This window comes from Mustela putorius, unplaced genomic scaffold (genome assembly GCF_011764305.1).
Source record: "Mustela putorius furo isolate JIRA1106 unplaced genomic scaffold, ASM1176430v1.1 tig00003896_pilon_pilon_pilon, whole genome shotgun sequence".
In the NCBI taxonomy this organism is placed as follows: Eukaryota; Metazoa; Chordata; class Mammalia; order Carnivora; family Mustelidae; genus Mustela; species Mustela putorius.
This window is the reverse complement of record NW_025422045.1, coordinates 8,701,432-8,756,694: the sequence shown is the minus strand read 5'-3', so window position 1 is coordinate 8,756,694 and position 55,263 is coordinate 8,701,432. Positions and strand designations below refer to the sequence as shown.

At 46.8% G+C, this 55,263-nt stretch overlaps 2 protein-coding genes across 2 annotated transcripts; both read left to right on the top strand.

Annotated features, from left to right (window-relative positions):
• Positions 1-4,452: 4,452 nt before the first annotated feature.
• Positions 4,453-18,836, top strand: PDCD7 (programmed cell death 7). Its single transcript, XM_045067442.1, has 5 exons — positions 4,453-5,504; positions 7,646-7,784; positions 15,420-15,656; positions 15,921-16,008; positions 17,709-18,836. Exons 1-5 carry the CDS (start codon positions 4,626-4,628, stop codon positions 17,830-17,832), a joined length of 1,467 nt encoding a protein of 488 aa, XP_044923377.1. The 5' UTR covers positions 4,453-4,625; the 3' UTR covers positions 17,833-18,836.
• Positions 18,837-27,730: 8,894 nt separating this feature from the next.
• UBAP1L (ubiquitin associated protein 1 like) lies at positions 27,731-42,516 on the top strand. Its single transcript, XM_013059578.2, has 5 exons — positions 27,731-28,630; positions 33,979-34,617; positions 36,426-36,632; positions 41,163-41,264; positions 42,219-42,516. The coding sequence occupies exons 1-5, from the start codon at positions 28,211-28,213 to the stop codon at positions 42,351-42,353; spliced, it is 1,503 nt and encodes a 500-aa protein (XP_012915032.1). The 5' UTR covers positions 27,731-28,210; the 3' UTR covers positions 42,354-42,516.
• The last annotated feature ends 12,747 nt before the right edge of the window (positions 42,517-55,263 follow it).

Below are 55,263 nucleotides of genomic sequence, written 5' to 3'. Positions count from 1 at the left end.
CTTGGGTATATAATGTAGTTTTGGGATGCTGGTGAGGTCCGAAGCCAAGGGCCAAAAGAATTCTTGAGACATCTTTGATGCAAAAAGGTGATTTTATTAATGAAGTACAGGGCCAGGACCCGTGGGCAGAAAGTGTTCAGCACTGGGTTTGTGAGGAATGGCTAATTCAATACTTGGGAGTTGGGGGAGGTAAGGAAAGAGAAGTGTCCAAAAGGACTTTGATATGCTAAAGAAGACTCTCTCGAACTGGAGGCCTGGTTATTGCAAAGCTAAGGTGGTTTTTCCCTCTAGCAAAGCATTAACATTAAGATAGTTGGGAGTGTCCAGACAAATGTTGGGGAGGATGAAGGGAAAGGGGAGCCCTCTTACACTGTTGGTGAGAATACAATCTGGTGCAGCCACTCTGGAAAACAGTATGGAGGTTCCAAAAAGTTGAAAATAGAGCTACCCTATGATCCAGCAATTGCACCACTGGATATGTACCTCAAAAATGTAGTGATCCGAAGGGGTATATGCACCCCAATGTTTATAGCAGCAATGTCCATAATAGCCAAACTATGGAAAGAGCCCAGATGTCCATCGACAGATGAATGGATAGAGAAAATGTGGTGTGTGTGTGTGTGTGTGTAGTATATATGGTGTATATATATATATTGCAGCCATCAAAAAATGAAATCTTGCCATTTGTAACGACGTGGATAGAACTAGAGGGTGTTATCCTAAGTGAAATAAGTCAGAGAAAGACAATTATGATATGATCTCAGTGATACGAGGAATCTGAGAAACAAGACAGAGGATCATAGGGGAAGGGAGGTAAAAATGAAACAAGATGAAACCAGAGAGGGGGACAAACCGTAAGAGACTTAAATCTCAGGAAACAAACTGAGGGGTGCTGGAGTGGAGGGGGGTGGGACAGATGGGGTGGCTTGGTGATGGACACTGGGAGGTATGTGCTATGGTGAGTGCTGTGAATTGTGTAAGACTGATGAGTGACAGATAATACATTATATGTTAATAAAAAATTAATTAAAAAATTAATTTTAAAAAAGTTAGTTGGGAGTTTCCTAGAGGAATGTTATACTCTGCCTGCCTCAGTATTTGTCAGTGGGCTTCAGGTTATAAGGAAATTTTATTTACATTCCCTTTTACCTTTGTTTTCACGTCATTATGGAGGGAAGGGTGATGTTAGGGCTCCAGGCAGTTGAGTCTATGGGTTTCCAAAAGCTAGGTTAATGATAAGAATGCTTTTCCCTGGGGCATTTGGTGGCTCAGTGGGTTAAAGCCTCTGCCTTCTGCTCAGGTCATGATCCCAGGGTTCTGGGAGCCCTGCATGGGGCTCTGCTCAGTGGGGAGCCTGCTTTCTCCCTGCATCCCCCCTCTGGCTCAGCCTGCCTCTCTGCCTACTTGTGCTCTCTGTCAAATAAGTAAAATCTTAAAAAAAAAAAAATACTTAAATGTTTTTCCTTGTAAATCACTAAGACATTGGTAAACTAATGGAGACATGTCTTGCAACTATGGTCTCTATTAGCTAACCATTTGTTTTCTTCTTTTAGGGCAGCCAGGAGGAATGTGAAACAAATTTCATTTGGGAGTGGGGGCAGGTGGGGTTTGTAGGGTGTCAGTTGTGCTTTGTCCTTGGCTTGCCTTCTGATCCTTCATCAGTGTGTATCAGGATTCTTTTTTTTTTTTTTTAAGATTTTATTTATTTGAGAGAAGGAGAGAGAGCATGAGAAGGGAGAAGCAGACTCCCCAAGGAGCTGGGAGCCCGATATGGGACTCGATCCCAGAACTCCAGGATCATGACCCAAGCCGAAGGCAGTGGCTTAACCAACTGAGCCACCCAGGCATCCCGTGTATCAGGATTCTTACCCATGGAGTCCTCTATTACTGCTTTCAAAAGTAAAGATCTAATGTGATGCTTTAGCAATTGGACATTCACAGTGGGGAGGGTGGCGGGGGTAGAACCTCAAGGTTTCAAGTGACACTTTAAGTTTCACACCCTATACAAAAATTAACTCAGAATGGATCACAGAGTTAAATGTAAACCTACAAAACTTTTAGAGAAAGCACAGGACAAAATTTTTAGGATGTAGAGCTAAGTAAAGAGTTCTTGATCTGGCTCCAAAAGCATGATCCATAAAAGCAAACACTGGTAAGTTGGACTTCATTAAAATTAAGAACTTTGGTCTAGGGGCACCTGGGTGACTCAGTGGGTTAAGCCTCTGCCTTCAGCTCAGGTCATGATCTTGGGGTCCTGGAATTGAGCCCCGCATCAGGCCCTCTGCTCAGCAGGGATTCTGCTTCCCCCCCATCTCTGCCTGCCTCTCTGCCTACTTGTGATCTCTCTGTCAAATAAATAAATAAAACCTTCTAAAAAAAAAAAAAAAAAGAATTCTGTTCTATTTAAAAGCAAAAACAAAAAAACCTGCCCTGTTAAGAGGATTGACAAGCTATAAACTGGGAGGAAATATTTGTAGGCCAGATATCAATGGATTTATATCTAGAATACAGGGACAACTCTAAAATATTAACAGAAAAACAATCCAATTAGGAAATAGGCAAAAGATAGGATCAGACATTTCAGTGAAGAAGGTATACAGATGGCAAATAACATAATGAAAATATGTCCAACATAACTAGCCATTAAGGAAGTACAAATAAAATTTAAACCTTGCTTTGCTGCCCACCACTGTCTGGTCTACCTCTTCATTCTTTGAAGCAGTGTGACCAAAAACCACAGGCGCCAACAGAGAAAAAAACTCCTGCAACAACATGACCCTGCAGTTGCACTCTTGGGCATTTATCCCAAAGAAACAAAGATTTATATTTACATAAAAACCCATATACAAATGTTTATAGCAGCTTTCTTCATGATACCCCCAAAGTGGAAACAACCTGAATATCCTTCAATATGTGAATGGTTTTAAAAAGTGGTTTCATTTTATTCACATCTTTTTGCACACTTTTATTGCAATATAAAGAAACACTATTGATACAACCTGCATGAATCTTCAGAGAATTATGCTGAGTAAAAGCAGAATCCCAAAAGGTTATGTACTATATCATTCCATTTATATAACATTCTTGAAAGGACTAAGTTACATAAAGGAGTACAGGTTAGTTGTTGCCTAAGGTTAAGGAAGGGAAGTTAAGTGTGGCTATAAAAGGGAACCTGGAAGCAATGATATGGAAATATTCTGTATCTTGACTGTATCAATGTCAGTGTCAGAGATGTAATATTGTACCACACTTTGGCAAGATATTTCCATTGGGAGAAACTGGGTGAAGAGTACAGAAGATCTCCCTGTATTATTTCTTACAACTGCACACAAATATACAATTATCTCAGAATAGTTTAATTTTAAATACCTAATTTTGCAACATGGTCTTTCCTTCCCCTCCAGCGGTTTCCCATTGCTTTTAAGATAGGAGATCCTGGAAACCTTCACTCTGTCCTCCCAGGCTCCCTCCAGGCTTTCTAGACTCCATCAGACATGAAGAACAAAGGCAAAAGGAAATGTAGATCAAATTAATTTCCTTACAATTTGCTGCCCATTGACAAGCAGAGAAGGACATTCCTCCAGAAATTCCCAATTATCTTTTTTCTTTTTTCTAATTATTTATTTATTTGCGAGAGAGACAGTGAGAGAGAGCATGACAGGTGAGGAGGTCAGAGGGAGAAGCAGACTCCCCATGGAGCTGGGAGCCCGATGCTGGACTTTGGGAGCCCGATGCGGGACTTGATCCCAGGCCTCTGGGATCGTGACCTGAGCTGAAGGCAGTTGTTTAACCAACTGAGCCACTCGGGCACCCCAGCTCCCAATTATCTTACAGTTAATACTTTGCTAGAGGAAAAAAGCAAATTTAGCTTGACCACAGCCTGACCTACAGGATCCTCTAAGTATTCTTTAACATATGAACATCTTTTTGGAAATTTCCTGTTTCTACCCCCACTCCAACTTAAAAGTATATAACCAATCCCAGTGCGGCTCTTCCTGCCCATGGGTCCTGTCTCCGTGCTTTCATAAAACCATCTTCTGTGCACCCAAGACGTCTCAAGAATTCTTTCTTGACTATTATTAGCTCCAGGAGCCCAACATCACATCACCTCCCTACTAACACTCTTTCAGTTCCCCGACTAGACCTACTATTAAAGAGTTTTTAGAAATGCTGTTCCTATCTGAACTGTGCTTCTCTCCAACTCCTACTTGTCAGGCTGAAATCCTTAGGACAGTCTCCCCTAACTTCTTTGACTACGTCAAAATCTGTAAGCTCTTCTTGCCCGGTGTTTTCCTCTTTGGTAGTACTTCCATTCACCGCTGCACTTCTGCATTTGTTTGCACAACTACTTAATTAATGTGTTTTCTTTACAGGTAGTTTCACGCGCGAAACTGCATCTGTTAGTTACAATGTTTGCTGTGCAGCTGGCTCCCACCTAGAATGCTCAAAGATGACTACTTAGAAATTGAAGAACTGAAGGAACGCCCACACACGCCTGGGGCTCTCGGGGCCGGGCGCATCCTGCTGGTGTCGCACGTGTATACGTCACTTCCTCCCCGGAAGACACTCTTTCTAGGGGAACCACTCAAATTCCTGTCACTGCTCAGACTCCCTCCGTGGTGGATATGGCTTTGCCGCCCTACTTCGCCCCAGGTCGCGCAGGCCCTCCGCCTCCGCAGCCGCCGCCTCCCGCTCCCTTCGGCTGTCCGCCACCACCGCTGCCCTCCCCGGCTTTCCCGCCGCCTCTTCCCCAGCGGCCCGGCCCCTTTCTGGGGGCCTCCGCCCCCTTCCTCCAGCCCCCGCTGGCTCTGCAGCCCCGGGCCCCCGGGGAAGCCTCTCGTGGCGGCGGCGGTGGCGGTAGCGGCGGCGGCGTCTTCTACCCGGTGCCGCCACCGCCCCTGCCTCCGCCGCCGCCCCAGTGCCGGCCCTTCCCGGGGACCGACGGTGGCGAGCGGTCGCGGCCGCCGCCGCCAGGCCCGGGGCCGCCCTGGAGCCCGCACTGGCCTGAGGCGCCGCCGCCGTCCAACGAGCTTGGGGATGCGGCCCTGCAGCGCCTGCGCGACCGGCAGTGGCTAGAGGCGGTGTTCGGAACCCCGCGGCGGGCCGGCTGCCCGGTGCCTCCGCGCGCGCCCGCCGGGCCCAGTCTGGGCGAAGTGCGCGCACAGTTGCGCGGGGCTCTGCACCTGGTGCGGCGGCTGCGCGACCTGAGCCAGGCCCTGCGCGAGGCCGAGGCCGATGGCCCGGCCTGGGTGCTGCTGCATGCCCAGGCTGCGCCGCTGCGCGCCCAACTCGCCGAAAGACTACAGCTGCTGACCCAGGCAGCCTATGTGGGTGAGGCGCGGCGGAGGTTGGAGAGGGTCCGGCGCCGCCGCCTGCGGCTTCGCGAGAGGACCCGAGAACGCGAAGCCGAGCGGGAGGCTGAAGCCGCGCGGGCAGTGGAGCGCGAACAGGAGATTGACCTTTGGAGGGTTAAGTGCGTGCAGGAGGTGGAGGAGAAGAAGCGGGTAAGAGCCACAGCTGTGCGGTGGCTGGGGGTAGTGATGTTTGGAACCTGAAGGACCGTGAGGCTTTGCGCTGTCGTTTCCGATGCTTAAGCCTCCTTTTCTTTATCCTTAAGATAAAAAGGTAACCAGGCTTTCCGACCTCCTGTCTTCACGTTGATTGCATGTAAATGACGTGTAGTACAAAACACAAATGCTCTAGGTGCACTGCGAGTCCTGTAAACAAGGTCTGGGATTACGCAGTGGCGTTGCAGGGATGACAGACGTCCTGTCTCCTGCTACAATGTTCTATTTAACTAACGTTCAAGATGAACAAAAATCTGGGTTCCTGTTTCTTATATGGGTCTGCTGATTTTAATACAAATATAGAGCACTTGGTGCCTTACCCTAATTGGCTAATGGGGCAGTAGTGATGCCTTTTCCAAGATTCCTTTGTTTAGGAATTTTAAACCACATATCCCCAGGTTTAACAGTGGTGTTTTTGAGCACTTACTGCATACTAGAAACTCTGCGAAAGCCCTTGCATATGCCAGATTTTTAATTCCTGTAACAACCGTGAGAGGTAAACCGTATTCTCGCCATTTTACAGATTAGAAAATTGAGGCAGAGAGACACTAACTTGCCAACAATCACACAGCTGGTTTTTAGCAGTTTTACTCCTGATTTGAGCCCATGTTGTCTCCTTTCAAAGCCTGTTAGTCTTCTGTAGGGGCCACGGTGAAATGGAAATTGGTCAGATACTTGTTTAAGACATTCTCATTACTTTTGGTTGCCTCTAGGTGTTTTCCCCACTCCCTTCACTCTCTACAACCAGCTAGGGTTTCCTCCCTCTTCCTCCTTGTGTCTGTTACTGCCCTAGAATCTGAAATAACTCCCCCCTGAAATATGATGGCGAGCTTTGTCTTCACACCTCCACGAGTATCTGTGTTTTAATGGAGAATACATGGAAGCAACACCATAATCTAAAGGAGTTTGCATCAGTTCTACAGACATTTAGTAAGGTCCCATTATGTGCCAGACCTGGTGATGGTGATAGGGGTGAATAGGATATATAGTGCTTGTCCTTAAGGGGCTTGGAGCCTCATGGGGACCATGTCTATACAGCACAGTATGTGTTAGGGTTTCACCTGTAGGTGTTGTAGGAACCCAGAGAAGGAATATCCAGTTTGGGGGATGGTATAAGGGAAGACTCTGTAGGTGATACTGTGACATCTGAACTGAGTTTTAAAGGAGATGTCAAAGCCAAGTGAGAGCAACAGGTGCAGTTCCGGTAGAGAAGTTAATAGAAGCAGAAGAGGGGAACAGTATGGTGTGGTTGTGATGGTGAAAGTACAGGCATTTATTTGATAGATGGGAAGAGAGCTTTAGGCAAAATGATCTTTCTTACCATCCACACTGAGGGGATTGGAGACCAGGTCCTGTGAGTGGTGGTTTGAGGAACCAGTCATTCTGTCTACATGTGAACCAGCTTAAGAAGAGTAGGATAAGGGTCTTCAGTGTTTGAAAGGCTCTCATGTCAAAAAATCCTAGGCACTTAAGAACACTGGAGTACAAGCTATGCATGTTGTGTGTCACAGAATTGTGGAGTCCTGGGCCTTTCTAACCCATTCCTTATCTTCCCACCTGGTCTGAATCTTTGGGTTCAGGAGTCCACTTTTTTTTAAAATATTTTATTTATTAATAAATAAAATATTAAAGAGAGGAGGACAGAGAGAGAGGAAGGGAAGCAGGCTCCCCACTGAGCAGAGAGCCCAACACAGGGCTCGATCCCAGGACCCTGGGATCATGACCCGAGCCGAAGGCAGAGGCTTAACCCACTGAGCCACCCAGGCACCCCAGGAGTCCACATTTTTAATAAGAGAGCTTCCAACCTAAAGTTGGTGCAGGGTTCCTTGGACTACATTTGAACAAATTCCAAGGAAGAAACAAAGATCAGAACCTGCATGGAAACTGCAGAGAAGATAATCCCTTGGCTGGAACAGTGGAGGAGAGGAATTGTGTCCAATGTAGGAAATTGGGAGGGAGATCAGTAGAAACTCTTAACCTTGCAACTGTCTGATCTTCAAAAGCTCACTGCTAGGCAGCTGTTCTCTGCCGTAGGGTTGTTCCAAAAACTAAGTCTGTCTCATGGACTCTCTTTCCAGGAGCAGGAACTTAAAGCTGCTGCTGATGGTGTCTTATCTGAAGTGAGGAAAAAACAAGCAGACACCAAAAGAATGGTGGACATTCTTCGGGCCTTGGAGAAATTGAGGAAGCTCAGGAAAGAGGCAGCAGCAAGAAAGGGTAACCGTGGCTTTGGATTTCTACTTGTATTTATTCCTCTGTTGCCCTGCACTGTCCCTTTCTTTACCCTATCGCCCTCCCCCTGCCATTTTTTAAGGAAAAATATTTGATAATTTTTTATTTTCACCCAATAGAGTAATAAAGCTTGTCAGCAGTACCTCAGAACTTTTGAAGTAGGAAGCCTCAGACTTTGTTTACCCCTTGGTTTCCAGGGTTGAAAAGAGAGACAGGTGTGGGAACCCATACACTGCCTTTCCTTTGACTCATTATCCCTACCCCCGGCATTCCTGACCACGCTTTTCTGAGTGAGGTTGGCATGGCTGGTCAACTTTGCCCATGTACCAAGGCAAAAGCTATCCTACTTTTACTAGGTTCATCAGGAGTTTTCAACTTGGCATGCTCCTTTAGATATGTTTCCAACCAGAAACATTGATATTTAAAGAGGTGTGAATGGTTGGACAGGGCAAGGAGTGCCTTGCAGACTGTATGATGTCCTCAGCTTACATGCTTTTGGATCATAAAACCTCAGTCATCTCCTCTTACCTCTAGAGGGAGCATTGGTTTTCTAGAAGATCCCTAGTTGTGCTTTGAACATTTGCCTGTCTTAATCTTTTTTTTTTTTTTAAGATTTTATTTATTTATTTGATAGAGAGAGATCACAAGTAGGCAGAGAGGCAGGCAGAGAGAGGGGAGGAAGCAGGCTCCCTGCTGAGCAGAGAGCCCAGTGCGGGGCTCGATCCCAGGACCCTGAGATCATGACCTGAGCCAAAAGCAGAGGGTTTAACCCACTGAACCATCCAGGCGCCCCTCCCTGTCTTAATCTTTGTTCTTGTCAGTCTATTCGTGCGGAGGGCCCTCAGTTCCATCTTTTCCATTTTAAGCTCTCACTGTCCTGCAGAACTAAATACACATGCAACATTCTCCATCCTTCCCTGATTTGGGCTGAGGTGACCTCCTCCTCACTTGCACCTGACTTGGACCACATGCTACCTTATTTAGTAGGCTGTAGGCCATTGATATTCACCAGGGATAGTTGAGAACACATAAATTAGCAAATATTATGATAGCAGATGACTTCCCCTGTGTGTTTTAAAATATAAATGGAGGGGTGCCTGGGTGGCTCAGCGAGTTAAAGCCTCTGCCTTCGGCTCGGGTCATGATCCCAGGGTCCTGGGATCGAGCCCCACATCGGGCTCTCTGCTCTGCGGGGAGCCTGCTTCCCCCCACTTCTCTGCCTGCCTCTCTGCCTACTTGGGATCTCTGTCTGTCAAATAAATAAATAAAATCTTTAAAAAAATAAAATAAAATAAAATATAAATGGAACCTGTGAGTCAGGCCCATAATAAAGTTTCATTGGGATGTGACCATTGTGGATTCAGCCAAGCACATTGACTAGCTAAGTGGTTAGCTTCTGCATGCCAGCCTTCAGAGTAACTGATTCAGATTCAGGCCTCGGACGCAGATGATCCCATAGCACATTCATTAGTCAAAGGGGAGTTCGATCTATGGTGTCTACCTTATCTCTTCCTTGGGAATGAAAACCCGAGGGCTTTTGTTTAATATTCTCCTGCTCCATGCCCTCTGTGAGGTGAGTGGTCAGTAAACTTTTGCCAAGTAAATTTCCTAGTGTAATTTCACTCTATTAGTCTTCCTCACTTTGGTCCAAAAGAAGGGGAGGGAATTTTGGAGGAATTGTGATCTGTTTGTAAAAAAGCAGCTTCCCTGGAGTTAATCGACTTGAATGTAAAATGATTTGGTAACTAGCTGCTGGTTCCATTACGTACTTAAAACTTTTCCTTCAAGGTATGTGTACCTCTAAATAAGGGCTCAGAGAATGAGGCTGGATATGTAAACAGGGCCACATTGCAAAGTGTCTTAGGGGCCAGACTAGACTGCTCCCCTATGCTGAAAGCTGAGGGGAGCCATTGAAAATTTTAAGCAGAAAGTGAAATGACAGCGGTGATTAGTGCTGGTGGAGCAGAGAAAGTTTTGGAGCATCTAGGATGGAGGGAGAAGAGGAGAGAGACTGAGAAGACTGTTCAGTAGTCTGACTGTGGTTAATATGGGAGTGTGAACTAAGTATCAGATGGTGGGTTGGAGAAAAGTAAATGCATTTAAGAAATATGAATAAAGGAGAGAGGGAGTGTATAAGTAAATAACTTGGGGAACTCAGCCATGGGAGGAGGAATAGACTTGGGTTTGGCGAGTTCAGTGTGGGACATGGTCAGTTTGAGGTGCCAGGGGTACATCCTGGAGAAGAGGTCATCAGCATGTAGCCACAAGTAGGCATGACCTTCAGGAAGTTGTACAGTGCGAGGTGAGGGCCAAAAAGACAAAATCCTCGGGAATGTCAAAATCCAGATGGATAAAGGTGTGGTCACAAGAGAGGTCAGAGATAAGAGAAGGTAGGTCACCTCCCTCCTGAAAAGTGGCAAATGCCCAGAGAGAATGCCCAGAGTTATCTTGAGCTGGTTACCCAGACATCTCTTTGCCTTGGTTTCCTCATCTGTAAGAAGGAGTAGTGATGGTACCTAAGGATTGAGGAAAATCCATGGATATTAATACCCAATAGATGATCAGCAGAACGGTATTGGTAGAAGCCAGACTAGACTAGATTAAAGAGGGAATAGAAGGTGAGAAAAGCAAACAGTGAGTTTAACTTATTAAAAAGCTTGCCTGTGAAGAAAGGAGAGAGGAAATTCAGTATCTGACAGCATAGAGGGGTGGGTGGTAATCTTAGGGTCATGGGGAAAAGTTGAACACATTTCATTGCCGAGCAAAGATATGAATAGAGGGAGGGGATCAGAGAGAAGCAGGAGGGATTGAAGATGGCTCAAGGTCCTGCAGGAGCTAGGGAGACTCTGATCCCAGGCAGAGGGATTAACTTAAGTGTAGAAGGAGCCATCTTTTTTTAAAGATTTTATTTTTCCATTTATTTGAACAGAGAGAGAGAAAGTAAAGTAGGGGGAGCAGCAGAGGGAGAGGGAGAATCAGGTTCTCCAGTGAGCAGGGAGCCCGACATGGGGCTCGATCCCAGGACCCTGGGATCATGACCTGATCTGAAGGCAAACACTTAACTGGCTGAGCCACCCAGGAGCCCTTAGAAGGATCCATCTTCCACTGGAATGAAAATGAAGGAGACAAGGATGGGTAGTCATGCGGATGAGTGAAATGGGGACTGAAAGTTAAGAGATTTCCTGCCTAGGGACGCCTGGGTGGCTCGGTTGGTTAAGCGGCTGCCTTCGGCTCAGGTCATGATCCCGGCGTCCTGGGATCGAGTCCCACATCGGGCTCCTTGCTTGGCGGGGAGCCTGCTTCTCCCTCTGCCTCTAGCCTGCCACTCTGTCTGCCTGTGCTTGCGCTCTGTATCTCTCTCTCTCTCTAACAAATAAATAAAAATCTTTAAAAAATAAAAAATAAAAAAAAAAAAGAGATTTCCTGCCTACTAGCCTGTTTTAACTGAGATAGGATAGATGGTTTGCTCAGAGACCATAGAGAAGGAAGGCTTTAGGAGAGCAGTAAATGTTTGAAATAACTGCTGTGAAGAATGAGTAGAAGCCTACTAGAGACCGCTTGGGAGTATGGTTGTAGGGAGGTGCTACGGGCACAGCTGATGTAGTTGCGTACTGGCGCTGGATCACATAATCAGATGACTTCTCCCAGGAGTGCTCTGCGACTGGCAGGTGAGCAGAGCTGTTAGGGTTTTGCTTTAAGACTGACCACAAGTGGGACACCTGGGTGGCTCAGTGGGTTAAAGTCTTTGCCTTCAGCTCAGGTCATGATCCTAGGGTCCTAGGATCGAGCCCCGCATCAGGCTCTCTGCTCAGTGGGGAGCCTGCTTCCCTCCCCCCACCCCGCCTGCCTCTCTGTCTACTTATGATCTCTGTCTGTCAAATAAATAAATAAAATCTTAAAAAAAAAAAAATGAACCCAAGTTTTGGTGAGGATGAGTAGAAGGCGAGGTAGATTTGGATACATTCAGTTGGAGGTTTTAATAAAGCCGACAGTCTCCAGGGAGGAGGACATAAGTACACTGAGAGGGTAGAAAGACCTAGTCAGAGAAGAGAAGAATCATACTTAAGACTTTAGAGGTAGCAGCTTTTTTCTCATCATGGGAAGATTCAAAGACTGGACTAGGCTCTAAGGTGTAGGGGACTGAAGGGAAAAGAAGGCATTGGAATGTAGGTCCTGCAAGAACCCGAGGAGTGAGTGGGAGGGGTGGAGGGAACCTAAACTGTGTTAGTACATGGGATCAAGAGAAAGAGTGGGTGAGGACTGCCATTTCTCAATCTGTGTCATGCTGATTAGAAGTGATCAATGAAAGGTTGATGGAGGTATGGATTCGAGGTGCAGCCCCAGCAGCCTGAGATGGGAGCAGGCCACCATTCCTCATGGGGAATGTCTATATTTTGGCTGTACTGGCAGATTGTAGTACTGTCTGTCTGGCAAAAGTTTACCAATTCCTGATCTAGGTAAAGAAATTAAACAGTCATGAAATTATTATGAAACAGAGTAGGGACAGCTTGAGCTTCTCAGTGCATAAGAATTTTGTGTGTATTTGGAAAATAGTTTGCCACTTCATAGAAAATGGATTTGAGATGTAGAGTTTCTATAGTTGGTAATGAGTGACTGGAAACCTGTTCAAGCAAAGCAGTTAGGAGAAAATGACCTGGAGAAATGTTAGCCTTTCAGGTGAGGATAGGAGAAGGAATTCCACAACCACTTAGCGGTGATGGTTGAAGGAGAAAACAGTCAGACCTTCAAAGGCCTGAATCAGTCAGCTCTTTTAGGAAGCAGTTTAGTACCACATTTAGGTGATCCTGGAAGTACTCATAAACATTTCTTCTCTTGAGGATTTATCCTAGAGAAATAATCTGTAGAAGGAAAAAAGTGACATGTCCTAGAGTACTGATTGTAACAGTATATGATAATAGGACATTTGGAACAGCCTAAGTGTCCAGGAATAGGGAGCTTGTTAAGTAAATTATGGTACATTGATTTGATGAAACAGGATAGAGACATTCAGTAATGATAAAGGCTGGAAAAGAAGGTAGAGAATTGAAATGGACATGTAGAAATTGTACATACTGTGTTGAACTGTGTGACGTTGCTGATGTACGGATGAGCAAAAATTACTGCAGGCTCAACGGGAAATAAAAATGGTTGACTATGTATGTGGTGTGCAAATTTTTATCTTCCTTGAATCTGGCCTTGTTAAGATGCTTCCATAATAAATACATTTGCCTTTAAAATCTTTGTGGATGGCCCACACCCACATCACTCCAGGATGAATCACCAGCAGCTTCTCTGTCTCAGGGCCGGTGGTAGTGAGTGCACAACTGTAACCCACTCAAGTGTTCATTAAACTTTAAAACATTTCCTTAGGAAATTTTAAAAAAGATTTTATTTATTTATTTGAGAGAGAGCACAAGCCAGGGGAGGAGCAGAAAGAGAGGGAGAAGCGGACTCTCTCCTAACCGGGGAGAGTGACCCAGGGCTTGATTTCATGATCTTAGCCAAAATCAGGAGTCATTTAAGGATCTGCCTTTGGTTCAGGTCATGATCCTGGGGTCCTGGGATTGAGCCCCACATTGGGTTCCCTGCTCAGTGGTGAGTCCGCTACTTCCTGTAACCCTCACCCCACTTATTTTCTCTCTCTCTTTCAATTAAAAAAAAAATCTTTTTGGGGCGCCTGGGTGGCTCAGTGGGTTAAGCCGCTGCCTTCGGCTCAGGTCATGATCTCAGGGTCCTGGGATCGAGTCCCGCATCGGGTTCTCTGCTCCGCGGGGAGCCTGCTTCCTCCTCTCTCTCTCTCTGCCTGCCTCTCTGCCTACTTGTGATCTCTCTGTGTCAAATGAATAAATAAAATCTTTAAAAAAAAAAAAAAAAAAAATCTTTTTTTTTTTTTTTAAGATTTTATTTATTTATTTGTCAGAGAGAATGAGCACAGGCAGAGGCAGAGAGAGAAGCAGGCTCCCTGCTGAGCAAGGAGCCCAATGTGGGACTCGATCCCAGGACACTGGGATCCTGACCTGAGCCAAAGGCAGCTGCTTAACCAACTGAGCCACTCAGGCATCCCAATAAATAAAAAAATCTTTAAAAAAATTTTTTCACTCATCGGGGCACCTGGGTGGCTCAGTGGGTTAAGCCGCTGCCTTCGGCTCAGGTCATGATCTCAGGGTCCTGGGATCGAGTCCCGCATCGGGCTCTCTGCTCGTCGGGGAGCCTGCTTCCCTCTCTCTCTCTCTCTGCCTGCCTCTCCATCTACTTGTGATTTCTCTCTGTCAAATAAATAAATAAAAAAAATCTTTAAAAAAAAAAAAAATTTTTCACTCATGCACAAAAATAGAACACTTAAATAAAATGCCCATAGTCAACTATAATGCAATTATCACACATAACAAAATTAGTAATAATCCTTTGATATCACCTATTAACTCGTCTGTAATCAAATTTTCCCAATTGTGGCACTAGCTATGTTGCCTGTCCTATTAGCTGACCTCACATTTAAATCAGGGTGACTAACCATCCCAGGTTTCCCAGGATGCTGGGCTTTCAATACTAAAACTGAACAAACTGAAATATTTGGTTGTCCTACACTAAGCAGTAGACTGTGAGGTCAGTGTGATTGGTTATGTGTATTTCTTCCTCGTTATCCAAGTGTGTTCTCCCAGAACTTCAGGCTCCATCAACAAGAGAATTGTTTATTGTTTGGTCTGGGAGCCTGTGCTATGGTAATATCAGAATGAAGAAGTATAAGATAGATCCTCTCTCTGTCTTTTTTTTTTTTTTTTAAGATTTTATTTATTTATTTGACAGACACAGTGAGAGAGGGAACACAAGTAAGGGGGAATGGGAGAGGGAGAAGCAGGTTTCCCATCGAGCAGGGAGCCCGAGTACCCTGGGATCATGACCTGACCTGAAGGTAGCCACTTAATGACTGAGCCACCCAAGCCCTGAGAGATCCTCTCTTTAGTGAGATCATTGCCCAACCAAAGGATCAAAACCATTAGAAATAAATAAAATCAGGTTAAGTGGAATGATCCAGAGAGAGGAGTTAGGGAAAGTCAGCCAGGGTGGGGTCAGACTAATTGGAGACTCAGGATCAAATTGAACCTTGAAGATTGGTTAGAATTTACGGATTCTGAGCAAATTCATAGTGTAAGTAGAGCTTTTTTAAAAAAAAATTATTAGCACATAATGTATTATTTGTTTCAGGGATACAGGTCTGTTGTTCATGAGTCTGACACAATTCACAGCACTCACCATAGCACATAGCCTCCGCATTGTCCATCAACCAGCCGCCCCCTCCACTCCAGCGACCCTCAGTTTGTTTCCTGAGATTAGGAGTCTCTTATGGTTTGTCTCCCTCTCTGGTTTCATCTTGTTCCATTTTTCCCTCCCTTCCCCTAGGATCCTCTGTCTTGTTTCTCAAATTCCTGGTATCCGTGAGATCACATGATAATTGTCTATCTCAGATTGACTTATTTCGCTTAGCATAATGCCCTCTAGTTCCATCAGCGTCGTTGCAAATGGCAGCCTAAACGGGGCTTTGAGTCTGCTCATTAGAATGCCGATTTTGGGATAAATTTTAGAGATAGCTATCTCTAAAATACCATTTGGATCTCTGCCTAGGTGTCTGTCCCCCAGCCTCAGCAGATGAGACTTTCGAGCATCATCTTCAGCGACTAAGAAAACTAATTAAAAAACGCTCTGAATTGTATGAAGCTGAAGAGAGAGCCCTCAGAGTCATGTTGGAAGGAGAACAAGAGGAAGAGAGGAAAAGAGAACTAGAAAAGAAACAGAGGAAAGAAAAAGAGAAGATTTTACTTCAGAAGCGTGAAATTGAGTCCAAGTTATTTGGGGATCCAGGTAAGTTCCTCTGTAACCAGGGGAGAAAAGGAAAATACTTGATTGGCACCTTTTTTTTTTCCCTCGTGGATGATCTCAACATAAGCTAAGAGGTGGTAGGCAGCTAATGGCACCTGCAAGATTTGAAATTCTAAACTGTATACTGGAAATCACAAAGATGAAATATTTGACCACATTGTCATAGTCACAGGCTCAGTTAGCTTGCATGGAGAAGTACACTGAATATGAAGAATGATGACGTGGTAATGTGCCTTTCTTTTGCAGATGAGTTCCCACTCGCTCATCTCTTGCAGCCCTTCCGACAGTATTACCTCCAAGCCGAGCACTCCCTGCCAGCCCTCATCCAGATAAGGTCAGATTAACACTCTCCATGTTGCCTTCCCCCTGGGTAGCAAGTAGCCCTTGAGGTGCTTGTGTTGTCGAGGTCTATTGCTATATCACTTGCTGGCCCTCTTCTTCTTTTTTTTTTTTTTTAATTCCTTATGGGTTTATGTAAAGTTTCGAGGTTCCAAGGATACCACACATGCCTTTAGTCCTCAGTCCTTGAGAAGTAGATGTCTCTGTTTTAACAGGTGAAGAAACTGAAACTCAGGTTGTGATTTGCCCAACAAGTATCGTCTCATGCTGTAACTGTTGTATTAAAGCGTTGGCTTCCTTTTCCTAATTCTCTTATGCTGCTAAGTAGACCCAGGGTAGGAAACCCTCTCTGCCTACTTGCCTGTGGAGACTGTTTAAGTGCCATACCGTCCTGTAAGTTCCACAGGTCAGAGCCAGGAGAGCTAGGAACAAGGAGTCGCATCTTAATCTGCAGTTACTAATGAGCTGGGTCAAGTTTTCAGCGCTCTTGGGTCTCACTTTCCTCACCTACAAAATGCAAATGGTGGACTAGAATGTGGCCTTCAAACTTCAGCAGTAGTGCCCTTCCCAGAGACAGTCTTCTGAGAAATCCATTTGTAAAATAGTTAGAATGAGCGAATTCCTTAGGCAGATCAAATCTGTTATTGACTGGAAGCGCTTTGTTGTTGTCTAGATTCCCCAGAACATCTGCTTGGGGCCTCATGGTCTTGAAAGCCTGGTTTGAAAATCACTGAACTAAGCGATCTCTTGGGTTGCTTCCAGAGCTCTAGTGATGCTTTGGAGCATACCAAGTTGGTATTCTGGGAAAAGCGTATTTCTGGCTAACATACAAGTTTTAGCTTCTGAACATAAGTACAGTTGATTCTCATCATTCACCATAGTTATATTCTGTAAAGCTACAGGTAGTGAATTAGAGAATACTGGAATGCTATCCCTCGGGGAAATACAGGGTTAGGTTCCTGTCAGCCTGAAGCCACAACCTTTTCCATCAACCAGTCAATACATAACATCGTTTTATGTGGATTTCTTTTTAAAAACATGTTATTTAATATATATTATCAGTTCATTAACATTGAATTTCTAGCTAGCAGCATTGTAACTCCTGCCTCAACATAGCTTCTTTAGCATGCACGTATTCACTGTAAGGCATACCCCTGCCTTCTCACGCTAGCTAGCACTGTAGCAGTGTACCAGTAAAAGCACAAATACGTGGAAAATGTGGTACTAAAGAGACTGCAGAAAGGACACTTTTTTACAGTGTGAAGTTGAAAACAGGAAGATGGCATCACCTTATTCAACTTCAGTTGGGAATGTGCCTGTCAGGGACTCAGATTTTTCACTGCTCTGTGCATGTTGGCAAGTGACCACTAAAGCCCCACAAGTAATGATTGTGTGGTTGCAAATGAATTTTTGTGAATGGGCACATTTGCAGATATGGAACCTGCAAATAATGAGGATCAACTGTATATTCATTATTTGGTTATCCATAAGATTGTAAGTTCTTTGCAGTTTTTTATCCTTTATATGTACATTTAAGAAATACGATCTTTGCATAATGCCTAGAAATCAAGTTCTTTAGCAGACTAGTACATGAGTCATTTGAAAGCTAAGTCCTGAAATAGAGTATTTAGTTGCTGAACATGTTGCTTGGAATAAAACAGAAATAAACTGTTGTTCTACAATGTTCTTATTAAGGCATGATTGGGATCAGTACCTGGTGCCATCTGATCATCCCAAAGGCAACTCCGTTCCCCAAGGATGGGTCCTTCCCCCGCTCCCCAGCAACGACATCTGGGCAACGGCCATTAAGCTGCATTAGTAAAGATGCTCCAAGATTGTGGTCCAGCCATGGCTCTTTCCAGCTCTTAAAAACGAGTGATGCCACCATCTTCTTATGCTGTAGACTAAACCACAGCCTCCAAACTCCATATGGCATTGCCCTACCCAGAAGTTACGTTTTCCTTGTGTGCTCTGTCTTGGCCAGAGATGCCTCTTGAATCAGGAGATTAATATGGTTCTTCAGGAAAGGACCTAGGTGAACTGGGGTTATTACAACAGGCAGTGGCCTTGGTTCACCAAATTTGCCTCTGTTTTGAAGGGGCTTGGTCCAGAGTGACTTGTTCATTTACTCTCAATGGCCTTGTGTGTGATGGGTAAGTATGCTCAACACAGGCGTGCACTGGGTAGACTTAGCAGCCTTTCCCCTGGTACTGAGTGTGAAGGCAGGCTTGATGCAAAACCTCCATAATCTCCCTACCCAGAGAACTCTGTGACTTCCAGGAGGAAAGGTCAGAAATGCCTTATCTTTGGTTTGTGACTCTTGAGAGGCTGCAGGCTGCAGGCGAGGCTGCCAGAAAAGCTTGGTGGAATCGTCTGATGGTCCTGCAGAGAACTTGGAAAACCTCTACCCATATCAGATTGTGTTTTAATGGATAACGGCTGCATTTTCCTGTGTTAGTAGGATCCTAACAAAAACACATGGTTTTTAAGTTCCCAGAGGTCTAGAGGTTCAGTATCCCCATTGATAGACATTTATTCCCTATGGGAGTGGGACCATAACCTCACTCAGTCACATTATAGGGGCCGGAATAGCTGTGGAGTTTACTTAGAAACTCAAGCTTCCAGAAGCACCCATGTAGTTAAAGCAGGGAGGAAAACAGATAAAAATTAAATTAATTTTATGATATTCATTAATAAATATTGTTGTGCCTGGAAATGATCGATCATATAACATGTCAAGGGTTTTATTTCATTTTGCTCTTTGTCATCTATTGTGTTATTTATATTTCCAAAAAGCTGAATAAATGCCATTTTTATTTTTTAGCTTGAGCCTTTGCCCCCATATTTGTTGCCTACCAAATCACTACACACACTTTTGCATTGACAAAACACATTCTCACCCCAAAATGCAAATTTGTGAAATAGACATTTGCTGTAGGGAGGTGAACCTCAAGTACCAAACTTAGTGGAATCCAACTCAGGGTAAGCAGGAAAGGACACCAGCTTAGGAAATGATTTCATGTAGTTGGAAGCACTGGGGTGCAAGATGCTGACACCTTTGTTCATTTTGGTTAAATCTGCACTGTTAAATTTATATATTTTGCATTTGAGAGTTAACAGATATACCTAAGTATGCCTAAGCTCATAAACCTTAAAATCTAATGCGATTAGCCTCACATAACCCCATAGGCCTGTGTGTCCTTTTGCTCTCTGATGAGATACAGAAAGAGTAGAAATAAAAGATGAATTGTATGATGTGTTCAGTGTCCAGGCAGCCTTGTCACTAAAACATCTACATTGAGAGGCGCACAAGCGTGAGGCAGAGATTCAGGAAAACTCAGCAGAACCCAAGGGGCATTTAACCCCAGGTAGAAAAAACCATCCCTCCTTCCTCGTTCAGCTTCCTCAAAGTTTTAATAAAGTAAATGTTATTTCTGTCTTTTGGTTGGTTTTGTTTTGTAAGTTCTTCCTGGCTTATCGCCTTGTGTGGTGGCAGTGGCTGCAGCCTCTGGTTCTAAATGAGTTTAGAAAGAAAGAATAGTGTCTTTAACGGATTATACTTCTGAAAATATGGACAGTGTCATGGTAATCTTTAACCACAGTGTTTTTTAATTTATCATGGAAAATTTCCAACATTCAGTAGTAAAGAGAGTAGTATTATTTTTTCTATATACCCCTCATATGGCTTCAAATACCTTCCAACTTGTAGCCAATCTTGTTTTATCTATATCCCCACCACTCTGGATTATTTTGAAGCAAATCCCAGACATAGTCATAAGTATTTAGTATGTGTAGCTCTAAAAGATATTTTTACAACTTATCCATAGTGCCATTATTGCACTAGAAGAAATGAATGACTCCTTAATATCATCAAATACCCAGTCAGTATTCAGAGCTCCTTATCTCATGTGTTTTACATTTTGTTCAAATTAAGATCTAGGTGCAATCCATATGTTGTTACTGGTTGATGATGTCTGGTTGATGATGTCTCCTAAGTTTCTGATAATCCGTAGATCTGTCTTTCTTCCTGTGTATTCTTGTGCTCTCTGTCTCTCCCTTGCAATTTATTTTTAATTTTTTTAAAAGATTTTATTTACTTGACAGACAGAGATCACAAGTAGGCAGAGAGGCAGGCAGAGAGAGAGGAAGGGAAGCAGGCTCCCTGCTGAGCAGAGAGCCCCATGCGGGGCTCGATCCCAGGACCCTGGGACCATGACCTGAGCCGAAGGCAGAGCCTTTAACCCACTGAGCCACCCAGGCGCCCCATCCCTTGCAGTTACTTGAGGAAATTGGGTCATTTTTTCTGTGAAGAGTTTCCAGTCAGATTTTCCTAATTGCATTCTTGTGACAGCATGTTCCTTTGTTTCCATATTTCCTGTAATTTAGTGGTGAGAGCTGTCCTGTCCCAATAGGGTAGACATGTATGGCTATTGGGCACTTGAAATTGAGAGTTTGAATTGAAACTGAGCTTGAATTGAGATGTACAATTACATGCATGGATGACATATTTGTACTGGAAAGTACTGTTCAAGAGTGTGCACGTTTCTTGACCACATGTAGATTGGAATTTTCTGAAAAGAATATTTTCCAGGGCCTATGAAATACCTTTTTGAAAAAAAATTTTATTTATTTGTTTGATAGAGACCACAGTAGGCAGAGAGGCAGGCAGAGAGAGAGGAAGGGAAGCAGGCTCCAAATTAATTTATTTGACAGATCACAAGTAGGCAGAGACAGGCAGATAGAGAGAGGAAGAAGCAGGCTCCCCGCTGAGCAGGGAGCCTGATGTGGGGCTCGATCTTGGGTCCCCAGGATCATGACCTGAGCCGAAGGCAGAGGCTTTAACCCACTGAGCCACCCAGGCGCCCCTGAAATACTTTTTTTTTTTAAGACAAATTCTACAATTTGTTTGTTTTTTTTTGTTTTTTTTTTTTTTTACATACAGATCACAAGTAGGCAGAGAGAGAGGAGGAAGCAGGCTCTCCACTGAGCAGAGAGCCCGATGCGGGGCTCAATCCCAGGACCCTGGGATCATGACCTGAGCCGAAGGCAGAGGCCTTAACCCACTGAGCCACCCAAGTGCCCCTGAAATACTTTTCTTAAAGATCTTATTTATTTGTCAGAGAGCATAGCAGGAGGAGCTGCAGGCAGAGGGAGAACAGGCTCACGGCTAAGCAAGGAGCCTCCCGTGGGGCTCTGTCCCAGGACCATGACCTGAGCCAAAGGCAGATGCTTCACTGGCTGAGCCACCCAGACTCCCCCGCTGGAATACTTCTAAAAAAGAAACATCGCTTCATCAACCATTCGGTTACCCTAGGATACAATCTGTATAGGAAAGGCAAATAAGTACTTTTTTTTTTTTTAAACTAATTTTCAAAGTAACAAGCTGGTCTCCGAGCATCCTTCAAAGGTGACCAGGGAATTTTAATTATTATAAACTCAGACCTAATATAATTTGTCCTCCAACCCATTGTTACTATTTTCTTCATTAATTGCCTCACCTTTGGTCAGCGGCAACCCTTTTAACTCAGTTCCTAAATTCCCACTCAATTGCAGTGTTCTGTTCCCAGTCTGTCTTGTGCATTTCCTTTCCCAAACCAGGAAGCAGTCATTTCTCTAGTGACCCTTGGTTCTGTTAAGTGGAAAAGGTATTTGTACACCACATTCTTGCTGATTCTTGTTAGTTGGTTTTTATGCTTATCAGTCAGAACTAGGAATTACAGTCCTGTTGGGCTGGCAGACTTTTTCTAAATCCTGCCTCTTTTTTATACCTATGTTCTTTTTATATTGAACATAAATTAATGAAAATAGAGAAATAAACTCATTCAAAGATTAACAAGAAATGTGTTGATTCATCATGTCCTGTATATAAGAATATTTTGTCTTTTTTCCCGGTAGAGGAGACCCTGGATTTGTGAGAAACTCTTAACAAAAACCATTTGTTTTTAAGAAATACAAGGAACATTAGGGGTGCCTGGGAGCTCAGTGGGTTAAACCTCTGTCCTTGGCTCAGGTCATGATCTCAGGGTTCTGGGATCAAGCCCCACATCGGGCTCTCTGCTCAGCGGGGAGCCTGCTTCCCCCTCTCTCTCTGCCTGCCTCTCTGCCTACTTGTGATCTCTCTCTGTCAAATAAATAAATAAAATCTTTAAAAAAAAATACAAGGGACATTAGAAAACAAAGATTAGTTATATGTTAAATACTAAGAGTGTTCGGCCCTAGTGGCTGAGTTTATGACGTCAAAGGATTTGCTACAAGCCAACGAATGTAATCACTAAACCCATTCATGTTCCTGTGTCCATGTGACTTGTGCAAAGGTGTATCAAGCAGCTTAGCTGGGATTACATCCTCTGTTGTAGCAGTTCACTTCTACATGTTTTATCCACAGGGAAGTTATCCTGGGAATCACAAGGTAAGTACAAAGTATGTCTTCTTCCATTCAAATAATAACATAGAATATATAGAAGGAATGTGAGTGCTACCAAGTACTAGCAGTGATATATTTAAGGGACTAGAGGTTACATGAGGCATTTCCAACTAAATCTTTTTTTCTTTTAACGCTTAACAACCAATAAACTATTCCTGTGTAATGTTAACTTTCTTTTTTTTTAATACTTATTTGACAGAGACAGCGAGAAAGGGAACATGAGCATGGGGAGCGGGAGAGAGAAGTAGGCTTCCCGCTGAGCAGGGAGCCTGATGCAGGGCTCGATCTCAGGACCCTGGGATGATGACCCAAGCCCAAGGCAGACGTATAGCCTGAGCTACCCAGGCGCCCCATAACTGTTAACTTTTTTTTTAAGTTTATTATTTGAGTAACCACTACACCAACCTGGGGCTCAAACTCATGCCCCTGGACCAACAAGAGCCACGTGCTCTTCTGAGCCAGGCAGATACCCCTAACTATTAATTTTTGGGTACACCCATTCAGTAGTTCCTGACTTAGCGCATCTGGCTACCTATGAAGAATCTGTTTCCAATGTAGGTTACATTGGCCTGTTGGAATAAACTGAGTTTCTCATAGTCTCTGAAGCAAGGATCCGTTTCTAAGGCAGTTGGTGTTAGAGTGCGTAACTTTGCAGAGCAGTAGGCTCCTCTCAGCTCAGTTCTTGCCAGAATATGGATATCAGGACTTGAACTGTGTACTTGGGAAACCGTTTTTACCATTTGCTAGGAACGACATTAAATGCTGAAGACAAAAAAGAGCAAAAAGACAATTCCTGCTCTCTCAGAGTTAGAATCTAGCATAGAGAAGCTTAACTGTACAGATGATTAGTTATAATTGCGATACGTACTACAAAGAAAAAGTGGTTAGTCATTATTTCTATTTTCCATTGTTCAAATATATATTAAATGGCTGTTAAGGCTCAGATTAATTTGCTAAATATGAGGGCTATAATGGTGAGCAAAATACCAAGACCCCATACAGGTTTTGAGGGGGATAGATTAATATCCAGCTAATTGATCCAACTATCATAAAAAATGTGCTGAGTGCTTTGAAGGAAAGGTAAGAGTAGCCTGTAAGAGTAGCCCCGCCCCCGTTTTTTTTCAAATTTAGTTTTGTAATGCATTTAGGTAAAATAGAAAATACATAGTAGCGATAGGAATTGTTACTCAGCTTACATATGTCTATGCTGGGTCACAAAGCCAAATGTATTTCATACTATGGATATGGGTCATATGTATTTCATACTATGGGTCACAATAAAAAAGAAATCTTAAAAGCCACTGTACTGGGTAGATCCTATCCAAGTTTGGGGGTTGGATCAGGAAAAGCTTTTGAGGAAATGATGTTCCAGCTGAACTATGAAGAATGAACAGCTATAAACTAGTACAGAGGAGACAAGAAGAAGACAGAGATTTGGAATAGCATATGCAAAAGGCCTGTGTTGGGCCAAGAGACCAAAACAATTGAAGACTAGCATAGCAAGAATAAGGAGGGGAGGTAGTAGCGGCCAGACACTGCAGGGCTTTGGTAGCTCTTATCAGGAGTTCGGGTTTTATTCTGAGAGCAGCTGGGAACTTTTAAGCAGGAAACCAGCTTAGTGTTCTGTTTTGAAGTGATCGCTTTTGTCCCAGTATATGAAACAGACTTATAATATTAGGGCATAAGAGGATACATGGATACCGGTTAGCCAAGTGAGAGATAATGGGGGCTTGGACTCCCTTGTTAGCAGTGGAGATATCATGAAATGGCTGGATTCCAGAGATTTAAGAGAGAAACATGACAGGGAATTGAGATGGGCTGTGGTGAAGAAGAAAGTGTCGGGCATGAGTTCTCAGTCTGTATACCTTCAACATCCCTTGAGACAAGCTGGAGGAGGAGGCACAGTTTGGGGGAGGGGAAATCAGGAGTTCACTTTGGATATGTAGAGTCTGAGGCATCCTTGAGGACAGTCTTGGAAGAGATGCCTTGTAGGCAGTTATTATGAGTTTGATCTTGGAGAACAACTGGAGAATTTAATATGTGAGTCATCGGCACATAGGTTATTGACACTATGGACTAGGATGAAGTCATTTAGAGAGTACAGTGGAGATCTTTAAAAAATAGTACCCATGTCAGTGCCTGGGCTCCACGTAGACCAGTTACCACAACCTCCACTTGCCCTGCTTCAGGCCTCTAGGCTCTGACTCAGCCCAATGAGCACAGACCCACGGAGAGGTCCTGGATTATGGAGCCTGCCAAAGCATGCACAGACTGGCTTTGCCAGCATCCCTGCTCCCCTACTCTCAGCCCACACCTTTAGATCCTTCAGGGCTTTCTCCACTGTCTGCTGAATGGAGTCAGTATTCAGGGCTCTTCCCAGCTCTACCCCAGTCTTCAGTAACTGCAGGCTGCTTCCCAGCAAAACTATCTACTTGAGTCACACGTGGTCTCCCCCTCACTCTGCCCTGCCTCTGTTCCCTGTCTCAAGCTGGAGTTACCCTCTCCACTCTACCTTTTCCTGCTCACAGGCCATTCCCCTACCCTGAAGGTCCCATCCTTGCTGAAGCTACCCCCACCCCGATAAGGCCTAGAATACTTTCTTTCCTTTGAAGACTATCATCACTTCATTATCTGTACCTCTCATTTTCTGTTTAGCAGAGATGACTGTCGATCTGAGAATGCCAAAACTTACTAACTTTCCTATGTCTCCTACAACTCCCTATCCTCAGAGGTCTCCTGTTGGAACAGGCTGATGGGGCAGATAACTTACTGATCACTCTGCGACTTGTCTGATCCTGTAGCATAAAGAACCGCTCCCAGTGTGCTGGGAAACTGTCTCCTGGCATGGGGTGGAGAAGCCTCTTGAGGCTTAACATACGGTAAGACCCAGACAGGAGTGGGCAGACAGCGGAGATGAGGGAATTAAAGTATTTGCCCATCTGGCCTCATTTGACCTCTCTGCACTCAGATTACTTACTCTGCCTCCTCACATGATGTTCCCCTGTGGGCATGGGGATGACCCAGTGACCCCTCAGCAACAGGGCTTTGCAACATCCTGGTAGGGATGACATTGTGTTAAGCCGGAGATACTCCCTGGTGTGGCTCCCTGATAAGCCCTGATTGTTTGCAAAATGCCAGACTGTGGTCAGAATCTTTATTTAATCTGGTTTAGAATACATTACAAATCCCTGGTGGTTGTGAACATTATTAAACTAGCAGACACATACTTGATCTTAGACTAAAGGTCCAGAGTCTATGTGTGAATGAATTTTTAATTCTTAGATTTCAGCCTTAGTAGTAGATACTGTTGACTAATGCTAATTGACTTTCTCACCAACAGTGCAGGAGAGTTCCAGATGTCCACTTCCTCATCAACCCTTGATATTGTCAGGCTTTTTTTTTTTTTTTTTTTTTTAGTTTTAATCATTTACAGATTGTGTGTGTGTGTGTGTGTGTGTGTGTGTGTGTTGGTATCTCATTGTTTTGTTTTGCATTTCCCCAAAGGCTAATGATGTTAAACGACTTTGAGGTTTATTTGGATGTCTTTTTTCATGATGTGCCTCTTAACATCTCTTGCCTATTTTTGTACTACGTCTTTTTTTTCTTTTTGTTTTGTGTATATCAGGTATGAATCCTTGGTCAGATATATAGACTGCAAATATCTCTTCCCATTCTGATTTATGTCTTTTGTTGCTTGTTTGTGTCTTTGTTTTGTTTCTGTTTTGTTTCATTGTTGTTTTACTCTCTTACTGACATCTGATGAGTGGAAGTTCTTTAATGTAACCAATTTGTCAGTGTTTCGCTTCATTGTTGTCTTTTCTGCAACCTGCAGAAAATGAAACCTAAGAAATGTTTACCTATTATAAAGCCATGAATATATTCCCCTGTCTTCAAGTTTTATTTTACCTTTCACATTTAGATCTACAGTCTACCTGAACTGATTTGTGTACATGATGTGAAGTACGGGTCATTTTTTTTTTCTAGGTGGATATCCAGTGTGCCATTTACTGAAAAGACATTTATTTTTCTTTTCTTTTTTTTTTTTTTTGTTAAAAGGTTTTATTTATTTATTTGACAGAGATCACAAGTAGTTAGAGAGGCAGGCAGAGAGAGAGGGAGAGGGAAGCAGGCTCCCCGCTGAGCTGAGAGCCCGATGTGGGACTCGATCCCGGGACCCTGAGATCATGACCTGAGCCGAAGGCAGCAGCTTAACCCACTGAGCCACCCAGGCACCCCATGAGCCATCCAGGCACCCTGACATTTATTTTTCTTATGTTCTACAGGACCAATTTTGTCACAAGTTAAGGATCTGTATATGTATGGATCTGTTTCTGGACTTTTTTTTCTGTTTTACTGGACTTTTTGTAAGTCCTCATGTTAGTACCACACTGACTTAATCCCTGTGACTTTAAAGTAAGTGTTGCTATCTGATAGTATAAATCTTCCAATTGTGTTGCTTCTTCTTTAAGATTGTCTTGGCTTTTCTTGGTCCTTTGCATTTCATTTAAATTTTAGGGCTAGTTGCCAACTGACCCTAAAAAACATGATGGAATTTTGATACATGGAATCTATAAATCAATTCAGGGAGAATTGCTATCTTTGTTATATTGAGTCTTAGTAACCCATGAACATGGCATGTTCCTCCATTAAATATCATATTTTATAGTTTTCTGTGTAGAGGTTTTATATATCTTATGTTAGGTTTTGTCCTAGGTGGTTGATTAATAATATGAAATGGTATCTTATTTAAAATTTCATTCTCTAATGACATTTTCAAAAGTCTTTTTAAAATTTATTTATTTGACAGAGAGTGAGAGAGCACAAGCAAGCAGAGCAGCAGAGGGAGAAGGAGAAGCAGGCTCCCCACTGAACAGGGAGCCCTATGTGGGTCTCGATCCCAGGACTTGTGATCATGACCCAAGTCGAAGGCAGTTGCTTAACCAACTGAGCCAACCAGGTGCCCCCTCTAATGACATTTTTAAAAGACAACATTTACATACTTTGTATATATATTTGGTTCTTATATATTCATCTTGTAATCCAAAGACCTTGCTAAATCCACTTATTAATTCTAAGAGTTTTATTCATAGATTCCTTTGAATTTTCTACATATGCCGTCCACAGATAATGGTAGTTTTATTTCTTTCCAGTCCTTGTTTTCTTTCCTTCTCCTTTGGCACAGGCTAGTACCTCCGGTGCAATGTTGAACAGAAGAGATGATGGGGACATCCTTGTCTCAATTCCGATGTTGGGGATATCTTTCAGTATTTCACCATTAAGTAGGATGTTTGCTTTAGATATTTTGGTAATATTCTTGATTAAGTTAAGGAGAATCCTTTCTCTTCCTAAGTTGCTAATTTTTTTTTCTTAAAATCATGAACAGGTACTGGTTTTATGAAGTGCTTTTTCTGCCTCTACAAAGATAATCATATATTTTTTTCATCTTTATTGACATTTATCTTTATTCCCACTGATTGATTTTAGAATATTAAGCCAGTCTCTCACTCCTGAAATATACTCAACCCTCAAGCTGGCAGTGTTGTATTTTCCTATCCATAATTATTTTTGTTGAGATTTTTGCAGTTATGTTCCTGAGAGATTGGCCTTTAATTTTATCAGATTTGGTATCAAGGTGGTGATGAAATCAAAATGAGTCAGAAAATATTTCTGAAATATTTCTGAAAATATTTCAGAAAAGAAAGTATTTCTTTTCTGGAAGAGTTTGTGTAATTTGACATTTTTTTCCTTACATGTTTGGCTGGAAACTCTTTTGATGACACACTTTAGAACCAGTTTTGTAGGCCACATTTTGGGAAACAATGGCCTAGAACAAAACTTAAGCATGAAATTATCAATTCCTGTCAGTTTGAATGCTCTCACTTTTATTTCCTCCCTGTGCAGCACCAGCCACTTCACCTTTTCTTTCCCGGCTGTGTGGGGCTCAGCTAAGTCAGCACTCAAGAGAGTGGTGAGGTCATCTGAGACCAAGCCTGGTCCTCAGGACTGTGCTCTCTCCCTGCCACCAGGCAGCCTGCCCCAGCCTGCTCAGCCATCGCCACACTCCTCTGACAGAATGAATGCCCTTGACGGCATTCCCTTCAAGGTGCCCAATGGCTTTGTGATAGGCACAAAGTCCCTTCCTGGGCCAGAACTCAGCATCCCAGCCTGCAGGGAGCTTCTGCTGGGTTCTATGGTAAGTGTATCTGTCTGTCCGTTTATCTCTTGTCTCTGCTCCTCTAGATCTGATGCTGAGACTCATGGGTCTTGTTCCTTGATTTTAAAGGGCAGCAAGGCCAGGGAACCTGGGTGGCTCAGTCAGTTAAGTCTCCAACTCTTGATCTCAGCTCAGGTCTTGATCTCAGGGGTGTGAGTTCAAGTCCCTCATTGGGCTTCACGCTAGGTGTGGAGCCTACATACATACATACATACATGGCAGCAAGTCCATCTCTGGTATGTTCTAGAAAGTTTGGGAAAAATCCAAGGGAAAAGGTGTTTCACGAAGAAGGCTAGTGGCCTGATGATGGGGATTATTTGCTGGGGTTTATTTGAAGCTTAGAATAACAGGAAGCTGCCAATAAAAAGTGACTAAGAGTCATTGCAAAGATACTCCAATTCCTCTTTTCCCTGTTGGCCTGCTGCCATGGTCAAAATTCTACCATTTAGAATCACTCCTGTGAACTAAGACACTATCTCCAGAATCCTCTGTTAAAATGCAGACAGTTACATGGGACACATTAGAAGGGGTTACTATTCCATAGACCCAAAGCACCTCTCCCCCGGAGGTGCCCTGGAAAGCCCCCATGCCCCACAGCTCACACAGGGGGATATGCACCCAGTGTATGCAGTGGTATTGCACACCCTCAAGAGAAACATGATGATCTAACTTCCAGGAGAGTCCCATTTACTTGAAGGTTTGGGGGAAACCTATTGCATCTGTATTATAACACAGGTCATGAGAGAGGACGCAGAATTCACATGAATTTTTACAAACGGAAGAACGAGATTGCCAAAAACTCTGAAACTGGTGTTGGGCCTCTCAGAGTCTTGTGTGCCTTGTGTGCCTTCTTCACTGTCTGCAGGGTACTTGGTAAAAAACTCTGAGGCTCTAGGGCGGCCCTCACTCATTTTGCACATGAGGAACCTGAAGTCCAGAGAAGGGAAGTCATTTGTCCAAAGTTAGTGGAGATAGTAAGGTGTTAACCCAGGTGTTATCTCCAAATCATTGTGTATTCGCTCAGAGCAGGATCGGAGCATGAAACACTGGACGAGTGATGTTCTGAGGCAGAAAACTGGGTTGTAGGAAGTCAGGTGCAGAAAGTACCATCCACGAAAGAGGAAGGGGCTTGAGTGGCTCGGGGGCCCAGGAACAGGAGACTCGGTGCCGTTTTGCTTTATCGACAGACCCTTAGGACCAAGGTGTCCAGAAGGGAAATACACTCTGTAAAACCCAGAGCCCAGTGTCCACGGGCCAATAGTCTGTGGGGTGGGAGCTCTGACTCTTCCCAGGCAGCCTGCACTGTGGGCCTGTGTCGTCGGGAAAAGGAATTCGCTTGATGAAGCTCCAGCCAAGGTGGATTATCACAGCTTTCCCCTCCCTGCTGAGCTCAGACCAAGCCGAGAAGAGACTATCCTAAACGTTACTTCTCTTAGAAGCAGAACTGGGAAACTTTCTACCAAGTCCATGTCTGGTGTCCTCGCCCAGGTGCTGAGCCTGGCTCTGACCCCTACTCTCAGGGAGGGTATCTGTACTCCCCGGAGCCTAAACTCCTCTAAACTCCATGGAGTTTAGCCTCTAAACTCCAGGTTAACAGTTTAGCCTCTCCTACTAAGTCCCCTTGAGTTCATCGGGCTATATTCCCAGTGTTTAGAACCTGGAATACATTTCCCATAACAATGATGTTCTAGGTAGTGCTTAGATTACCAGGTGAACCTACAGTGGTCTAAAGGGAAGAAGTAAGCTACTGTTAGCCCCTGCTTAGGTGCTCTGTGTACAGTCACTCTTCTCTCTCCTATTTATGATAACCCTTTTAGCAGGCATGTTTTCCTACCCCATGGCACAGGAAACCAAAGTTCCCACTCAACTGATGTACTTGCGAGTGACACAGCCAGGATTCCAACACTTGTCTGTCAGACCCCAAAGCCCATGTCCACCCCTTCCCCTCCGCTGCCTTCACCCTTCCTTCCATACTTAAAGCCTTGGCAACTCTGTGTTTTTATTGTTTCGCAGTTTTCCCTTTAATTAGAGTGAACTGCCCTAACAAAAAAAAATATATTCTTAGTGAAAAAATACATTCACATGGTTTAAAAATGAAAAAAAAAAGAAAAAGAAAAAGATTACAAAATTATATAGAGCGGAGGTTAACAAACATTTTCTATAAAAGACCAGGTAGTAAAAACTGGCAATTACTCAACTCTGCTGCTTAGAGAAAAAGCCAGAGTTCTGGAAAGGAGTGGGTGGGTATAACTGTGTTCAAATAACAGTTTACCGGGCGCCTGGGTGGCTCAGTGGGTTGGGCCACTGCCTTCGGCTCAGGTCATGGTCTCAGGGGCCTGGGATTGAGTCCCGCATCGGGCTCTCTGCTCAGCGGCGAGCCTGCTTCCCTCTCTCTCTCTCTCTGCCTGCCTCTCCATCTACTTGTGATTTCTCTCTGTCAAATAAATAAATAAAATCTTAAAAAAAAAAAAACAAATAACAGTTTACCTACAAAAGCAGTGGGTGTGTGCAGCGTGGCCCACAGGCAGCTTGAAGGCCTTGGGAGAGCAAACAGTCGTCCACTGACACCTTCCCATTGACCCAGTTCCCCAGCTCCACACCCTCACTGGGGATATCTGTTCCTCATTTTCTCTGTATTTTTCTGGGGATATTTATGTGTATAGAGACAAGCAAGTACAGCTATTTCCTCCCTTTTTACACCAATGGTAGCATGTTATATACACTGTTCTTCTTGACTTTTGTACTGCATATATTTTAAGATCTTTCTTTATTGGTACATAAAAAGCTTCTTCAGTTTCATTTGTCACTGTGTGGCATTGCATTACGTGGCTATATCCTACTTTCTTGAATGGGTGCCCTCTTTATGGACTCTTGGGTTCTTCTCAGTCTCTTGTCATGATAAACAGTGCTGCTGGGAATGATGATATGCATGTGTCCTTTTGAATTTCTTTAAGCATTTTTCCAAATTTTCCTCCATAGGAGTCATACTGATTTCCATCCCAGCCAGCACTCTACAGGAGGTCACATGCGCCCCCACCAACAGAGTGTCCTCAGACTTCGGGTCTTTGCTGAGGAGTAGGCAGATGGTATCTCAGGGTAGCTGTGATTTGCCTTTCTCTTATCACGAGTGAAGTTAAGCAACTCTTCGTGTGTTTAGAAGACATCTGTGTGGCTTTTTTCTGTGGACTATCCATATCTTTTGCTCCTTTCCCATTGAACTGTTGATCTTTTTCCAATCTATTTCTAACACTTCTTATATTAGTAAATTTAGCCCTTTGTCTCTTTATGTGAGTGCTGTTTTTCCCCCACTTTGCCATTTATCTTTGACCTTGCTTGTGGTATATTTGCATGCAGATTTTGCACATGTGTGTATCTGTACTTTTATGGCTTTGGGAAAGGCTTTCCCCACTTGAGGACATCTCTTCTGTTTTTTTCCTAGTACTTTAATAGTTTCATACATACATTTAAATTTTGGTCCTTTTGGAATTAATTCTTTTGTATAACGTGAGAATGGATCCAACTTTATTTTCTTCAAGCCAGCTAACATAATTTATTGGCTAGTCCCTCTTTTTCCCATTGTTTGAGATGCCCCCTTTATTATTTCCTAAAGCCCCATAGATATTAAGGTCTATTTCTAGACTTCCTATTCTATACCTGCATCTGTACCAATACCATAGTTTCAATTATTGACATTTTATAATATGATTAAACAGCCAGTAGGGCCAGTTCCCTCTCCCTATTTACCATTTTGTGCCCAGAGTCTTCTGGCACTTCTGTTGTTTGTTTTTCACATGAACTTTAGAATTATCTTGCTTAGTTCCATAAATCATCAAGTGTTGGTATTGATGTTGGGTCTTGGTATCTTTTCGTCCCAAGTCCCATCAGCTGTCTTGAAACCGCCTTAGTCTCTTTCTCTCCATGTCTGCCTCATCACTCTTCACGTGGTCTTTTTCCCTCCTCTGTCCTTCACAACCTGCCTGTTTTGCTTCAATCCCTTCATCCAGCTGTTTATTCTGCACATACTTACAAACGTCCACCCTGTGTCAGGCCTGCCTGGGCCCTGGGGATGCAGAGAGGAATAAGACACAGTCCCTTACCTCAGTCAGGAAGCAATGCTAGAACGGCCTAGTTAGGTTCCTCTCCTCAACCTGGGGTCATGTCAGGAGAGAAGGGGGCAGAACCTGTGATCTACGTGTCTGAGTACCTGTCTTTCTGCCTCTCCTTCCCCCCACAAATACCACCTCCCCCAGCTTCGTTCTTCCTTCATTGACCATCATAGAGCACTGAAAGAGCCTTTTAAACAATTTTACATTTTTTAACAGAATTTTGTATTTCTGGTTCTTACTTTTTAAAGATTTTATTTATTCACTTGTCAGAGAGAGCGCGAGCGAGCACATGCAGACAGAATGGCAGGAAGAGACAGAGAGAGAAGCAGGCCCCCCGCCGAGCAAGGAGCCCGATGCGGGACTCGATCCCAGGAACGCCGGGATCATGACCTGAGCCGAAGGCAGCTGCTCAACCAACTGAGCCACCCAGGCGTTCTTACTTTTAAAAGTGGGCAGCAGATAAATAATTTATTTTTGACTCAATTCTAAATTCTCAAGTTAGATTATTTATGTAAACTCCAGACTGCTTATTTAGGTGGCCTGATATGTAGTGAGAAAACACTACTGTCAGGTGGACAGAGGAATCCCAGCTCAAACTACTTGACACCAATCTGATTTCCAGCAATTTGAAGATTTTGAGTCTCAATTTCATATTCAGCAAAGAGAAATAACACTATAACATACTTAGTGGGGTTTAACAGAGATTAGTGATTTTTATGTTTCCTGGACCTCAGAGTAACCTCTGATGGCAACAAGGGGAAGGAGAGGTTTGTGTGCTGAGTGGGCCTCCAGGGCTGAGTGCTCACTGGCAAATGGTGCTGGGTGAAAATTCAAGTTCAAGTGAAAGTGTCTTTGCTAAAAACAAGGTTTTTTGGAGACTTTTTTTTTAAAGCTGCTGTTGTTCAATTACATACTGAATGGCAAAGGGACTTGGGATTTGGGGTTTCAATTACTTAATGGCAAAGGGACTGTTTCATTGTGCTAACCTAATTCCTCATTATGTCCTTGGGCAGAGTTAACCCATTCAGTTGTTACTGCTATCCATCGATCCCAGTGCTTACTAAAACTGGGGCTGAGGGTGGGTGGTAATAAGTGCCTGGCGTTCAGAAACAGAAGCTGCCCAGGCCTGACAAATTTTTGGCTGAACAAAGGGGGCACGGTAGGGGTGGGCCCTTGGCCCTGCTTTGGGCCCAAGAGCCTCACATCCCCTTCTTCTTGCAGCACGAATTCAGCCTGGAGAGGAGGGTGCTCTTCTGGGTGGAGGCAGTCATCCGGGGACCCTGCCCCGTCCAATGCGACGCCCTGGGAATGGCATCGGCCCCTCCTGCCTGGCTCTTGCTGGTCGGCTCAGAACCTGAGCCAGTGCCCCCACCAGCTGCAGACACCTGCCCCGAGGCCAGACCCCAGCTGCAGCTAGATCAGGAGGAGGAGAAAGAGGAGGAGGTCAAGGAAGAGGAGGAGGAGGAGTTGGAAGAGAACCAGGAGGAGGCCCACGTAGAGGAAGAAGCCGCCTCTGCCAACAAGGAAGGGCCAGGTTCCTGCAGCCCCCTGTCCAGCTCCCCCGCGAGCGCTGGCCCGGGCCATTCCCGGTGCTCGCTGGACTTGCTGCATGGCGTGAAGTCGGAGCTGGCCGGGGCGCGGCGGCGGCTCTCGGAGGGCCGGCTGTCCGTTCGCCCCCGCGCCCTCCTGCACCGCATCCGCCACCGGGCGCTGAGCCTCTGCCCCAGCCCCGCGCCGAGTCCCGGCCCGGTGCTGCCCGCGGGCCCTGCGCCCACGCTCCCCAACGCCCCCGCGCCGCCCCCACGGCCCTCCACGGCTGGCGCCATGCCCCCGCTGCGGAGCCACAAGCCCACGGTCGCGGTAAGGAACCCCAGCTCAGCAGCAAGGCCCCCAGTAGTCTGGGTCCCAGCCTGATCCGCAGCCCTCGTTCCCTCCTCTCTGCTCTCCTTCCTGCCTTTACTTGTTCTCACCTAGCCGGGTACCATGCTGGCCTCCCTTGACCTAGACGAGTCCCTGCTCAGAAGCCCCATTCCCTGTTTTCTGCTGTGTCTGTTTTCCTTCTGTTGGGACCCACGCCACAATAACTGTAATCATCCAGTATCTGTCTCTTCCCATGCAGTATGAATTTTTTTTAGGGCAGGGATTGGAGGGCCTTCATTTTTGTTTCCAGGGCACCCAGCAGCAGATTGGCCCCTGGGGGTGCTCCTGGAATGTCCATTGAATGAATGAATGTGCCTCAAATCTAAGGCTTCCCACCCAGTGAGGCTTCCTTTGGGATGGGTAAGCTGGAGGCTCAAATCAAAGGTTGCTCCCTGAGCAGTTACTTCCTGCTGCCCAGGAAGTAACATTGACTGAGAGAGAGTTGGCCAGGGAGAGGTGGGACAAGGCAGTGCCTGTAGTGGGAGAGATCAGGTGCTGAGAGGGGACAGTTTTTGCCGACTGGGAAGGCTTCGGGACAGAGGATGTGCTCCTGGAAGAACCAGGAGTAGAAGTGAATTTAAAGTGAAACCAGTGAAGCTTAAACCTCAAACCCCTCTTGGGGCCTCTTGGCCTCTTCCAAGGCTTTATATCTAATGTGCCTTTTTTAAGAGGCCCAAATTATGTTAAGTACCAAACTCCATAAAGCCTGGATCTGGACAGATGGAGTGGGTCAGGAATGAGAGCCAAAGGGCACAATGGGACACAGTTTTCTGTCCCCTAGCTGCCCTATTGTTGGGCCAAGAGATGCAACAGAATAAGGCCCAGGTGAAATTTAAATCCAAAAGACAGACTAGAGGTCTGACTTTTCCCACTCATGGGTGTGTGACCTCTGGAGAGTCACTGAACTGCCCTGAGCTCTCCCTGGGTCACTTTACCACACACAGTTAGTTAGGGCAAACGCAGAGCACAGGCTCTGTAAACTGGGCAGGCGGCGCCATATCAAGGGCCAGACGTTGATGCCAGGATGGCTCTTTCCTGATCCAGATTAAATGTAACTCTAGCAACAACCGTCCTTGTTCTGCAGAAGGGAAAACTGAGGCAGAGAACAGCTAAGAATCATTTTTAAGGTCACAAGAGTAGATTCAGATCCTAAGATTTGGATGTCTTCCAGTTTGAGGGTCAAAAGCAGACCCTAGGGAAAGCTCATGGCAGGAGAACCCCTGAAAAGTTAGGGATGGGTGGACAATTCATGTCAAACATATACGCTCTTCCCCAGGAGCCAGGGCAGCAGCTGGGCTTTCCCTGGGGAGAAGGGGACAGGGCAGTCTGGTTAGGGTGGGCAGGTGGGTGCTTCTTCATGGGGAATGGGTGAAGGGTGATGCTGGCCAAACCCGCTGAAGTGCCTTCGAGCCACCCTCCTTACTCTAGGGCCAGTGTGCCCAGTCCCTACCCTGCTCCACGCCCTACCAAACCTCAGCCCAGCCAACCTGAAGAAGGAAGAAGATCCAGCCCTGCTTCCCCCTCACTAAAGTGTAGGGTAAAGAACCCCGAATGTGATTCTGAGCAGGGCTCAGGTCCCAAGTGTGTGTTGCTTCCCCAGTCATTAACTTCTCTGAACCTCAATTTCAATGTCTGTGAAATGGGATAATAGGGATGGACCTATCATATTTCTCCTGCGGGAGAATGTCCTGCCTTGCCGGGTATCACCTCCAGAGGCAACTGACACACCCAGCCTGTCTCTATTTCAGTCCCTCAGCCCCTACACCTGCCTGCCGCCTCTTGGCGGCGTGCCTCAGCATCTCAGCACCTGCAAATCACACCCCACTTCTGCTGACCTGCTGTCTGCCCTGAGCCAGGAGGAGCAAGACCTCATCGCACCCGTAGTTGCCCTGGGGTATCCCCTGCATAGGGCCATCACGGCTCTGCAGAAGACAGGGCGGCAGAGCCTGAGCCAGGTAGGTAAAGGAGGACCCCTGAGCTTGGGGGGCTGTGGGGACCCCTGAGCCAGGTGTGTGGCCAAGTAGTTTTTATCTTTAACTTGAAAATCTTTGTTTCCTTCTCTTTAGAAGCAGAACCTTTAGCCTGGCATTAATTGTTGAGGGTTATGAGCAAGTTTCTGGACCCTGGTGCCATTTTATCCATAAGGGTTTATCAGGAGTCTCCATGGCCATTTGGAGAGTTGTAATATTCTTCTCCTATCCCAGTCTCTGCCCCAAGCACAGGGGGCTGAAGCTTTGGGCAGCCAGTAATCTCTCCAGAGATACCCAGTAGAACTTTCTGCAATGAGAGAGATGTTTTATACCTGGGTTGTCCAATACAGTAGACACTGGCCTTATGTGACTACTTGAAATATGGCTAGTGTGACTAAGAAACTGAACTTTTTGTTTCACTTAATTGTAATTAATTTAAATTAAAATAGCCAGATGTAGCTGCTGGCCACCATAGGGATGGCTGAGCTCTAACCACTCCCCTCAAAGAGCAGTTTATCCATATTCATATCCATCTCTTTCTCTTTTGATCTACCCATCCATCCACTTCATCTAGTCCACAGTATTTACTCGGCACCTCCTAGGTGGTCAGATGGAGCTAGAAGCTATGGGGAGGAACTTCCCCTTGGTGGAAGGGGCTGCAAAGAATTTATGGCCATCCTTAATCGAGCACAAGGAGGTTCCAGTGATCAGCAAAGGCTCACGGAGGTACCACATCTTGAGCTGGACTTTAAGGATGAATAAACTCTGAATCTGGAGGAAGCAGAAGGCAGAATATTCCAAGCAGGAGGAACAGTCTGAGCAAAGGAGTGGAGGCAACGGGGCAGGGTTTGGGAGGCCCTGATCCAGCCGGTCTCTCTGGAGTGCAGAGTGCATGATGCAGGCTGGTGAGAGACAGGACAGGGAAGGGGGTGGTGAGGGCAGATTGAGGGTGCCTTGAAGGCTGAGCTGAGAAGTTTATAAATGACCCACTCACAAAAGGGAGGCATGGAAGGATTATTATGAGTAGGGGCAGGAGGTGACATGGAATGCCATTGCCTGATCCCCCCTTCTCCCACCTGAAGGTCACATCTTGCTTCCCATTGTTTTCTGCACATGGGAACTCTTTTGGTTGGAAAGCTGAGCTGCAGATATCAAAAGGTCCCAGGGCAGTTGGCACTTCTTCCTTTCTTCTATCTCTGCTCCATCACCATCAGAGGGTTTGGATACTCTCTCCGTAATGTCTGACGGCTGTCATATGTTGGGTCCCTGAGGTCCAGAGCTGCCTGCTTCTGGATAAGGGAGGGATAGAAGGAGAGTGACTCAGACCAGAGCTGAAGCAGGACGTGGTGCTGCCAGGATGAGGAGGTGGGCGAATGCACGTGGCCACCTTCCTCACCCACCCCTGCTCTGTTCTCCTCTGGCTTCATCAGTCCATGCCTTGTCCTGGAGGAAAACTTCCAACATGGCTGCTGACATTCATCCAACACCTTCTTTGTGCCAGGCCCTCAATCTGAGAATATTTGATTAGGTCTTCTCAGTTCTGCAAGGTTGCTACTACTGTCCCTCCCCACTTTGCAGATGAGGAAACTGAGGCCAGGGAGGTTCATATAACCAATCAGTGGAAGAGCCGGGGTTCAGGCCAGGCTGGTTTGACTCTGAATCTTTGTTGCCTGGTACTTTTCCTCTCATTTACTGGGCGAGAACCTTCCAGGGAAGCACCCAAGACTGATCTGAGATTTAAGAGTAGATCTAAGATTGTCCCCACCTTCACCAACTGCTGAAAGCTAGGACCTGGGCCCAGAAGCTGGCCAGAAGGACTGTGAGGGACCATGGCCACGGTGGGAGCTCTGACATGCCACCCAGTCCCTTTAGCTCCTGTGACAAGGCTGAGGCCTCAGGCCATCACTGTGGGGGTCTGAGGATGAGTCGGAGCCAGCACAAGGCACTGGCCTCCCCATGGATGGGCTGGAAGAATCCCACTGCATCAGGAACATTGTGTTTCCAGATATGCACTGACCACCTGCCTGGCCAGCCGGATCTCTGGGTGGCCTTATTCCGTGGTCGTCAGTCAGGAGCCAAGCCCTAAGGTGTGGGCCTGAAGGGCCACTGGATGACTCCATCTGTCCTCCCCCACCAAGTGATTATTTCCCTCTATTCTGTGAAGTCCCACCATTAATTGAGCAACTCCTTGGGTTCAGAGTCCTTCCCCCCTTAAAGGATGTACACTATAATAAACCTTTTTGGCTAGAAATTATAGACAGATGGCCCAGGAAGGCGAGCATCAGGTGACAGAGACAGAGCAGTTAGAAGAGCCAGGGAGAAAGGAGGAGATATAAAAGATAAGCTTTGTTCATCATTCCTTCCTTCCTTCCTTTCACGAGGACTGATGTGCCCACTGGCTGCCTATAGGACAACACAGGTGGCATGTGTGAGCATCCACAGGCCAGGCCCAGACTTGGTATGGGACTCCAGGCACCTCAGGGTGCTTCCCCTCTTTACAGAATGGAGGGGAGTACATGCATTTATAATCAATGAGTGCTGAGGCCCCCATTCTGGGGTGTGAAGGTGACATCCTGGGGCCTGAGGCAGACCTGGTGGCTTCTACAGTCTCATAGGACCAAAAGCTGACCAAGCAGCAGAATGTCTATAACTGTAGATCCCCAGGACCTACTCTGGAGAATCCCAGTCAGCAGATCTGGAGTGTGCAAAAAGGCCTATTGTGTTAAGGATCTGAAGGTGGTTCTGATAGCCAGCCTGCACGGGGTCTACTGGTATGGGTTGAGGTCAGCTGTCCCTTGAGTCAGTGGTTCTCAGCTATGGCTGCACAGAATTACCTGGGGAGCCATACGAATCCCAGTGCGCAGACTGCCTCCCAGACCAATTATATCTGAGCTTCTAGAGACACCCGTCCGAGGCTTATGGGTAGTCATGTCAGAGCTCCCAGGTAGCTGCAGTCAGCACCAAGGCCAAGAACCGTTGCTGTGTTTGAACCAAGAGACCAAGGAGCAGCCACCATCCACGCTTGACTTGCTCTTCTTTTCACCTTTGGAAATCCTGTTCACTTTCAAGGCAGCTCAGAAAACCTCCTCTAGCATTGGGTCCCTGATGGACAAAGCCGAGAGGTCAGGTGATCTAGGTCTTAGTCCTGGGTCCTTGGGCAACCTGCCCACCCTGCTTGGGCCTCTTTCTTACACTGAACAAGGAGAGCTTGGCTGGATGGTTTACAAAACATGCTCAGAGCAAGGTCAGGCATCCTGAGGCGGGAGCACCAGACTCCTGGCTCCCTTGCTCCTGCCCCCCCAGTTCTCCAAGAACAGCTCGATCTTCTCATTATTGTTGACGTCTCCTGATGCTTGGACAGTTTAGAAGCTAAAGCAGTTAGAAAGCACTCATCTGTATGATCCACCTCTAAAGGTCTGTAGAAACCTCCCTGTTCTTCTCCACCTATACCCATAATTCTTATGGCCTGGAACCTTCCTTTGGCATTGGCTCTCTATAAGTGTTGCTTTGATTTGCCCGGGACTCAAGATTTCCTCTATCTGGCTCACCCCCCTCCCCTACCCCCCCCAAGCAGTGAGCTCCTTGAAGGTAGTTCTTAATTCATCTTAGAAACATGGCATACATTTATTGAGGTCCTTCTGCCTGCCATGCTGGGTGCTGGGGACACAGTGGTGATCAAGACTGAAACAACCCTTCCCTCGCTGAGAGAGAGAGAGGAAAATAACTAGAGTTGGACACACTGTGACAGGGGAAGCACAGGGCTATGGGAGCTGCAGGCAAGGCCCCCAGTGGAGACCAGGGCAGAGGCTCCCTAGGGAAGAGGGCTGAGGCTGGCCTTGACCGAGGGAGCGAGATGTGTGGAGGCCTGGGGTGCTGAGGCCGCTGACAGGGGCAGAGGGGAAGGCCTTTGGGCTCTGGTAAGGAGGCAGTACTTCATCCTGAGGGCAAAAGCAGCTTCTGGTGACTAAGCACAGAGTGACCTGAACAGGTTTCCCAGCCCTGTGGTACTTCCTCTGTCCTCCTCCCCTTTCTGGCACCAGAGTTCATATGGGCCCGGGTAGCAGACATGTATGTGTCTAGGGATGGGGTGGGGCTGCCCAGGTGTGGATGCTGAGGAGGCTGCTTCACACAGGTGGGTGCTCACTAGGGAGGGTGACCAGACTGGGATGAGTGGTGGGTGAGGCGCCCGTGCTTCCGGCCTGTCCCACTCCCCACTTAGGGCCTGGGAATCCTTATCTTACCCTGACAGCCCTTTTCCTAGATTATAGCCCCTGGTTGGGGACAATTGGTTAAGAACTTGCTGTCCACCCACCCCTGGGTCTCCAGGGGACACCTCTGTCCCTCTTCTCTTGGCTCACAGGGTCTTTGGGGCCATTTTGTGAGTGTGTGGTGGGTTGACTTGTCAGCCTGGTCTGAGCTCAGGCCTGGCTGAGGTTGCCAGGGTGCTTTCTCTATCTCATCTGCTGCCCCTGCCACTGCTCTGACTGCACCACTCCCCGTCCCCACCCCCCACAGTTTCTCAGCTACCTTAGTGCCTGTGACCGGCTGCTGCGGCAAGGCTACGAGGAGGGGCTGGTGGAGGAGGCCATGGAGATGTTCCAGTTCTCCGAGAGCCAGGTCAGCAGGGCCACCTGCCCAGGCCCAGAGTTGGGGGAGGAGATGGGCAGGGGTCCACACATAAGCCTAGTGTGCAGGGGCACACTTGTGCTAGAGTCAGAGCCTTGGGGCCATCAGGAGACAGCCTGCTTGCTGAGCCCCGGGGAGGAGGAGACAGCCCAGGGAGGTGAAGCGTGGGGAAGGGGAGAAGATGGGATGGGGAGGGAAACAGGTGGCAAGACTTTCACATTATTTAGCCAAATTAACACACAAATATTATTGAATGTCCACTCTGTCAGACACCTAGAGAGGAGCCACGTACAGCACAAGGATGCATAAACTCTGCTCGGGCAGTTTGCTGGCTACCTGGGAACCCAGAAAGCAGGCAGCTGTGGGCTCAGTGGTATGTTCTGAGTGCCCAGTGGACATGACCTGTCCTCAGGGTGCTGCTGGCTGTGGCTCTACTGAGCGCTTCTCCACAGAGGCTGAGGCAAGGACAGAGAGCTTCAGGGGATGCCAGGGGGAAGGGAGGAAGGGAGAAGAAGCAGGCGCTTCTCAGGTACTGGGGCCAGAGGAGGAAGAAAGGCAGAGGCTGCACGGTGTGAAACTTTGGCAGGGTTTGGGGCTTGGGTAGAGACCCCAGGCTGTGCTTCCTCTGGGCACCAGTATGCAGCCTCCTGTTTTCTGCCCCAGTCTCCAAGCACAGGGAGTGAGGAATGAGCTGGAATGGAGGAGTAAAGCCAGGATGGAGCCAGTTGTCAGGCCAGAACCTCCTTCCTTGGCACAGGAAGGGAGGTCCAGGCCCATGTCACCCCAAGGTATAGGAAGAAAAAGCAGGTGCTGCCCAGGACCAGGCTTACCTGGCTTGGGCAGTCCATATACAGAGTAGATACAGTAGGTACCAGGGAGAAGGCTCCACAGGAGGTGACTGGCCTGGCAGTGTCCCCAGCACTCTCTCTTCTTCCCCTTCTTCAGGCAGGGGAGTTCCTGCGCCTCTGGGAACAATTCAGTGCCATGGGCTTCCAGCAGGACCGGATCAAGGAAGTGCTGCTGGTCCACGGCAACCGCAGTGAGCAAGCGCTGGAGGAGCTGGTGGCCTGTGCCCAGTGAGCACTGGCGCATTCCACAATGCCTGTGCATCCCAGTCCTGGGCCAAACCTGGCAATCCATAGTAACTGGATTAGTAAGACTACATAAGAGGGGAACCTGGCTGGCTAAGTTGGAGGTGGCTCTTGATCTCAGGTTTGTGAATTTGAGGCCCACATTGGGTGTTGAGATTACTTTAAAAAAATACACAAATGGGGCATCTGGGTGGCTCAGTGGGTTAAGCCTCTGCCTTCAGTTCAGGTCATCATCCCAGGGTCCTGGGATCAAGCCCCTCATTGGGCTCTCTGCTCAGCAGGGAGCCTGCTTCCCCCTCTCTCTCTGCCTACTTGTGATCTCTGTCAAATAGATAAATAAAATCTTAAAAATTTTTTTAAAAAATATACATAAATAAACTTTGAAAAAAAAAAAAAGATCACACAAGAGTGACACACACTTATACAAACAATGCCAAAGGTGGAGGTAAATACTGTAGGGGAGGCCAGATTTACCCATTGTAGGTTTTCAGCTGGGGCTCCTCATGGAAAAGACCAATTAAGAAGAGAAAAACATTTTATTTTATTTTTTTAAGATTTTATTTTATTTATTTGACAGAGAGAGACACAGTGAGAGAGGGAAAAACAAGCAGGGGGTGAGGGAGAAGCAGGCTTCCTGCTGAACAGGAAGCCCGATGTGGGGCTCGATCCCAGGACACTGGGATCATGACCTGAGCAGAAGGCAGATGCTTAATGACTGAGCCACCCAGGTGTCCTGAGAAAAAGTTTATTAACACATGTGGCATTTCTACATCATATGGGGGAAACCTCAATGAAAAGGAACTCAAAACAGCAGTTAGAACTCTGGCTTGTATCGCATCTTCAACAAAGAACAGTCAATTTGTATAGAAATGACAGGACAAAGGAAACTGGTTTTGGGGTTCCAGAGATGGAAGCTGTTGGGGGAGGGGGCGGTGTAAATACAGGGAAGTGAACTAGCTGAGTAGGTTTGTTGGCAGATTCTTCTGGAGCATGTCTGGACTGATAAGAATTTGTCTCCAGAAAAGGAGAGTTTATACCTTGCCTTTAGGCAAAATGTGGGGGAGGGTAGAAGGAGATTTTTTCCTGCATTTGTTGCTTCTTAATCACCTTCAACTCAAAATGATTTTTATGTCAAAGAGGCATATTTTTGGGTGACACTCTGGTCTCTTTAAATATGAAAACAATTAGCTGAAAGAGTTGAAAGTCATTGCCTCTGGGGAGGGGCATATGGGGGAGCATAGACAAGGAACTGTGTTTTTTCATAAAACCCTTGTAAAACTACCTGTATTTGACTCTTTATTTTTTTTTTAAAGATTTTGTTTATTTATTTGACAGAGAGAGAGAGAAAGATTGAGATCACAAGTAGGCAGAGAGGCAGGCAGAGAGAAGGGGTAGCAGGCTCCCTGCTGAGCAGAGAGCCCAATGCGGGGCTCGATCCCAGGACTCCAGGACCCTGAGATAATGACCTGAGCTGAAGGCAGAGGCCTCACCCACTGAGCTACTCACGTGCCCCATGTATTTGACTCTTTAAACTATAGGCATGAATAACTTTGATTTTAAGAATAATAAAATAAGTGGTGAGCCATTCTTTTCAGTCCTGTGGGCTCCTAGTTAGTGTGGAAAGAACATCTAACTGTGGTTCAGAAGACCTAATTTCTTATTTTGTTTCTGCTGCTGACTGGCTCAATGCCTCTTTGGGACTCAGTTTCCCTGGGAAAAGTAGAGAGACTGGACTTGGCTGCCATCGATAAGAATCCCCTGAGAGTTTGTTAAAGAGGCCCAGGCCCTCTTCCGGGGTGATCTGATTTAGAAAGTCCAGCTTGGCAGCCCCAGGGATCTATTTTGTTTTTATAAGGAGCTCTCTGGGGATTAAAAAAAAAAATCTCTTGTTTTTTAACTGGTTTTGTTGTTGTTCGCCTCCAAACCACTAACCTGGTCTCTGCTATCTATCAACTTGGGGTTTTGGCTTTTTTGTTTTTTTCAGATTCCACATTTAAGAGAAATCATACGGTATTTGTCTTTCTCTGTCTGACTCATTTCACTTAGCGTAACACCCTTGAGGTCCATCCATGTTGTCTCAAATGGCAAAATTTCATTCCTTTTATGGCGGGATAATATTCCATTGCATATATAAACCACGGTATCTTTATTGATTAATCCATTTGTCGACATTTAGGTTGTTTCCATGTCTTGGCTATTGTAGCTAATGCTGCAGTGAACTTGGGGGAGCATCTATTATTCTGAGTGAGTGAGTGTTTTTGTTTTTGTTTTCTTTTAAATAAACACCCAGAGTGGAATTGCCAATCATCTGGTAGGTCTATTTTTAGGTCTATGTTTGAGGAACCTGCCTATGGTTTTCCACAGTGGCTGCACCAATTTACAATCCCACCAACAGTGCACAAGGATTTTTCTCCACATCCTCGCCAATACTTGTTATCTCTTGTCTTTTTGATGATAGCCATTCTGACAGGTGGAGGTCATATTCCATGGGGTTTTGATTTGCATTTCCCTCAGGAGTAATGCTCTTGAGCATGTTTTCATGTACCTGTTGGCTATCTATATGTCTTCTTTGAAAAAATGTCTATTCAGGGCACCTGGGTGGCTCAGTCAATTAAGCCTCTGACTTCAGTTCAGGTCGTGATCTTGGGGTCCTAGAATGGAGTCCTGCGTCGGGCTCCCAGCTTGGCGGGGAGTCTGCTTGTCCCCTCCTTCTGCCCTTCCCCCCACCTGTGTGCACATGCACACACACTCTCAAATAAATAAAACAAAGTCTTAAAAAAGAAAGAAAGAAAAAAGAAAAGTGTCTATTAATCTGTTGTTGGGTTACGTGAGTTCCTTATATATTTTGGATATTAGCCCCTTATCAGATATATGATTCACAAATATTTCTCCCATTCAGTAGTTGCCTTTTCATTTTGTTGATGGTTTCTTTTGTTATGAAGAATCTTATTTTCCACTTGTTTTTTTGTTTTGTTTTGCTTTTGTTGCTTTTGCTTTTGGTGTCAGATTCAAAAAATCATCGCCAAGACCTATGTCAAGGAGCCTACCACCTATTTTGTCTTCTAGGAGGTTTATGGCTTCAGGTCTTCCATTCTAGTGTTCAACCCATTTTCAGTTAATGTTTGTGTATGCTGTAAGACGGCAGATGAGTTTCATTCTTCTGTATGTGGCAGTCCCGTTTTCCTAACATCATTTATTAAAGAGACTGTCCTTTCCCCAGTGTATATTCTTGGCCCCTTTGTTATAAATTAATTGACTATATATGGGTGGGCTCTCTTCTGTTCAGTTGATCTGTGTGTCTGTTTTTATGCCAGTACCTCTGGGGATTCTTTTTTTTTTTTTTTTTTTAAGATTTTATTTATTTTTTGAGAGAGAGAAAGTATGCTCATGAGCAGGGTTGGTGGGGGGGAGGGTTAGGAGGAAGGGACAGAGGGAGAAGGAGACTCCTCACCGAACAGGGAAGCCAATGTGGGGCTCCATCTCAGAAGACCCTGTGATGACTCTCAGCCAAAGGCTGATGCTTAACTGACTGAGCCACCCAGGCGCCCCATCCTCTGGAGATTCTTATTCAATATATTGGGCCCACGGCCAGTATGTGTAACCCTCAGGGCCTCCTGCTCTGACAGCCTGTCAGTCTTTCCTCATTTGTGGAGTAGGCAGTTTGGAACCAGAATTGTCTCCAGTCACTGAAGCCTATCCTCTGGAGGACCCCAGAGACTGAGGAGACCAGTTGCTGGAGCTGCCCATGACTCAGGCAAGTCTTGGCTCTGGCCAAGACTCCAGTGCCCTTGCCCTTCCCAGCCGGCCCTATGCAAAGACCTAGAGCAGTTACCACGGAATTAAGACTGCTCAACCTCCTCTACACAGCGAGCAGGACTGGACCTGGACCTGAGGCCTGGAGAAGACCAAAATCTTCCATGTTTTTCATGCTCCAAACCAGACATGTTGTTTGAATGTTTAGTGAGGACTTCTGCAGGCCTATCCTGACCTAAACAGCAAGTCTGGGACCAGAACCTAGGACTCCTCAGGTCTGTCCAGCCCCTGGGTGCCTTCCGCTAAGCCTCGATGTCTGCCAACTTGAAATCACATAAAAAATATGCTTTGGCCCTAAAACTTGCTTTGAGTCACTTGCAGGCAATGCAAAACTATTTGAGAACATTGGCAAGGCGGCATAAAGTCGGTCAAAAATAAAACTGCATTTGAGAAAGAATAAAATTCAAGTTCAGTTTCTAAAGAGCAACATTAAATCCAAAGCTCTGTGTGTTTTGATTAAGGTAGTCTGGCCTTGGTCGGCCACTTGATTAAGTCCCCTTGATCAGAGGCCACCAGCTGGCAGGCTTCTTCCCCATGCGGCTCTTCCCACTCCTCGCCCACCTGCACCTAACTTTCCATTCCTAGGAAACTACTGCTTGATTTAAAATGGGGCATCAATGGACACGCTATAAATTTAAAATATTTTTAGGTCACAGTAGAGTGTGGTAGTTAAAAGCCTGGGATCTGAAGTTAGATCCGAGCTGAAACTATAGCCTTATCATTAACTAGCTGTGTGACCTGTGTGTGTGTGTGTGTGTGTGTGTGTGTGTATAACCTTTTGAAGGTCACATCTTCTCTCTGTGCCTCAGTTCCTTATCTATAACACATGGATACTGAAACTTCCCAAAAAGGGATGACTGAATGAGCTAGCATACAGGATGCTTGTGGTATGGTGTTTGTTTATATAGATTTATACCCTGCCTCAGTCCTATAAACCCTGCTGCCTTTCCTCTGATCATCCTCTCATCCCCCTCATCGTTGTTAAGGTTAACAAATCTCTAGCGTTTATGATCAAACTCTGAAAACCTGGGAGAATCTCCCCCTTCCTCCCCACCCTCCCATCCCTGTAACTCAGCCTCTGTGGTCAGCAGGGTTTAAGGAAGCCACAGCAGAGGATTCTGGGAGTATCCTGAGAGAAGGACTATCATTACAGCTAATACTAAGGGTCAGGTGACTGTATTGGTGGTCCCCTGAAACAGAAGCAATGACACACTTAGCTACCTGAAGGCAGAGTCTAAGCAAGGCGGCCCTCGGAGAGGAGGCTAGGAGGATGGTGAAGCCAGGGCACGAGGGGGCAGATCACGGCCTGGCCCAGGGATGCGGAAGGAAGCAAGTTCTGCCTTGGTGCTTGCTGTGACTTCTTTGCCCTATATCCTGTCTCTTCTGTGTCCTTACCATGTTCCTTCAGAGGCTCAGTGCCAACAGACTGAAGGCCTCCTGACTCTGGTGGGAGTGGAGGGGGATAGGGAGGTGGCGTCTCATGAACTTTCAGGCTGAAATCTCAAGTTCTTTGCTCTCATTCCAGGGGGATGTGCACGTTGCCCTCTAGCTGGCTGACCCTCAGCCTCCTTCTTAAAAGGACCTTTTGTGATTACATCAGACCCACCTGGCTAATCCAGGATAATCTCCCATCTAAAAATCCTTAACTTAAGCACATGTGCAAAGTCCTTTTTACCATGTAAGGTAACATAATTCCAAGGATTAGGACATGGATGTCTTCAGGGGACCATTATTCAACCTACCACAGAGGGGCAATGCGTAACCCAAAATAATACGTGACTAATGGTGGAATTTCAAGCAGTCACATAAAGAAGTTCTGTTGTGTTTTGCATTACTCTAATACAAGGGGCATTTCTATTTTGGAACAGAATGACCACGCAGCAAGCCTTCCTCAGAGGTCAGGGTCTCGAGCAAGGCTGGGGGCTCACCGGGCTCAAGCTGAGACAGCTGGCTCCAGTCCTCTCCCGCCTCTGGTAAGAGCCTCTGGGGCTCTTGCTTCAACTGGACTCAGCCTTCTACAGCTGACAACATTCTCCTGGCACCACGAACAGTGCCAGCTGAGGGGCTGCCAGAGCCTCCTCTCAGCCCTGACCCTTCAGCTCTAGGCAAGGAGGGGGTGTAGGGGAGGGGATGCACCCTCAGGTGACAGTTGGCCTCCAAGGATCCAGTGAAGGATGCTCCACTCTTGGTCCCCTTCCCTCCACACTTCCTCCTGGGCTGACCTTTCCCCAGGCTGACCTCTGGCTGCCCTGTCCTCCCATCTTACCTGGTGAGATTCCTTTGTTGGCCCCTGCAGGGAACACTCTTTGCCTGTTAAAAGAAGATTTGGGGAGAGGGTAAGGCTTAACTCATGAACAGTGGCTCTTGAATGATGAGGTTATAGGCCCAGTAAAAGCTAGCAAACGGAAGGGGTGACCCTCCCAGCTCTTCACCTCATCTGACCATCAACTCAGGTCACTTGTACGACTCTGGCTGCAAGGAGCATATGGGGCTTTAGGGAGCTCTGGAAATGAGCTCATGAGGGATGGGGAGGTTTCCAGAGCCCCCCACGCCCAGCATGGGACCTCCTGGTCCACGCCTCTCTTCACTCTCCATCCTAAGGGCCAGGGCTTTGTTGCCAGACCCTTCCAGAAACTCTCTCTTACACACACACCCCCACTATCCTCAGGGGCAGTGAAACCCCTGCTGGAGGCATCGTATGGAGGATTTGTGGGGTGTGTATGTCTGTGTGCTGTGTCCTGAGTAGGACAAGAACTGATCACTCGATTCAACTTGAGAGAGGGCCTACTCCACCACCAAATCCATGGAAAAGTGTCTCCCATGCATTTAGCCCTGTGCTAGCCTCTGAGAAGACACTGCCCCTATTTCTAGGTGCTACATCCAGCTGATGAGCTCAAGCTACCATCAAGGAACCATTCACTTACTAATTATTTCATCCAATAAACCTTTCTTGCATACCAGCTGGGTGTCAGGCCTGCTGGACCCACGAGTCAGGGAAGGTGGGAAGAAGAATGAGAAATGGCCTCTCCTGGAGCAGGAGGGTCACTCTGCTGAGCTGGCCAGTCAGCATGGCAGCTGGCTGAGAGCAGGCCAGCGCCTGTGCTGATGACAATGGCAGTGAAGGCAGGACGACCAGGCTGTGGGCCAATGGAGGCCTCTGGAGGTAGCACTTTGCCAGCTCCCCCTGTGGAACTGGGTCCCAGCCAGTACCCCTGCTGTCTCTGCTCCCCACCCAGCAGTGGGGCATCACCCCCACCCCAGCCTCTTCCTCTCCTGGCGAGAGGCCCTGCCTCCTGCCCATTCTCTTCCTGAACCTGCCCTTATAAGGCCACCAGCTCAGGAGACGTGTGTGTTCTGTGTCCTCTGGGAAGTTGCCCACACAGCGTCATCCACTGTTTTACTGCCCAAGATTTTTAACCTATGATTTTATTTATTTATTTATTTATTTATTTATTTATTGTCATTAAAGGGATGTTTTAAGCCTTTGCAGAGACATTAACTGGGTGTTGGGTGAAAGCGGAAGGATGGAAGCCAGGAGGCCCTGGACCCAGGACAGACCAGCCCCAGGCCATGGCTTAATCCCAGTCCCTCAGCTGCCAAACAATCCCATGAGCCTCAGCAGGCCTTGTGCTGAGCACCAGGAAGAGAAGGGAGATGGGGATCCTCTGGAAGACTGGTGCTGGGGCAGTGTGGGCAGCCTCCAGGTGGAGGGGTGATGCCTGGTCTGCAGGAGCATGAGCCTGGCTGAGGTACATAGAAGGGGACACAACTTAGTACAACTGAGACCACAGTGGTCGCTCCAGTGTGCTGGAGGGCCGCCTTCTCCATTTCCTTGCACCTATTCCATTCTATTCTGAGGCCACAAAGCCATCCCCAATTTTTCTTAAGTGACACCCAGTGACCTTGGAAGACTTTCCCCTGCTGGCTGTGGGCCTTCTTAGTGTGTCGAGATGCCTTGTCCTCCCCTGACCAGAGGGTGGGGGCACGTCACCCACACAGGGCCAGGCCGAGTCTGCAGTGTGACCTTGGAAGCTGGAGCATCCTCATTCGGGCTGCAGCTCCAGAGGGCTGGCCATAAGCAGCAGCTTCTGCTAGGGCCCCTTGCCGCAGCTAAGCTCCTATCCCTCCCCAGCCAGGGGCTCTGGCCTTCCCATGGAGCCTGGGGCTGCCCCAAGACCTCCTGATAGAATCCTGTCCTCTTGAACTTGGTCGAGGGTAGCTGCCCTTGCTGATGGCCACAGCACTCTGATGGAGGCAACGAGAGAATCTGATTAAAGGCAGCGGCCACACGGGGCAGAGAGTGTCCCGTCGCTCAGGGAAACTCATCAAAGGTCTAAGACTTAAAGTGGGAGGACGGTTCTCACGGAGGGGTTTATCTCCATCAAGGGGCTTATCTTGTGGTCCTATAACTGCCCAAGGGGCTGCTTCCTTCATTCCTCTGTGAAGAACTGGGCACCAGCCCTGAACCTGGCTTGTCTCTCTGACCTGGATTGCTGGCCCAGCTGGAATGTACTCCAAAGCATTTGTTGAATAAAGACAGAAGAAGGAAAGAAGGGAAACCCATGAAATTAAGCCCACAGAGGGATGGCCCCTGCTGAAAGGTAACTGACTTCCACACTGGTTTCACCAAAGTGCCGGGGAAAGTGCTCCCCAGACAGTATTTTTTGTTTGTTTAAGATTTTATTTATTTATTTGACAGACAGAGATCACAAGTAGGCAGAGAGACAGGCAGAGAGAGAGAGGGAAGCAGGCTCCCCGCCGAGCAAAGGGCCTGATGTGGGGCTCGATCCCAGAACTTTGGGATCATGACCTGAGCCGAAGGCAGAACTTTAACCCACTGAGCCACCCAGGTGCCCCGATCCCCAGACAGTATTAAGGGAAGCTCTGGGTCTTGGGAGAACACCGTCAGTGTGGTGATTTCAAGGGACAAAGGCAGCTAGTCCCCATTCCTCAGTGCCCTGCTTCTCAGAGCCTGGGAGGACCACATGTGGAGCCTGGTAACTGCTAGGAGGGTGCCGGTGTTAATCTGTGCAAGGCCTGCTAGTCTCCCAGGAAGGAATAGTGGTCCAAGTTGGTTTGTCACCCCCTGATGTCCTCTTTTGGGGAGCATGTGGTCCCTTTTAGATGGCAGCAGAGCTAAGCAGAGACAAGCATGGATCACCATCCCACAGTCCAGAAGCAGGGACCGCACTCTCTATGGTGGACCAGGCTGTGCTCTGAGGATAGGAGTGGGCACAGGTCAAGGAAGCCACCACCCCGGTCTCTCCATCCCAACTATAGGCTAGGTGGGGACAGGTGACCAAGGGATGGCCTAGCTGCAGTCCGGGGCTGTTTTCTGAGTTCAAGCTAGGTCACTGTTTCTGAAGCTAAGTGTGTGGACTTCCCCAGGGTGCAGAGCCTCAAGTTAGAGGTGCTGGGCCAAGCATCATCGGGCTAACACATTTCAGAATGTGGCTGAGAGGTCTCACATGCCTGCCCCTCCACCTTTTCCAGCCTATGTCCCCAAGGTGACACCAGGTCAAGGAGTTATAACCCAGAGACAATGGTGGCAGATGCTCTCAAGGCCCACAGCCCCTCTTTGGGAATCCCAACCACACCATGTAGTCATTGATTATCTCTTCCACCTGAAGCCAGACCGACTATTATTGGCAAGACAATCCGCTGCCCTGGCCTAAGGGCAGAAGGCTTTCTGGTTTATTGACACTTGCTGGGGGCTTCGCACCGTCCTAAGCTCCTTCTGCGTCCTATCTCACTCAACTCCCCATAGTCCTCATCAACAGACACCATCTGAGGTTCACAGAAGTTAACATCTGTCCAAGGCCATGTGGTCAGAAGGTACTAGTGCTAGAGTTAGAATCCAGGAAGTCTGAGCTGGAAGCTGGAGCATCCGGGTTCTCCTCACCATGGACCTGGCACACACACTCCCCCACCTCACCATACAGCAAGCACGTACACCAGATGGACTAACATCTTCAATGACAGATACAAAGTGGGGCTCAGAGAGGTCATACAACCAAGACAATCTCACCCAGCAAATGGATGGCAGGGATGGGTGTGGGATGAGCATCTCCAGGGCTCCCCTTCTGTATCCTGCAGGACCCCTTGTTTAAACCTGATAAAGGTCAGGTCTGGACAGGGCCATAGAGATCCAGACTCTACCTAGAGGCTGGCACTGGGGACCTGCCTGGTCCCTCCCTTGGGAGAGGACAGCGGAAGCTGTGCTCCCTGAAGCTCATGCATCTGCTTCTGTTTCCGTTCCCAGCCACTCCTCAGAGAGTTTCTAAAGGTCAGTTTTTTCCCCTCAAATTCAAGTGGCTGGGGAGGCAAGGCCCTAGCTTCCGGACCCTGGAGGCACCACCCCTTCTGGTAAGATGTTCTTCTGGTTCCCATCACTGCATAATCAGGCCAAGGCACTGAATTGGACCTTTTCCAGTATGCCTTGCTGTGCTCAAATGTAGCCACTCAATGACAGATGCCCAGAGAGATGAGGGCCAGAAGGGACAGGGCACGTATCTCAACAAGAAAGAGATGGCACATTCACATTGGGTCACCAAGGACTATTTACAAAGGCTGAAAGGCTACTACAGGGAGAGTGCAAGGCCAATGACACAGACACTCTCACCACTCCTAGGCCTGGAGAGTGAGGGGAGGTGGTCACCTAAGAGGAGCTGTGACTTGGGTCAGCGGAGGGGAAAAGATCAGTCAGGGGCAGCCCTGCAGGGAGGGAGCCAGGAACAAAACCCGCTGACATCCCACTCCTCTCTACCCCCTACCTTCTGGTAGTGTCTCCCATCTGACCTGGAGTCAAGGGAGCTCAGGGATCTGACCCCCAAGGGCAGCCTCCTGGGCTACAGATTGTGAGAAAGGGACAGTGGATCTGCAAGGCCAGATGGGAGTCCTGAAGCACAGGGCAGGATGAGGGGCTTGGTACTGGCATTCAAGAAATGGGATATCTGGCTTCCATATTCACCACTCAGACACCTCCTGTGGATCCACACTTCCTACAGAATAAGGCCCAAGTTAGCCTGGCATTCAAAGCTCTTTCCACTCAGGTTCCAACCTCCCTCCCTAATGCGAAAGCTACTGGCCTGCTTCACATAATCTGTCTGCAGAGCAACTCTATCCAGTAAGTCTTACCATGATGAACGTTTTATAAAGAAACCAACTCTGCCCAGAGGACACAGCAGGCATGTGATGGAGCTGGAGGATGAACCCAGGTCCCCTGATGCCAAAACCAGTCCTGCGTCCTCACTGAGTGATAAGATAAGTGCACAGACTGCTGGACAGTACCCAACTCTTCCCAACCCTGCCTGCCTCCCAGATGGGGTCCCGAGAAAGCGAGGGGGTGGAGAAGGGAACGTGGAAGCTGGGCTTACTGCATGCAGGCCCCTAGGTTCCCAATTCGCTCTCCTAACAATCCTCTGCGGCAGGGATTGTCCTCCTTGTCTGGACTGGAGACACTTTCATTACAGCAAGCTCAAGCTACTTAGCTGTGGTCCCAGAGCAGTTAGTGTCAGAGCCCAGGCTGGACTCCAAGAGGAGCTGGCTACCTAGCAGACAGAGCTGGCCCTCTGCAGAGCCTCGGTCCCTTCCTTCCACCCCGACCCACTTAGTGAGCTCCCTCCCAGCGCCCCGACAGTCAGGACTGTGGGGTTACGCACATCTACGGAAGGCCGGAAGGCCGCTGTTAGAATGGAAACAGGTTCCTGGAAAGAGAAGTATACCTGGCCAAAGGCATCAGGTTGCACTTAGGGTTATCAAATGGTGAAGGGCCCAGGTGCCCAGATGCAACCATTAGAGCTCAATTCCTTCGTCTCTGTCCGCTGAAAGAAAGCAGGGTGCTGAAAACAATGCTACGCCAGAGGGGGAGACTTATTGGGAACAGTAAGGTTGGAGGTCTGGAATCAGGGAGGGCAGGTCATTGTGGGGAAGCGCCCTCCAGGTGTCCTGAGGGCAGCACAGAGATGCAGCCTGGTGTGCTGGGAAAAGGATTCCAGAGGCGTGGGCTTTAGCTCAGGGTGGTGTGTAGCATTGCTGTGTGTCTCTAGGTAAGTTACTTGCCTCCCCTCTCCCCGCTACCCCAGAACTTCCCTCCCCGCTCCAGCCACACAAAGGAGGGGTTGCACAGAAGGTTTATACCCTGGTCCAAGACTCTGCAGCCCCACGAAAGGCCTCCTTTATGTTTTGTTAGTTGTTGAAGCGAGTCACCAGAGAGGGGGGCTCCTCCTTTTCATGCTTCCCACTCCAGCTGGGGCCAAATCATGTGGAGATGAGCCTGGAGAGACTGCTCCTTGGGGGTCCCGCATTCCATGCTCTGATCAGGTGCCCACAGGAGGCCTTTCTGCCCACATGTGTGCCTCCTACCAGCACAATTAACATGCCACCCTTATTCCTGGCAAATGACAGCAGCCTGAAGCAGAGCAATTAGGGTGAAAAAGAGGCCCAGCTGCTTGAGCCCAAAGATAAATAAACAGAGGGCCTGTGCGTATTCAGCCGCCAAGAGGAGTGATTCTTCACGGGGTGATTAGCGCTTCCAACTCCAGTCTCCTCCCCTCTACTGAAGGCGGAGAAGTGACCTGTGAGCTGCAGTTATCAGACCCCACTCTTCCCTGGAAGTACCAAGGACCCCCCAGCTCATCACCTCCCCCTGAAAGTCTTCCCTGGTCACCTGCCCAGCCCCACCCCCTGCCCAAACTCCTCTGAAATCCGACAGCCCCGAGTTTTTCTTCTGATAGATCAATTCATTCATTCCTTCTTTTGACATACATTGAGCACCATTCATTCATTAAATAATTAAGCCCTGGGGTGCCTGAGTGGCTCAGTTGGTTAAGTGTCTATCTTCGGCTCAGGTCATGATCCCAGCGTCCTGGGATGGAGTCCCACCTCCTCTGGCTCTCTGCTCAGGGAGAAGCCTGCTTCTCTTGCTCCCTCTGCCTGCTGCTCCACCCTGTTTTTGCTCTCTCTGTGTCAAATAAGTAAAATCTTAAAACAACAACAACAACGAAAAAAGTAAGCCCCTACTATGTTCTAGTTACTGTTCTGGGTCCTGGTGAACAGACAAAAATCTCTGCCTTTGTGGAGCTCAA

Excerpts from the sequence above, each read along its gene's own strand:
- PDCD7 (XM_045067442.1), top strand. The coding sequence starts at position 4,626 with ATGGCTTTGCCGCCCTACTTCGCCCCAGGTCGCGCAGGCCCTCCGCCT. Across the intron at positions 5,505-7,645 it reads AGGTGGAGGAGAAGAAGCGG|GAGCAGGAACTTAAAGCTGC; the intron begins GTAAGAGCCACA and ends CTCTCTTTCCAG. Across the intron at positions 15,657-15,920 it reads CAAGTTATTTGGGGATCCAG|ATGAGTTCCCACTCGCTCAT; the intron begins GTAAGTTCCTCT and ends TTTCTTTTGCAG.
- UBAP1L (XM_013059578.2), top strand. The coding sequence starts at position 28,211 with ATGACACACTTTAGAACCAGTTTTGTAGGCCACATTTTGGGAAACAAT. Across the intron at positions 28,631-33,978 it reads AGCTTCTGCTGGGTTCTATG|CACGAATTCAGCCTGGAGAG; the intron begins GTAAGTGTATCT and ends TTCTTCTTGCAG. Across the intron at positions 36,633-41,162 it reads GGCGGCAGAGCCTGAGCCAG|TTTCTCAGCTACCTTAGTGC; the intron begins GTAGGTAAAGGA and ends CACCCCCCACAG.